This window comes from Zootoca vivipara, chromosome 14, assembly GCF_965207765.1.
Source record: "Zootoca vivipara chromosome 14, rZooViv2.hap1.1, whole genome shotgun sequence".
Classification (NCBI taxonomy): domain Eukaryota; kingdom Metazoa; phylum Chordata; class Lepidosauria; order Squamata; family Lacertidae; genus Zootoca; species Zootoca vivipara.
This window is the reverse complement of record NC_142597.1, coordinates 19,260,447-19,332,116: the sequence shown is the minus strand read 5'-3', so window position 1 is coordinate 19,332,116 and position 71,670 is coordinate 19,260,447. Positions and strand designations below refer to the sequence as shown.

At 45.4% G+C, this 71,670-nt stretch overlaps 2 protein-coding genes across 2 annotated transcripts; one reads left to right on the top strand and one right to left on the bottom strand.

Annotated features, from left to right (window-relative positions):
* Positions 1–38,553: 38,553 nt before the first annotated feature.
* TMPRSS5 (transmembrane serine protease 5) lies at positions 38,554–53,512 on the top strand. The gene is made up of 12 exons (XM_088658173.1): positions 38,554–38,628; positions 43,024–43,096; positions 43,934–44,041; positions 44,196–44,339; positions 45,457–45,592; positions 47,249–47,362; positions 48,117–48,160; positions 48,604–48,760; positions 50,430–50,599; positions 51,354–51,452; positions 51,550–51,738; positions 53,196–53,512. The coding sequence occupies exons 1-12, from the start codon at positions 38,554–38,556 to the stop codon at positions 53,510–53,512; spliced, it is 1,626 nt and encodes a 541-aa protein (XP_088514299.1).
* A 2,240-nt stretch (positions 53,513–55,752) lies between these two features.
* ZW10 (zw10 kinetochore protein) lies at positions 55,753–71,220 on the bottom strand. The gene is made up of 16 exons (XM_035139704.3): positions 70,989–71,220; positions 69,209–69,343; positions 68,729–68,830; positions 68,543–68,620; positions 68,249–68,408; positions 65,742–65,891; positions 64,922–65,113; positions 64,373–64,536; positions 63,777–63,959; positions 62,366–62,604; positions 62,096–62,167; positions 61,293–61,450; positions 60,562–60,692; positions 59,608–59,739; positions 58,458–58,660; positions 55,753–57,311 (listed from the first exon to the last, which is right to left on the bottom strand). The coding sequence occupies exons 1-16, from the start codon at positions 71,121–71,123 to the stop codon at positions 57,191–57,193; spliced, it is 2,355 nt and encodes a 784-aa protein (XP_034995595.1). The 5' UTR covers positions 71,124–71,220; the 3' UTR covers positions 55,753–57,190.
* Positions 71,221–71,670: the final 450 nt, after the last annotated feature.

Sequence of the window (71,670 nt, the reverse complement as noted above, 5' to 3'; positions counted from 1 at the left end):
ATCTTCTTATGCTCTTAATGAAGGGGACTCATCTCATGCCGCATGATCTGACTCAGCAGAAACAATTCCCGGAGGGCGCTGAGTGCCAGTTTGTTCCCCTGGTTGCCTTTGATGTTCTGACTTAAGAAGTTTGCGAAAGCCAATAAAACTGGTCCTAAGCTATGGCAACAACACTTACCAAAGTGGGCTTGATTCCAAGCTATTGTCCTCCAGCTAAGCAGTTTATCTTAACTTTAGTGCCACAATTAATCATTTGCATTGCTCTTGTTGAAGTCCCTATTTAGTTTGTTCTTACAAGGACCCTGGTTAGCTCATTACCGTCCTTCTGTTGTTGTTGTTGTTGTTTTTTGCAATGTAGAGCTCAAGTTCAGACTCAGCATTTGCTGCCAAAAAACCACTTGAAAAACATCGGGCACTTGCTACTTTTGCTATCATGCCTAGTTCAGGGAACAAGTACATAAGAACATATGTATGTACATATGAACTACTACCCTTCCCCTAACACCCCATACAACATGACCATATCATTGGCTCTGGGTTGTATCCAACTAAAAAAAAAAGGTATAGGACCCCTGGATGGTTAAGTTCAGTCAAAGGCCACTATGGGGTTGCAGCACTCATCTCGCTTTTAGGCCGAGGGAGCTGGCATTTGTCCACAGACAGCTTTCTGGGTCATGTGGCCAGCATGACTACACACAATGGAACACCATGGCGGGAACCAGAGTGCACAGAAACGCCATCTACCTTCCCACCACAGCGGTACCTATTGCACTGGCATGCTTTTGAACTGCTAGGTGGGCAGAAGCTGGGACAGAGCAATGGGAGCTCACCACTGTCAAATGGATTCAAACTGTCAACCTTCTGATTGGCAAGCCTAAGAGGCTCAGTGGTTTAGACCGCAGTGCCACCCAGATCCCTTTATCTGTATCCAACTAAGCTGTACTCAAGCAGACATACTGAAATGAATGCATCCAAGTGACACATGTTCATTCACTTCAATAGATTTACTCTGAGTAAGCAACATTGGCTACAACCCTCTTCTTTTCTAAGGCAAGGATGGGGGACCTGTGGCTTTCTAGATATTGTTGGACTCCAGCTTCCATCCTCCATTAGCAATACTGGCTGGGCCAATGGGAGATAGAATCCAAGAACGGTTCTCTCTCCCTGTTCTAGTGAATTTAAATCCATCCACTAGAGATAATAATATTGATATTGTTTACAAGTCAAGAACATAAGAACGGCTCAGGACCCTCGTTGTGGAACACCCTCCCTTCAGATGTCAAGGAGATAAAGAATTACACAACTTTTAGAAGACATCTGAAGGCAGCCCTGTATTGGGAGCTTTTTAAAGTTTGATGTTTTTATTATGTTTTTTCATATGCTGTAAGCCACCCAGAGTGCCTGGGGAAACACAGCCAGATGGGTGGGGTATAATAATAAAATTGTTGTTGTTGTTGTTGTTGTTGTTTGCCTCAAGGAATGCCTCTCCCCATATGAACCAACACAGACCCTGCAATCATCATCTGATGCCCTTCTGTGAGAGGTCCAGAGGGCGGCAGCATGAGAAAGGGCCTTTTCTGTGGTGGCTCCCTGCTTGTGGAATGCTCTCCCTCGGGAGCTTCACCTGGCATCTTCATTATACATCTTTAGGCACCAGACAAAAACATTCCTCTTCTCCCAGGCCTTTGGCTAATTATAAAATCTATGGCCTTTTAAACTCTGGGGGAGCATTGCTTTTGTTACTATGGTATGCATTTTTGTGTTTTTATATTGTAAGCCTCCGGTAGGAATATGTTCCATAGTTTTGACTGCACCATCAGAGGTGAGTTAGTGGCTCCTGAGCTTGCAAAGGATTTGCTAATTCTCCTTTGCCTGCTTTAACCTCTAATTTGTCCCTGGAATAGGTCAACAAATAAGAAGATGGAGTGGCTTCAGTTGGAGAGGGGATTATCCTAGGACCACTGGGATTGCAGCAATAGCTCCACACAGACAATGCTAAATATCCTGAAGATTCCTATTTATCATTACTAAGCATCCAGCTCTCCGACAGGGAGGAGAGGGGAACCTATGAAAAAGCTTTGGCAAGCCGCACAAAGGAGCTACAATTCAATTTTGTTTCCCTTTATTTCTTTTGATTCTCATCTAACGAGATATTAGATTAGCTGCTTTTGCAATTAGGAGAAGAAAAACAAAAAAGAAAGAAATCTTATTACTAGGGGGGAAATTGTCCTTCTGTGGAGAGACAGCTCTGGTTTCTGGCAACTGACCAACACATGTTGCTGGGTCCTCCCCCCCCCCTTTAGAAAGCTATCCTTTTAACATTTCATTGCAGCTGTTCTCCAAGTAGGCGTATGAAATTGCCCTAATATGGACACCTGTTCACAGGGCAGCTGTGCTGCCAAGCCTTAGGGTCAACAATGTTAAATTTCCAAGTGGTAGCTAATAGCAGTGGGGATAGAAGAACTTGGTAAGCCGATGTTGACACATCATTCCACATTTGTAAGAAATCAATCTTTCAGTGAGGCAGCACCAACCCTTGGGAACTCCCTGCCTATTGACATTAGGTAAGCGATTTCACTGTACCCATTTTGACATCTGCTAAAAACATTTTTTCTTTTGGCAGGCCTGTCCGGACAAGTAGGATATCGACATGTGTTTTAATCCAGTTCATATATATATATATATATATATATATATGATATAGATAGATATAGAGACTCTGAGATTAAGAGTGTCATGCTCTAGTGATGTTCAAAAATAATTAAAATCAATGATCACACACACACATCATTGATTTTAATTATTTTTGAACATCACTAGAGCATGAGACTCTTAATCTCAGAGTCATAGGTTTGAGCCCCACCTTTGACAAAAAACAAAAACAAAACCCAACATCCCTGCTTTGCAGGAGGTTGGACACAACAACAACAACAACAACAACAACAACAACAACAACAACAACAACAACATGACACACGTGGTCCCTTCCAATTCTATGATTCTATGAAATAGTTGTTTTGGTTGTTGTTTTTTGGCAATAATTTTTATTAGTTTTCAATTACAATACAGTGGTACCTCGGGTTACAAACACTTCGGGTTACAGACTCCACTAACCTGGAAGTAGTACCTCGGGTTAAGAACTTTCCCTCAGGATGAGAACAGAAATCGTGCGGTGGCAGCACGGCGGCATCGGGAGGCCCCATTGGCTAAAGTAGTACCTCAGGTTAAGAACGGTTTCAGGTTAAGAACAGACCTCCAGAATGAATTAAGTTCGTAACCAGAGGTACCACTGTAATCCAATGGTAGCCTCATTATAACAGTGCCAAATTATATTACAGTTACTAATCCCAATCATTCCAATGCCAAATTATATAATTTAGGTGGCCTCAGGCATGCTAGAATTGATGATTTACTTGGTTTCTGCATTCCAAAATCTTATTCATTCTCAATTACATTCCAGTCATAATAATAAACCCTTATACAACAACTGCAATATTAACAACATCCATTCATTAAAGCTGGACTGTCCACAAATGTCATGATTGCAGGAATCCAAGCTTGGAGCATGACTTAAATAAACAAAAACACCCACCGAGGATTTGTTTTCAGTGCATCCGTTCCCAGAGCTTGTTCCCCAACAAGTTCCCTGGATGTCGGAAGTGAATTGGCCTTCAGCCTCCCCTAAGGTGATATTTTATAAAAGCTTGGGGGGTTCAAAGCGACCGCTTCGTTTCCTGTTAAAAAGGCATGCCTTTTGCAGCCTGCCATCCAAAAGTTGCAATTTCATAGCGGAACATTAAATATTGATTTGAGGTAGCAGAGCTGTGCCATAAGCGCAGAAAAGGGTTTCTCGGGAACAGATGCCAAGAAAGGCAATGGAGCCACAATGTATATCCGTTGTCAAGGGAGGCTTTTAACCACCTGGTGTTGTGGGTTTATGACAGACCCCTCCAGGCATTTCTGAACCCTCCACCTTTCTGTGGTTTCCTTGTGGTTTTATGAGCCTTTCTTACCAGACTGAAACGTGTACAATGGTTGACTTTGGGGTACTGTGATCTGTCAGGTGTCAAGCGAATCTGCAAATGGGTGCCAAGGGATTTCTACCGCTCTGAAGGAAAGGCTCCTTCTTGGGTTTCAAAGGCAAAGCCATCCCTTCTCCTAACCTGGAGGGTGGGTGACATCTGCATATGCTATTAGCATCTCTTCCCTTGTTTAAGCCAGGCATAGGTAACCTCGGCCCTCCAGATGTTTTGAGACTACAATTCCCATCATCCCTGACCACTGGTCCTGTTAGCTAGGGATCATGGGAGTTGTAGTCCCAAAACATCTGGAGGGCCGAGGTTGCCTATGTCTGCTTTAAGCCATCAGAATAGCTCATATCCCCCCTCCACATAGTATTTTGCATTCATTTTTAGCCTAAATGTTAAAGCCCATTAACGAATAAAGGTTCCAATAAACATTACAGCAGGGAAAATAATTAATAATAATAATAATTTTTATTTATACCCCGCCCTTCCCAGTCAAGACCGGGCTCAGGGCGGCTAACAACAAATAATATCAACACAAATATAAAAGAAACAATTCAGTTAAAACAACAGAATAATACAATGTTAAAATTCAATTGCTCTTCCATTGTTTCAGCAGTATTTATGCTAGCTCTTTTCTTCCCAAATGACAGGTTTTCTGACACTTTCTCATCAAGCTTTATTAGCATCTCATTATGCCAGCCCCTGAGTGATGGAGACCACCTTCGCAAGGAGAATGGCCTAATCCAGCAAAGATTGGCTTGAGAAGACTGGGAAGCCAAGGAAAGGGGAGGGTCAGGTGTCTGTGGCATGGTGCGCATGCCGAACTTCCCCTGGATAATGACAGCCATAGCTGTCAAATCATCCTGCTGATCTACCCTTCACACCAGCTCATTTCATTCTACTCGGAAAATCTGAGTGACGACTGGCAGGTGCTTAAAGGGAATCGATCAGAGGCTTGGCACTTGAGGTTCTCTTCTTGAATTGAGCAGAATCCACCCGCCCCTCAAAGATCCAGAGGGTGGAGGGACGGCAGAGAAGGTGCTGTTTCATTCATCAAGGGGAGGGAGATTCGCTTCGTGCAGGTTCAGAGTGAGTGCTCTCAACCTGTGCATTAGTTGACAGACAGCAGCCTTTCACTGTAAAATGTAAAAAAGGCCAATGGTAAACGACCCCTGGACAGTTAAGTCCAGTCAAAGGCAACTATAGAGTTGCAGCACTCATCTCACTTTCAGGCCAAGGGAGTTGGCGTTTGTCCACAGACAGCTTTCCGGGTCATGTGGCCAGCATGACTAAACTGCTTCTGGTGCAACAGAACACCGTGTCGGAAAGCAGAGTAAGCTGATTGGGCACCTGGGGCGGTGTGCGTGCCCTGTGCCCAGGGGCGGGGCCAGCAGGGGCAGGACACTCTGCGAGGCTTCCGAGGAGTCTGCCTGCCTCCTCCCACTCAGCCACCCTATGGCTGAAGGGGAGGCGGTGGGTGGACCGCTTGGGGCAGCAAGGAGCCTGCAGGTGCCCAAGCCACTGTGTCACTCCCAGGAGAGATGTGTGGCTCGGGCATGCTGCAGGCCCCGCGGTAAGTGCCACCCAGCATTTTGTTACACTCCTCAGTGGTGACACCTGGGGCAGCCTGCCCCCACTGCACCCCCTTCCTCTGCACCTGCAGAGCACAGAGAAACACCATTTACCTTCCTGCCATAGCCGCACCTATTTATCTACTTGCACTGGTGTGCTTTCGAACTTCTAGGTTGGCAGAAGCTGCAACAGAGCAACGGGAGCTCACCCTGTCGCGGGGATTTGAACCGCCAACCTTCTGATCGGCAAGGCCGAGAGGCTCAGTGGTTTAGACCACAGTGCCACCTGCATCCCAAGTGAAATGTAATTGTCTCCATTTATTTGTTTCCATGCAACACCCCCAATGTACCTTCACAAAGTACAAGAGAACATAAGAGTCTGCTGGATCAGCCAAGGGGAAGTCATCTTGTCCAATATCGTTTTTCTTATAGTGACCAACCCACATGACTCTGGGAAGCCTGCAGCCAGGAACAGAGCACAACAGTATTCTCACCTCCTGCAATTTCCAGCAATTAGTATTCAGAAGCATGCTGCCTTCAATGGGGTGTATGGGGTGTTAGGGGAGAGGTGATACCTCTGATGTGGGACACATCATGCTTCTTCTGAGATAGTTGGCCCACCTTTGATCCCCACCCTGCACTCACCTGTGGCTCCTAGAAGCTGTCACCATGTGACAGTGGCCACACCTCGGAAGCGGCTTCAATGGCTGGCTAAAACAGGTGAGGTTTGCAAGAAGTACAATAAATCACTGGGGGGGGATATATGGGGAGGAAGAACTCTAAAAATGCCTAAAGGGGCTGGAACATGGTCACATCCAACCCACATATTTAAAGCATTTTTATACCACTCTAGCAGTCACGACTTCCCTAAAATAAATCCTGGGAAATGTAGTTTGTTAAGGGTGCTGGGAATTGCAGTTCTGTGGAGGGGGTCTCCTAACAACAAATGATTTCTTGGGGAAAGCCATGAGTGTTGAAGTGGTAAAAGAATGCTTTAAATGTAGGGGGGGATGACTTTAGTGACTACAAAATGCTGGCTCTGGGCAAGGGGGAATGGAAATCTGCAGCAAAATGCAATGGAATATCCTGCATGAAGGCATAGCTGGCTGGAGCATGGAACAGAACAGAAGTGTTGTAAAGTGAAGCATTTTACTGCCACTGCCATTTGTCTTGACCATAACGTGAATTGGGCTTCCAATCTCAGTCCATTTTCTCTCTCAATCCAATCCAATTCCAATCTCGATCCAAAACAGTGTCTCTGTTTGGAAATACCATGTTCCATTTTTGCAGGAACCTCACCTAAAGCTACCTGGTATTTTAGTGCAGGAAAGTACAACTCCTGTTTCTGAATGCAGAGGTGTTTTGCCGTGGAAACCATATCCCTCTCTGTGTGCCCTTGTGGTATGTCCAGCCATCAGACTTTTGATCCTGCTCTGCCATCAAATGGCAGTGGTACAGCAATTCACCCTGGGGGCCAGGACATCTTTCAGGACAGGAAGATATGGGAGTGTACTATTCCATCCTGAGGCTGAAAGCTTTTATTGCACCCTAAATGGTTTGCATTGCCCATAGCTGCCAAGTTTTTCCTTTTCTCGCGAGGAAGCCTATTCAGCATAAGGGAAAATCCCTTAAAAAAAGGGATAACTTGGCAGCTATGGCATTGCCTAATAAACCCAGGAGGATTCTTTGCATTTCAAGTGCCACTTTTCTGCATTGGCAAGGACTCCATGGCTGCATGAACAACAAAATGCATTGAAAAAACACCTCTGCAAATGAGGTGCAATTAATAACAAAGCCATACCATCCAAAATAGGGATGTCCTATTCCATTGTTGTTGTTGTTTGTTGTTGTTGTTTAGACCCTGTCCATCTGACTGGGTTTTCCCAGCCACTCTGGTCAGCTTCCAACATAATAAAACATTTAACAACTTCCCTAGACAGGGCTGCCTTCAGATGTCTTCTAAAGGTTGTATAGTTACTTATTTCATTGGCTTGGGGGTTGCACAACTCCATGCCTTCTAACCTTTCTCCAATGAAAATAGGGACATTCTAAGCAAAAGCAGGACATTCCGGGATCAAATTGGAAACTGGGACAGCGACCATAAATCTGGGACTGTCCCTGGAAAATAGGGACACAGAGTCATAGGGACACAGAGTCATGATGGCTTTCCTGTTATAGCTCCTGGGCTTGATGAGGCACCTGAGCCTCACCTGAGCCTTCTCCAGCTGAGGAATCACACACCTCCTCCCCCAACTAGTGAGCCCCACCTGGGCTGTGGGTCCTTGCCTGCCTTCCCTTAGAACTGACAGCTGTAAGTTCTGGAATCCTGAGATCAGGGGTGGTACGTCCTATTTCACCGCTTAAGGGAAAACAGGAAGTGCCACCCTGCTCTGCCACACTACCACCACCAGTGGGGCACTCACCACCACTGAACCACCTGCCAGTGGCACTGCAGCTGTACCGCCAGCTGTGCCACCTCTGCCGCTTGTTGAAAAGCTTGCAAGTTCTCTCCCAAATCTCAAGAGACATTTTGCTCTCCTAGACATCTTGCAAGACTTTGGTGAATATTCGCAAGATCTTGCAGGAAATCAGCAGGAAATCACCTGTTTCCCTGCAAGCACACAGCTTTATTTATTCTTAATACAAGTTTCTTGATCTACCAGATTTGCACAAAACATGAGAGAGAGAGAGAGAGAGAGAGAGAGAGAGAGAGAGAGAGAGAGAGAGAGAGAGAGAGAGAGAGAGAGAGTTGCTCCAAGCCAGGAAAGCTGACAGCAGTCCAAGAATAAAAATAAGTGATGCCTCACTCCAGACAAGGTAAGGATTTAGAATTGTTCACATGAACAACCTGTTGCTTCATATCCTGATGCAGGCCTGGCCAGGACGCAGGCCATCTTGCAAGACTTTGATGAGATCTCGCAAGAACTTCCGGGAAATCTGCAGGAAATCAGCACCTATCCTGGCACCACTTCTTGGCCAGGACAGAGGCCTGGTGTCAGGGTGCTGTCAGCGGCTCCCAACTGGTTGCCTAGGAAAGTATAAAGACAAGGAAAAGTTTCTTAGTCCTTTCTTATTTCAAACTTTACAGAGAGAGGCTATGGAACCCAGCCTCTTGGATAATGGCGTTGTCCCGAGTGAATCTTCACACACACCCATCTCTTCCACTTCCTTGTTTGTCATCATCATCACCTCCTCTATGAGTGTCACTAAGTGCCCTCTGTCTTTGAGCTCTCTGCTCTCCTACTTTTAAGGCATGCCATGTTCTGGGAGATGGAGGGTCTGGAATGCTTTCTAGTGACTATGTGTCAGCCAGCTGCTGCTCCGGTTCTGCCTGTTCCTTCTTTTCCATTATTTCCCCACTTTCCCCCTCATCTGCCTCTGAGCTGTGACCTCCTGCAAACCACTGTTGTAAATCTATACTGTCTTCTCCCTCCTTCTCCCTGGAAGGGCCAGGATGAGGAGATGGTCTCCACAATTCCTCCTCCTCTGCCCAGCCCCTGACACATGTTTTCACCGAAAACCCGCCGTCGTCCGGTGCAAACGCTGCATTTCACTGCCATTCCACAAAAAGAGCTGAGCTCTCAGTCACCCGAAACCCAACATTGTCTGATTCTCTCCCAAGCAGTGCCAAACGCTGGCAAAATGCCCTCTGCAACATTTGGTGGAGGCCTCGGCACCCTAAACCATGGGGTCATCATTTTGCCGAAAACCCGATATTGTATGATTCACTCCCAAGTGGCACCAAACACCGGCAAAAGGATTCCTACAATGTTTGCTGGTGAAAATGCTGTGTTTCTCAGTGCCCAACAAAATCAGCCTTTGGCACCCTAACTCAAAGGTGTCCCATACAAGGGTTGTTCGTGTCCATGTGGAGACAAAGTAGCTGAACTGTTGGGCCATGCTTTGAATGTGACTTTCAGAGAGAGGAACACAGTAAATTGCTTTGTCCCCTTATGAGGACACTGGAATGTTCCCTGGAATATTTATTGTCTGATACAAACAAGCTAATAGCAAACCTAGTGCCCATGTTCTCTGTTCAAAGGTGTTGCAAGATGATGATCTGATTTTTACCTTTTGCAGCATGTGATGTTCTAAATACGTGTGTTATATCCTTTGTATTATGTTGGATTTTAACCAACCATATATTTAAATGCTCATGCTTTTATTCTTTGTATGCTGTGTTTTCGTGGGTCTGTGACCTTATAATAAGAGGTTTGATTGATGCTTCTCAAATTTAAATTATCAGGCATTGGGGACAAATAACAGCAGGGACCCATTGTGTTCTTAGCTTGCGTCTGTTAAGCTGCTCAGCACTGCCTGGTTAATCACAAGGGTCCTTGGTGCAATCCAGCAGGACACATCTTATGTTCTACCTGCTCTGTAGTTAGCTCACCCCAGGACTAGGACAAAGGGCTGTAGTTCAGTGGCAGAGTGCCTGCCTTGGATGCAGAAGGACCCATGTTCAATCCTGGAATGCCTCCTGTTTAAAAAGCCTGGAGAGACATTGCTGGTCTGTGCAGACAACGCTGAGTTAAATGGTCTGGTGGTCTGACTTGACGTGAGCAGCTATGTGTAATTGTTGCCTTGCATACTTAATGCACAAGCTGCTCACCCAAAACTTATGAGTGGAACCTGAACACATCTAACCCATCTACAATTTCTACAGCTGTTGTAAGGGGGGGGGGCTTTGCAATTGCAACCCACAATTGTTCTTAATTTTCCAACTAACTGAACCTGATTGAATGGAACTCTCGCCCTCTGCGAGTTCCTCTGCCTTGCAAAGGTCTGAAGGATTGTAAAGAGTCTAACCGGTTCCCCCAATTTCATAGCACAACAGTTCACTTGCAGTTCTGGAGCTATAGAGGGCTTTCCACAATCCACAGCCACTTCTCTGTCTGTAAAACAGTTTGCTGGGAATGTGCCATAAACCTATTCCCAGAGGAATTACAGTGGGGTTCCTGAACAGTTCAGGTAAGACTACAGGTGATTTGAGAAAGGTGGTTCTTGGTGCTTTTCAGCACCATCTTTTAAAATTTGTGGCTTATGACACTTTCTTTTTAAAAAAACAAAGTAAAAATATCCTGCCACCTTCCCTTCATGCTCCCCAAATCAGCTAAGTTCTACCCCTTTACTATTTTTTTACAAAGCAATAATCAAAATGTGCACCCCACCACCAAGACCATTCCATTGCAACTATCCAACCTCCCAAAATTTCAACACCTCTTGCGATGGTTTGACCCCTTTCCGTTTTAACAGTACAAATTCTACAAACATTCTCCATATCTTCTCAAAATCATTTCTCCTGCACATTCCCTGTCTCACCTTAATGACACATGTTAATTTATCATTAATAGCTATATCCCACAACTCTTTATACCATTCTTCCATTTTATAATCTGCTTGCCCCTTTCACTTCCTAGCTATCATAATTCATGTGGCTGTCAATAAATTTGTGAGCAAGTCCTTCATAGCCTGTGGACCTTCCACCCCATTGTAAATTGATCATAATGCTACCTGTGGACTTTCGGTCAGCTTTAATCCCATGATTTCTGCTATCTCCTTGAACACCCTTTGCCAAAATAACTGTACATATTTAAACCCCACCACATGTGAACATATACTAAATTTAAGATTATGGGGAATCTTCCCCCTCCACAGTCTGTGTATACATCAGTATATACACTTTCACAGAATCAGTTGTGCATGCATAGAGACAACTTTAATGTGTGAACAAGCCTGTAGCTAACCATCCTCGGTTCTGCCTTAAGTAAATGTTCTTGTGAAGGTGCATAAATCAAAAACATGAAAAATCCTTTGCCCCTCGATGCCGTGAGTTTAGTTCCCCATCCTGCTCACTCAGTACTCCCTCTTCCTCTTTAACTCCCTTCTCTTTACCTATAATTAATCATGATAAAGATAAATTCAGTAGAGAAAACGTTCCTTGGAGAAATGGCACTTCATAATCAGTATCATCGTAAATACTTAAAGGTACCTGTGGCGAAGCAAAGAAAGGATGGAGCAAAATTTGCTGGCTCAATATTAGTTCCCAAAATGAAGAAACACCTGCCCGTTTGCATTCGAAACTATTATTTCTTAGCCTCCCAATTTAAAATTGGTTAGTTTTGTTAAATCTGGCCCTAGCCAAAGTTTCCATTAGATTTCTATTTTTGTTGGACCGTCTGGTGTTTTCCCATCATCCTTCAATCTTCCCTGTTAGTGTTATTATATTTAAAATCCATTTGACATCTTCTTTAGCTCTCCCACATCCCAGCAATAAATGCAAAGGCTCTAGAGGGATATTGTATACCATCATTATTAATGTCTGAGCCCCACCACCAGCAATATATAAAACCAGATTTCAAATGCACCATATTACCAATAAGACCAAATTAGAATGATAAATCTTATTCAAGTATCATCTGTAATAGACTTTCAAAGAAGCTTATTTTACATTAGTTGCTATTAGAAATATTTTATATTAGCAGTTATTTTCCTATATAATCCTAAACCTCATTCTGATTGCAATAAGAATAAAAACTGGGAGGCAGGAATTAGCAGCATGTCATATATTTCTCTTAGAAGTTCTTTAGGTTTCCAGTTAGAACTACAACACAGTGCCTCTCCAGCTATGTGAGTAGCCCTTTAATAGTTTATCTTTCTCACTGAACAATTATCTATGGTAATGGTGGGGAACCTCAGTGCCAAGCCTGGATGACCCTACTTCTCCAGAAGCTTCACCACCTCCATAGCTTGTACTGCCATCTGGGGACTCCAGTCCAGAAACCACTAAGGAACCGCAGTATCCCAAACAGCACAGGAACCAACCTTTGCTAAATCAGCAAAGGTTCGTTTAACTACAAGAGACACTTCCCAGCCTGAGTGGCTGCTTTATTTAAGTGTGGCTGCCTTATTTAAGTCTAGTGCTGTCTGCTGCTGAAACAACACCCAAGCCTACTTGTGTCAGTCGCCAGCCTGAGTGCCATTTGTAGCTGTCCAAGGTGCTGCCTTGAACTGGAACTCTTGCCTTGCCTCTATCCTTCAAAGCTGTGTTGTATTTATTCAGGGCTTCCAGCTTTGGTGGGCTGTAATCCATTGGAGCAGTCAAATACAACATTCCTTGTTTCCCTAGAGTGGGCAGAGGCAGGGGGATGTTACTCCAGTCAGTGTAACTTCCTGTCCACCGGTCTGGAGCGTCCTCCCCTTGCATGTGACCAGGCAGATGGGCGTCATTCAATCAATCAATCAATCAATACGGAGTGTCAATTCCTGTTCTTTTAAATATATAACATTGCAAACTCTACAAATTTAATGCAGAAATTAGTAATCAGGCATAAGAGTACATCTTGGAAAGGGCCAGAAATTAAACACTGGTCCACCGTCCCTCACACCATGTGGTGGGCCAGACTATATTTTTTGGGGGGGGAAATGAACAAATTCCTATGCCTATTAACCCAGGGATGCATTTTAATAAAAGCACACATTCTACTCATGTAAAAACACCAGGCAGGCCCCACAAATAACACAGAGATGCATTTTAAATAAAAGGACACATTCTACTCATGTAAAAACACGCTGATTCCCGGAGAAGGCGATTGGGCCTCACCCGGCCCACGGGCCTTAGGTTGCCTACCCCTGTTGAAGAGCATTCATCTATTTAAACTTTTCCAGCACTGTGCAGGAGTACACAAGGCTTAATGCCAATTTCAATTCTCCTTTTGCCCATTTTCAGAGAGGGCCACAGATGCAGCTTCTGCAGCTTCCTTTCTCCCCCAGAAGGGAACAACTGAGCACAGCTAAAGTTTTCTGCTCAGAAGTTTCCTAAGGGAGGCTTTAAATCCCCAAATGAGTCAGCAGCAGCATCTTGGCAGAAGCCCCAGGCGAGAGAGAGAAAGAGGGATAAGCAGGAAGTTGATCAAATTGTTCTCATTTCCCAAGATGGATGGCACACCATCAGCTTGTCAGGGTAACTGACGGGTTTTGACTTGCAGCAATTGAAACACATGCCGTTGAGCCGATAAGAAGCGTTTAATGGAAACACATGTCTCAAAGAGTGAAATTCCCAGAAGATGCTATAAAAATGAAGCCCCTTTTTCCTTACACAGCACACACACACTTGGCAGGGGGAGTTCACAGGAAGGGGGGGAGCTACTCAGAAGGTAAAGCACTCCTCTACCTTCTGATGGTGGCTTCTGGGCATGTTACCATCTTTAGGGACCCCCCAGGGGTAACAAGGAAGCACCAATCTGTGACAAGGGATCCAAACTCCTGGAGTCAGCAGGACTCAAGCCTGAAATGGAACAAATAGGCAAATCTTAGTAGCTGCCCCAGAAACCCTATTAGGAAGAGTAAACAACTTCTGATCCCAGCATATATTAGAGTCTGGAGGAGTGCTCTCTTCCTCTTCCAGTGATGGCTCAGGAGTTGAGAATTGGCATGTCCTGTTACCTATGCAGAGAACCCTCCACCACTTCCCCACACAGTGCATTCTCTCTCTCTCTCTCTCTCTCTCTCTCTCTCTCTCTCTCTCTCTCTCTCTCTCTCTCGGATGCAGAAAGTTGCAGAAGCCCTTCAAGCAATGAAGTTGCATCAGCTGCTTTAAAAGCTAGTTAATGTTCCTCCACTAAAATGGTGATAACTGATGTCCCAAAGAGTGGCACAAATGGTTTTTAATTAGGAGACTGTTGCAGCACATTAGGCTCAATGAGGCTTTAAAAGTCGATCTCTTGGCCAGCTTCACTTCATCACAAAAACCTATTCCTTGCCATGAGCATTGAGGGAAGGATGATTCGGGTGTCATTTGATGGGTCCCATTTTCCTTGAGCAATCCTCCCCCCCCCAACCATAGACCCCATTAAGTATGCAAATCCTTCATCCTCTGAATTGTCTGGAGCTCTAGTGCATGACAACACCTTTGTAGCAGATCCCAGGAAAGCACAAAAAGGAATAGGGCTCTGCTCCAGCACTCTATTTCGGGTAGAGGAACGTCCAGATCAGGGGTAGGCAACCTAAGGCCCGCCTTCTCAATCCGGCCTGCGGACGGTCCAGGAATCAGCATGTTTTTACATGAGTAGAATGTGTCCTTTTTTATTTAAAAAAATGTATCTCTGGGTTATTTGTGGGGCCTGCCTGGTGTTTTTACTTGAGTAGAATGTGTGCTTTTATTTAAAATGCATCTCTGGGTTATTTGTGGGGCATAGGAATTCATTCACTTTCCCCCAAAAAATATAGTCCGGCCCACCACATGGTCTGAGGGACAGTGGGCTGGCCCATGGCTGAAAAAAGGTTGCTGCCCCTGGTCCAGATCTTGCACTGTGCTCCCTGTCTCCACAATGGCACCCTCGTGCATTTCAATGATGAAATTGCCAGCTGTCAATCTATCTCCCTTTGAGAAGAATTGGGTTGCCTGTTGAGAGCCCCTCTTGTGTCTTTACCACAGAAGCCCGATGGTCTGCAAAGCATTGTGTGGACAGGCAGAGTCCCCCCAACCCCAGGCAACCCCTGAGCGGAATAATGACTCAAGACAACATGCTATGGAATTGAAATTGGCCACAACTATATTAAGTTTCAGATGTAGGGACCTTGGCTCAGGCACTGGGCATTTATCCTACCCAGTCCCCAGTCGAGGATCTGGGAGACATCAGGGTTATGCAGAATGTGTGGGATTGGGCTGGCTCTGGAGTACATATGTTCAAGCAGAGAGCCCGCCCCCCGTTTGGCCACCGCTGCAGGGGAAAGCAATGACAACCTCTCGGCATATGGCCAATGCCTCCCCTCAAAACCCCTTTAACAGGGAACCCTGGTATCACCGCCGCAAGGGGGGGCATGGGTCACCGCTGCATGACTGTTTCTGCTATTTATTTTGTGTTTTTTGTTTTTGCAGCTCTTTTTTGTTTTGTTTTTTGTGGAACCCAGTTCAGCTATTGACTGATTGATAGTGTGACTGCCGTACATTGTTTATTGCTTTCATTTTGTGGATCAATGGTCTCGTTAGATAGTAAAATTCATGTTAAATTGCTGTTTTAGGTGTTGTTTTTAAAAGTCTGGAACAGATTAATCCATTTTGCATTATTTTCTTTGGGAAAGTGCACCTTGGTTTTGGAATGCTTTGGTTTTGGAATGAACCTCCGGAACGGAATAAATTTGAGAACCAAAAAAAAGTTAGGAGGCATTATATAAATACTTCAAATAAATAAATACCTCTTCCACAGATGATTGATCTTCTCCTTGAGGGAGGGAGAAGATCATTTCCTATGTCAGAGGGAGGGAACCTTCTTAGGCTCAGTGGACCAGGGATAGATAGATTCTTTATTGCAGCTAAAAGCCCACACAAACAAAATATATCAAATACAAGAGCAAATTTCAGAAACAAAACAAGGCAAACAAAGGCAGTATCTCTATAAAAGTTACACCACAGCCATTTGGGGTGAATGCAATCGAATATATATACTGTATAAGGGGCAGTTGAACATTATATGCTGGCGAGATTCTATCATTCTGTTGTCGCAACCACATAGAGCAGAGACATGACCTTTGGAAAATCTGTGGCTCAAGACATTTGAGGGGAAAACATTAAATCTTGCTTTGATGAACGCAAACGTATGCGATGCAACAGAGAGAGGGGAAAGATATGCTGGAACCTGATAAATTGGGGTGATACCAATATTCAGCAGTGAACAACCAGAGCTTTATCTGCCTCTTCCCCACAGGCCAACACTGACAAGTAGGTGGGGCCACCAATTTGTCAGTCACCTGACATCATAATGCCATAGGACCCGTGCTCTATCATAATGCCATGGGCGAGCAGCTTCTGAAACTCTTTCCCCTCTCATCTTAGTATATAAATCCATGAATAAAGTTACATTCCATACTGTCAGGGTTTTTGCGACTACTCTTGAGTAACGACCCTCCACATGCTTGTCTTTCAGGAACTTTTATTGGTGCACATTATTTACAGTGAATTGAGCTGCTGGTTTCATGTCTCATCAGTCCGATTCAGAATCCGGCACTGCCCCTTTTCGCGACCTTGACCAACATAAGGGTCGTGGGACAGCTAACCTCCTCCCCTTTCTCCTCCTCCTTAATTCCGGTGTGTGGGGGAAAGGTCTCCGGCCCTTCTGAGTCCCCTCCTCTCTTTCCCCCTCCCTCTCTTCCTGCCTGAGGAGCAGTGGCTCTTGGATGTTGCCAGAGCTCTGGCACTCCCTCTCCCTCTTTCATTACTGCTGGGAGATGGGCCGCTCCTGATGAGGGGGGGCTGTTCCCTATAAGCCCCCCCCCTTACACATACACACAAAGCTCTGGGTCATGGTATATCTATGGTGTTAAAGTGATTTTGCTCTGTTGCTAGGCCAGGTTCCAAAATGACAAAATTGTCTGCCTGTTGGCATCACTGCCTTTTTCAATCTGATTCTTTTGGAACGGCTTACTAGGCAGAGGGAAAGGCGTAAACTTGGAACTCTTTTATATGTGTTTGGGATTTTCCCTTTCTGCCTTTTGCAATAATATGCCTCTTTGTAGAATGCCTGTTAAGGAGGGGGCAGGGAGATTTCTTGTAGGGGTGGGGAAATGTTGAAACAATATAAAGATCTACCCCCACCTATGTGTCCTCAAGTTTGGTGACCTTTTGCTAGTAAATCTACATATATAAAAATGTAAACTGGCCATGTCCGTTAGTATCACCAAAACCGCTTGACCGATTGCGCTCAAATTTTGACACAATGCCGCATGTGAATATGAGAGCAAGCCCATACCATTTTCAAAGACAGATGTCACACCTGTGCCACGTAAAAACCCCAAACCCCTGTGTTTCAAAACACACCACTCAGACGAAAATGCATTCTGGGGAAAAAACCAGGTTGCAAACCAGCGCCCTCTAGTGGCAGCTACACTGGTACTACACCTATAGAACCTATAGAACAGAGGTCCCCAAACTAAGGCCCGGGGGCCGGATGTGGCCCAATCGCCTTCTAAATCCGGCCCGCGGATGGTCCAGGAATCAGCATGTTTTTACATGAGTAGAATGTGTCATTTTATTTAAAATGCATCTCTGGGTTATTTGTGGGGCCTGCCTGGTGTTTTTACATGAGTAGAATGTGTCCTTTTATTTAAAATACATCTCTGGGTTATTTGTGGGGCATAGGAATTTGTTTGACACAGGGTGGTGGATTGACACAGCGTCATGGATTGACACAGGGTGGTGGCAGTCACAGGGATTAGCCACAGCAATGCGTGGCAGGGCCAGCTAGTCAATAATTGCATTATATATATATATACATATACATATACATATACACACACACACACACACACACATTATATATATATATATATATATATATATATATATATAAATATATATATATATATATGAACATGGCAAGCTTAACTTTTCCCATTAGAAGAATGCTATCAAAAGGGCAGCTTAGTTAGCTGGTGGTTATATGCAAACTTAATATACACCCACTATTAATTTCCCTGCTACAAACCCATTATTGCTTAACATTCCCCACAAAAGGCAATTCTAAATTCCCCCCACAATTTATGAAAATGACACTGCAGTTAATACATGCTTAAGTACTGCAAATGCAATTATGTGCACATCCTCAAACCTCCTAAATCCATATTGTGAAAATGTTGAAGTGTGAGAATTAAGATAAGTTTAAGTTTCCTGGAAATGAATTCAAGTCAAGAGAAGTTGCTTAGGAATGGTTGGTTGCTCCTAATCTGTTTAGCAAGCCTGGTACAATTTGCATTTTTTCCCCCAGGATACTCTCTCCAAAGGACTGGGCCCAAATTCTATTCTTGGCCTGCTCTCACTCTCATTCACGTCCATTCTTCTGCCATTGTCACCCAGTTGACACTTCACAGGATGCCATTTTATGTCACCATTTCCACATCCATTTTCACAAGGGAGCTGTCACGGACGTGTGAAAAATGTACATACCAAGGCACTCCCCAGGGTGAAATAGTAGGAACTCAGGAATGGTGAGTGCTTCGCCTTCCACAAAGGTCACCAAGATTCTGTGCCTGATATACTCCAGAGACCACCAACATTATTCCATCCATGTGATCGACTCAGATACTCTTAACACCGTATTAGTGCTTGCTCAATAAACAATGGCGACGTGACCTAAGATGGGTTAGAAGAGTTCACCATTCAGAATGTCTTCAAAAAAATAAATTCAGCAATGTTGGGGAAATGTACTTGAAGGAACTCTCAGTGATGATTTGACAAGCAACCTTGAGAGCTGTTTTCTGAGAGTGTTGAAGATCATCTCACTGCCAAGGGGATACAGATCCGTCTCTGTCCTAAGGAGATATGAAAATCCATTCTGGATCCCTGGCAGAGCATCATCAAAGCTAGTGACCATTCTGTGGGAAAAATTGTGGAAAAAGAATATCAAGTTTACTGCGTGTAGTCTTTTAAGAGAAAATATAATGAAAATGATGTATAGGTGGTACCTTACACCAGTAAAATTAGCAAAGATTTACCATAACCATGAGAATAAATGTTGGAGATGTAAGAAAGAAGAAGGTTCATTCTACCACATGTGGTGGACATGTCCACTAGTAAGTGACTTCTGGAACAAGATTTATAATGAACTTAAGAAAGTATTGAAAAACACATTTGTTAAGAAACCAGAAGCATTTCTAGTGGGCATTGTCGGGAAGGAGATCCCAAAGAAAAAGGTTTCTTTTTTTCTGTATGCTACAACGGCGGCTAGACTTTTGATTGCTAAGAACTGGAAACTACAAACATTACCAACGATTGATGACTGGCAGATGAAGATGATGGAATTCATGGAGCTGGCGGAGATGACCGGAAGAATCCGCAACCAGGGAGAGGAAGCGATGGAGGAAGAGTGGAAAGATTTTAAATTGTATTTAAAAAAATATGCTAAAGTAAATTATTAGATCAGAAATCAAGTTGTAAATAAACTGTGGAATTTGTGAACATGATATTTTAGAGGAAGAAAATGAGTTTTTATAAGGTGAATAATCTGATATAGAATTTGCTAAATAGAAATGTATTTAAGAACCGATGGGAGGGGAACCCGAGGAGGTCCCAATATATACTGCAATGAGATATAAGATTTTGTGTTATACATGTATCTGTTTTTTCTTTTGTTTCTGTTTTTTCTTTTCTGTTTTTGTTTTTATTGTTTTGTATTGTTGTATTTTTTGGAAAATTTAATAAAATATTATATATATATATATATTTTAAAAAGCTAGTGACCATTCTGGTCCAGGTGATGGAGGGGTGAGGGAAGGCATTTGGGATGGACAGTTCCATGTGGTGCTCAACTTGGAACGAGTTTGGGATGTTGCTTCAGCAACAAATAACCCTAGCTCAGGGCTTATCTACATTTACCTTTTTTTCACTCCAGGCACAGCCTTTTCTTTAAAGTGCCATGCCCAAGCACCCTTTCTATGCTCCAGAGCTCTCCCCACAAAAAAACAACAACTACTCATTAAAGTTCACTTGGAACAATCAGCAATCTGCAAGAAGCCTGATGCTTGCTGTGATTGAGCGTTAAAGAGCAGGCAACCCCCCCCCAAAAAAAACCACCACTTTGACATGGAGCTTTCCTGTGCCTGGAAAGGGCAGAGAAAAGTTGAGTGTGGACAAGTCCTCAGTCTCAGTGGTTAGTTCTGCTTTGCTATGGAAGAAACACCGCTGGTACAAGGGGCCCTGGCTATTTCAGCGCCCATAGATCCCCACAGTGCATGAGAGACAGTAGTGCTGTTAGAGCTTCTGGGCTGGAATCTTCAGAGTCTGAATCAATGCAAGCTTGGACCAGAGAGGTGTTGGCAGAATGACTTCCTATTGTGCTGGAACTTCTGGGTGCAGTGGAGTCCATCATGGCCGATTGTCAGGGTCTGGGCAGAGGAGGAATGGTGGAGACTGCACCCCCAGCCTGACATTTCCAGAAAAGAAGACAACAGTTCAGAATTACAACAGGGGTTTGAGGGAGGTCACAGCTCAGAGGCAGATGAAGGGAAAAGCTGGAAAATAATGGGAGAGGAGGAGGAAGAGGAAGCACCAGGAGAGCAACAGCTGACGGACACAGTGTCTTTAGAAAGCATACCAGACCACCCCTCTCCCAGAACCTGCCGAGCCTTGAAAGTAGTAGATCAAAGGATTCAAAGGCAGAGGGCCGCCTTCAGTGCCACCCGTAGAAGAAATGAAGGGCAACACCATTATTCTGTGAGCCTCCATTCCCAAGCCTCCCTCTGTGAATATTGAATAAAAGCAGATGGTTAGGAATTTTCCTCATCTCGTCCTTTCCTGGCAACCAGCCATGGGGGTTGGTTCCTCTGCCGCCTGACACTGATGGTGTCAGACCCTGAGGTCTTTAGAGTGGCATGGGAAACTGAACATTGACTCTGGAGAAGACTTTGACTGAGAGGCCGGCAGCTGGGACAGCATGCACAAGCCCATGGCTCCTTCTTCCCATACATCTTTCACTCCATCTGACCTGGGCTGAGTTCTTTGCCACAGAGCTCCATCTTTGCAGCCTTGTTTCACTCTAATAAGGAAGAGTTAAGTGGAAACTTCTTTGGAAAGCATTTGGAGGGCATGCAACTACTCTTCTACTCCCCCATACGCCCTTCCTTTGTGTACAGTAATTATATAAGTCTACCCAGAGATGGGATGAGCACTCTCCATTAGCCGAGAAGGACCTGATTGGGAATGACATTTTGCCAATAAGTTCGTTTTCTTAAGAAAGCCAAAACTCATGAGCACCCAGCCTTGCTCATCTGCTTTTGTTTGCCTGTTTAGTCAACTGTCTAATCTCTTTTATGAGAAATGGGATGAGCAGGGAAGATCAGGGGGAACTACTTTGGGAGTTGAAAACCAGATTTCTTTGACAACTCCTCTGTTATTGGCTTTATTCTATAGAAAGCTGATAAAGGGTGCCCCTAGACTGTCACTGTTTTGCAGGAGGGACTCAAACACTGCAATTAAAGTGGGTTAAGGAGCTCTGATGCCTTTTTGCAAAAAATAATAATCTACTTTTTAATATAAAAGCTGAATTTTTGCAGTTTGGAAAGCAATGATGAAAAGCATTGGAAAGTGTGGAATGAACAAATGGGAAAATGTAGAAAAACATCCTGCAAACAGATCGGGAGGAATTTCAGATCGGGAGGAATTTAAGATGAGAACTCATTATTGTATCAGACCGAAAAGATTGTCTGGAGGGTGTGATCAGTATACTCTTACGTTCCTTTACCCAAAATGCTATTCTTGTTTCAGATCATTCCAGTGATCAGTGAGATAGGACAATTCAAAGAATGGCAGAAAGTATTGTCAAGATTTATCTGGCAAGGGAAGAAACCTAGAATAAAGTATAAACTTCTTACAGATAAGATAAGAAAGAAAGAGGATACTCGTTGCCAGATTTATATCATGAGGCGTCCTGTCTGACCTGGCTAAGGGATTGGATGAAACGAGAAAACACAGATATATTGGATTTGGAAGGTTATAGAAACAGGTTTGGGTGGCATGCATATTTGTGATATGATAAAGTCAGAAGCAAGATCACTAAAAAGGTTAAATATGAAAACTGATTGGCCTTTGTATAGAGAGTTGCTAACAGAAGGTGACAAGGGGTTAAAATTGAAACCATATGATCAAATCTGTGAAAGGTTAACAGGGTGGCTTCAGTACAACCAGATAAATGATATATTTAATAAAGATAAAATCAAGAATGGCTTTGAGACTTCTAGAATGAAGCTGGAAACCGAATTGTTAGAAAGCAAAACAAAAACCTTATAAAAATGTATGATGTACTTTTAGAATGGCATACAAAAGATGAGGAAATCAAAGAAGTAATGATAAAATGGGCAATAGACATCGGGCATAATATTCAATTTGATACATGGTCTAGGCTATGGCCTATCCATTCTGAAGGAAATCAGCCCTGAGTGCTCACTGGAAGGACAGATCCTGAAGCTGAGGCTCCAAAACTTTGGCCACCTAATGAGAAGAGAAGACTCCCTGGAAAAGACCCTGATGTTGGGAAAGATGGAGGCATGGGCGTAGGCAGGGGGCAGGAGGGGGCAGCTGCACCCCCAGAAGCAAAAAATTAATGTATTTTACGGACCATAACCAGCACTTTTCCCCTCCAAAAACTGAAGTGGAAAGGGCTTTGCTTTAGCAAGAACAGCTCAGTCTCCACTTGCTGGGGGGTGGGTGGGACACAGCTGTAACAAACACACATCAAATAAATACAGCAAAGTGGCTACCGGTAGTTAAGCAGTTAAGACAATGGAGCAGATATCCCCAGGCAAGATGTTCACCACTTCACCCTATTGTTCTTCAGTGGGAGTTGTTAATGAGCATTCAGGGATCACATTAAGAGTTCTATTGGCAATTTAATGAGGGTGCAGAGGATTCAATTTGACTAAGGTGGCTCTGCAAGGCTAAAAGGAAGTGAATAAGAAAGGGGGGGCTGTAGCTTTGATAGACACAGTGATGTTTAAAAAAAGCAGTGCTGTTCCAGTCTGCCCCTCCGCCTGCATCTGCATACTGTAAATCAGGGGTGGCCACCTCCCAAGAGACTCTGATCTACTCACAGAGTTAAAAACTGGGAGTGATCTACCCCCTTTTGGGGGGTTCAGGTCAAAGCTGTTGAGGTTTTTTTAAGGAAGGGAAGCCCTGTTTTGGGGGGTTTAAGTCAAACTTGTTGAGCTTCTTTTAGGAGAGAGGGAGGCCCATTTTTGTTTAGGGCTTCAGGTCATGGTTCACCTTTTTTTAGGGAGGAGGAAAATTTTGGGTGAGCTTTTTTTAGGGGTGCCAGTGACCTACCAGTGATCTACCACAGACATCCAGTGATCTACTGGTAGATCACAATCTGCCTGTTGGACGTTCCTGCTGTAAATCAAGCAGAGAGAAAGCTGCTTACAAGGCTCCTGCACAGGCGTACCGGTATCTTCCTCTTGCTGCAGAGTTCCAGCATCACAGCGTCAACCAGAGGCACCCACAAATATGAGTTATCCCTCTCTCTATTTCTTCCTTCCTTCCCTCCCTCTTCCATCCTTAATAAAATACGGGGGGGGCAGATAAGCCCCACATAGAAAGCCCATCAACATGGGGGAATGACTCTTTCAAATACGGTATTTACCAGTAATTGGGGGGGGGGAGGCACCTAGGCCTCTAGGAGTTGGCTGCTATGCCTAGGAGTAGGACAATTCAAGAAAGCAGCTTAGGAATTTTTTCCTAAGCTGGGGCTTGAACCCACGACATGGTTGAAATATTATGCTGATATGCAGCAACGCCTCGGAGCCGTCGTGGCTGCGGCCATGCCTTGCCTCGCCCTCGCCCGCCCTGCCACCCCCTCTCGCCTGCCCGACCCTCCCGTCCTCTCCAGCCAAGCAGGGTAGCCGCCGACGCTGCCAGCCCCAGAAGCACAAGGTGGCCGCTGCCGCTGCTGCCGCCACGATGTCATCGGGCCCACTGGCTCTGTAGCCCCACCCACATTCCCACTTCATGGCCCCTCCCGTGCCTTGGCCCCGCCCCTGAACGACCATGGCTCCCCCCCCCTTAGTTTTGATCCTGGCTACGCCCCTGGATGGAGGGCACAAGGAGAAGGGGATGACAGAGGACGAGATGGTTGGACAGTGTTCTCGAAGCCACCAACATGAGTCTGACCAAACTGCGGGAGGCAGTGGAAGACAGGAGTGCCTGGCCTGTTCTGGTCCATGGGGTCATGAAGAGTCGGGCACGACTAAACGACTAAACAACAACAACTAGGCTATGGAATGGTGGTATGAAATTCACTGCATAGATGACACTAAAAAAAATTCTTGACAATGATGTATAGATGGTATTTGACTCCAACTAAATTAGCAAAAATGTACAGAATGAGAAATAAGAGTTATTGGAAATGTAATGTGAAAGAAGGGGATTTCTACCACATGTGGTGGACATGCAATAAAGTGAAAGGTTTTTGTGACAGTATTTATAATAGATATACTTTCCCAAAGAAACCAGAAGCATTTCTGTTGGAAATGGTAGGAGTGGAAATACCAAGAATAGACCATAAACTGTTTATGCATGTGACGGCTGCAGCCAGAATTTTATTAGCCCAAAAATGGAAACAACAGGAGTTACCAACTATTGAAGAATGGCAGACAAAGATGATGGTGTATGCAGAAATGGCAAAGCTGACAGGGACAATCCGGAACCAGGCTGAGCAAGTGTTCCAAAGAGAATGGAGAAAATTTATAACATATTTGGAAAATCACTGTCTACATATAAAGACACTAGCATGACTGAGATAAAACTCACAACGTTTAAAATTAAGGAACATTCTATTTGTGATTAAAGTGTACAATAAGTAAAGCTAGATATAGGGTGAGGACGGTATAAATGTGTGGAAATGAAATTGAGATTTAAGGAAACCAGAGGAGGGAGGGAGGGAGGGAAGTTGAAAGCTCAGCAGAGCAGAAAGATATTATGATGTTACTAGTGTATTTCAGCCCGTTTAATAACGGGCGCTAGAACATCCTGGGGTTCGGAGAAGCGCTTGTGCAGCGCTTCTCCGAACCCTGGGACCTGTCCTTGCTGTCGGCGGCAGGGGGACAGGAACGGAGGAGAAAGCGCTGCGTTCTCCTCCTCCGTTCCTCTCCCGCAGCCGCCGACAGGAAGCAGACCTCCCAGGGTTCGGAGAAGCGCTTGCGCAGCGCTTCTCCGAACCCTGGGACCTGTCCTTGCTGTCGGCGGCAGGGGGACAGGAACGGAGGAGGAGAAAGCGCTGCGTTCTCCTCCTCTGTTCCTCTCCCGCAGCCGCCGACAGGAAGAAGACATCCCTGGGACCTGTCCTTGCTGTCGGCGGCAGGGGGACAGGAACGGAGGAGGAGAAAGCGCTGCGTTCTCCTCCTCCGTTCCTCTCCCCCAGCCGCCGACAGGAAGGACGCGCGCACTCTCCCCCCCCCGCCTCCTCCAACCGCTGCTCCTCACAGCCAGGCAGGGTTGTGAGGAGGCCTTCGCTGGCCTCCACCCTCGCTGACGTGCCCTGCAGTGAGGCGGTGTCCGGCGGGAGCGGCGGTTGGAGGAGGCAGAGGGGGGGGAGTGCGCGCGCGCAGTCTCTGCTGTCCAATCCCTGTATCCCTGGGGCACATGCGCAGTACCCCAGGGACACACGGGACAGCTTGGACGCAGGGACAACTTGCACATTATTATATAGGATATTATGTTATATTATGATGTAATATAATTGTTAAAATTTGGAAAATCATATACATACACACACACACACACACACACACACACACACACAGTGGTACCTCGACTTACGAAGATGATCCGTTCCGCGGTCATCTTCATATGTCGAAGTGCCGCTATGGCGCATGTGCAAAGCGCGATTTTGCGCTTCTGCGCACACGCCGGGAGGACCTCCAGACTGAGACTTCGGAAGTCGAAGCCTTCGTAAGTCGAGGTATTATATATACATACATACATATATATATATATATGGTTCCCTTGGAGGGATATGCATCAATCATGTTTACTACCTTAGCAGATGACTTCTTCACTTACTGAGAGGTCAATCCATCATCTGCCTATTCCCCTAATTCCTTTCCAGTTCCTCACAACATCTAACCTGCATCTTCCCTTCTCCAGAGTACAACTCTTACCATATTTGTCTTATGATTTCCCAATGCTAAAGGAGAGCTGTCTTCTAAGTTAGGAAGGAAATGGAACCAAAGTGGTTAGAACACACTTTTCTTAATTTTTTTAAAGAAAACTCACACAGAATTCAAAATCATGTTAACAACTCTACAGAATGGGAAGGAAGTGTCTGTGCTTCTTAGGCAGCTGAGTCTAGCAGTTTGCATTCATAGGTGGAGACTTTCTAATTCTGACTCACAGCCTGCAATGAATCAGTAATAGGTGTCAGCTTATAGTTGATGGAAGGACCTATAATTCCTCTCATAGCCATTCACTGAAAGGGTGGTCTAAAACAGGGATGGGCAAAGCTGGATCTACTAGTACAATGTTTTTCTGCCTTGGGTCCCCAGGTGTTGTTGGACTATAATTCCCATCATTCATGGCAACTGGCTAAGCTGGCAGAAAATGATGGGAGTTGTAGTCCAACAGCATTTGGAGACCCAAGGTTGAAGAAATGTGGGGATGTTAAGGATAGTAGGAGAGGATATATTGATTAAAGCTGTCTCCTTTAATCCTTCTTAAAAGAATCCTTCTTAAAAGAATAAAGTCTTTCCTTAAAAGTAGCAAGAAGTTTATTCACATTCAGTTCACAGTATGATCCCTGAAAGCAGACTTTAGCTTGTAGTTACAGAACATAGTGTGAGTTCATCCCTTCTGGGGATTGAGCCCATGTGCTGCTGGCTGAGAGCCAGCAGACAGCAAAATATATTCAAAGAACAGCATCAAGAGAAGAAAATGGCTGTAGGAGAGCAGCATGGCATCAAGAGAGAGAGAGGTGGCTGCATGACTCGGTTCTTTTATGGAGTCAGCCAGGGTCACACCCATCTGCCTGGTCACACACAGGGGGAGGACGATCCAGACCAGTGGAACAGGAAGTTACACTGAGTAGAGTAACATCCCCCTGCTTGTGCCCACTCTAGGGGAAAAAGGAATATTGTATTTGACTGCTCCAATGGATTACATCCCACACGAACATGGTACAGTACTAGTAGATCTCTGGGTGGCTTGCAGTAGATCAACACAAGCTCTCAATTGTTTAACATCATCATCGTGGTAACCATTTGTGTGTTTTTCGTATATGGAAGGACTGTGAGATGTGTCTAATTCTGCTGCTCAAAAATTATTTATTGGATGAGAATTATTTAATTCTAAGCACGTCTTTTTCACCAGGCTGAGTTTGGTGGGTCTTGGGGTTTTAGAAAAAAAAAAACCAAAGTAGACCGCACAAGACTAAAGTCTGATTATCCCTGATCTTAAAAAAAATCATTCTTTTGGCAACTTTTAACTGTGGGCACAACAGGAGCTTTAAAAAGAGGGTAAGGATGGAGACAATCTGCTAAAAATATTCTTTTTGGTTTCTCATTTTTTTTCTATTCTCAAGTTCAGTTCTCCATGTTTCCAGATCAGTCTGAGATTTTTTAAGTCCTCATGAAAAGCCATCAGCATTCCAATATGAACTAATATACATATGTTTGTAAGTAAATTTACTTAATATCCTCTTTTTTTGCAAAGCCATTTCCCTTAAAATAATTCATTTTTCTATGTTATTTACACCAATATATGCATTTATAGGTATTCCTCCCCCCCCCCCCAGCATAGCTGCCAAGTACCCGGCGGAGAAATCCGGGATCGGCAAGCCGTGCGAGACCGGAAGTTGCGTAGACGCAACGTCTGGTGTCGCTTTGCCCATCTATGGGCACCGAGAATGGCCGGCGCTGGCACCGGACGTCGCATCTACGCATGTCCGGAAGTGCATAGACGCAACTTCCGGTGTCGGCGCTGGCCATTTACGGTGCCCATAGATGGGCAAAGTGACACAGGAAGTTGCGTCTACGCACTTCCGGACATGCGTAGACGCGACTTCCGGCACCAGCGCCAGCCATTTTCTGGTGCCCATAGATGGGCAAAGCGGCACCAGAAAAATGGCCACCGACAGGAACAAAAATAAGGGAAATTAACTGGAGAGGAGCTGGAACGGGAGACCTCCGGGAAACGGTAAGTAAAAATGGGGGTACTTGGCAGCTATGCCCTAGTATGGCACCATCCTCAAGATGGCAGCAAGAATGCAATGAAAGTCTCTGCTGGGCTGACAGAAGAGCCTCTCTGCATTTTTTGTTCTCCAGAAATGAGCTGAATTTTGAAATAAATGGCTGTGAAGGGTTAGTATGACAGCTCCAGCTTGCTCTCCAGAAGAAACTAGCTCCCTTGAAATTGCTTCCATAACAACTGCTACATAAATTCCCTCAATAATGACCCCCCAAAATAACAACAAAAAGAGTCTTGGGAGTTGGTAGGAGAGAATTTGCTTGCCACAATCCATTTTGCTTTAATTAGAAGAGAAAGAAAAACAAGTGAGATGAGGAATGGACAGATCTGTTTCTCTCCTGTTCCTGTCAATTTGACATGTGATCGTTCTTAGGCCCCTTCTATCCTATTTCACTTTAATCTATCATCATTCATGCCATTTATGGCATTTCTAGAGGCATCTGATTGGCCACTGTGAGGAACAGAATGTTGGACTTGGTGAGTCTTCTGCCATTTCTTACAGGTGATGCTCAGCAAGACCCCAGAAGCCAGAAGTGGGTGGTGAATTATTCTCAGTGGTCAGAGGGTGGGACTTGGTTGCCCTGTAGAGGTCCTTCCTTCCTTTCTCCAGTCACTGTCAGGCTTCACAGAATCCAATCCCTACCATGGTGGCAGCTAAGAAGTTGATAAACAAGAAGAGTTCTTACCAAGTCTTTTATTCAATATTCACAGAGAAATGCCGTCTCTAATAGATAACGGCCTTGCCCTGAGTAAAGTGCCACACCCTGCGACTCTCCTATTCTATGTCATCCCTACGCTGACTGATCTGTGATTTCTGCCTCTGAGCTTTCTGTTCTCCTACACTCAATGCCCGCCGGGTCCTGGGAGAGGGTGGTGTCAGGAATGCTTTCTGAAGACACCGAGTCTGTCAGCTGTCTCTCCCCCAGGTGCGTCATCTTCCTGCTGCTCCTCCCCAAATATTTCCCAGTTTCTCCCCTCTACAGCCTCTGAACTATGACCTTCTGCAAGCCACTGTTGCAAATCTATACAGTCCTCCTCTTCTCGGGAAGGTTCAGGAGAAGGGGTGGCGGTCCCCAGCATTCTTCCTCAGTCCAATCCCTGACAGTGACTAGCAAAGGTGAGAGGAAATGTGCAAAATAAGACAGACCATTGAAATTAATTTGTGCAGGTTGCAGATTCTAGCTTTTCTAGTTGCAGAAGGGGGGGGCAAAGATTTCTAATGGGTGTGTGTTTAAAGCAGGCACCCCCAAACTGCGGCCCTCCAGATGTTTTGGCCTACAACTCCCATGATCCCTAGCTAAGAGGACCAGTGGTCAGGGATGATGGGAATTGTAGTCCAAAACATCTGGAGGGCCGAAGTTTGGGGATGCCTGGTTTAAAGCATATATTCTGATATGTGAGGTCTTTTATTCTGGCATTGATTCAAAACTATTTTGGAACTCTTCTGTCTAACAGCCAAATAATATCTGAACTGCCTGGCGGCACTTTTTCACTAACTGACATTAATTACATTTAAAAAACACTCCTTCCAAAGCCTCAACCATTGTAATGTGTTAATTGCCCCCCAGGAACGGAACTCCTCAGCAAATGAGGCAAAAGGGGTTTCTATTCCCAAGACCACTTTCATTTCATTCTCTCACCCCAGCATGTTCTCAGAGCCCTCTCAATGGTGGAGATACGGTACATCAGAAAACACACAAGCCAAGCTTTCATTCCTCCCCAGCTTCATATTTATTCCTTTCCTCATTTTGGATGCAGGAAAACTTCACGTTAGCAGCATAGCGAGACTCTTCCCCCCCCACCCCCACCCCGGTCGCTTCTTCTTCTAGGCAAATGTTGTAAAGAAAATGTATATAAATAGAGCGGATTTGCACTTACGCAGTTGCCTATGAATAGCAGTTTTCTGCCACATTAGACAGTGATATGAATAATGGGGATGAGAATCACATTGTTCTGAGGGAGGAGCACACACAGAAAGGAGCGACAACCCAATGCAGCCAAATTCTCACTGCCTGCAGTAAGAGAACATCCCTGGGGTTATATGGCAGCAGGCTTTCTCCTTTTCTGAGATCCCTGTAGGTGGAATGTCTTAAAACCCGGAGGCCGATTTGGAAAAAACCAGTCTTTGTCAAGTTGGAGTTCCAGGAAAGAATATAAAATTATAAATAAAAAGCAATTCCATAGCAACAATAATAAATACAAAAAGCAGTAGATATAAAATCAAGTAAAAACCTGGGCAATCTTTTTTTGAAAATGTCTAAAGCAGGCACCCCCAAACTGCGGCCCTCCAGATGTTTTGGCCTACAACTCCCATGATCCCTAGCTAAGAGGACCAGTGGTCAGGGATGATGGGAATTGTAGTCCAAAACATCTGGAGGGCCGAAGTTTGGAGGTGCCTGGTCTAAAACGTGGCTCACTGGGCAACCCAGTCAGGTAGGTGGTGGCATATAAATAATAATTATTATTATTAGGAAAGCCTTGACATTGACAAGTCTTGACACTGGTTTAATTTCCAAAGCAGAGTGTCTAATAATAATAATAATAATAATAATAATAATAATAATAATAATATATTTATACCCCGCCCATCTGGCTGGATTTCCCCAGCCACTCTGGGCAGCTCCCAACCGAATATTAAAAACACAATACAGCATCAAACATTAAAAACTTCCCTAAACAGGGCTGCCTTCAGGTGTCTTTTAAAAGTAAGACAGTTGCTTATTTCCTTGACATCTGGTGGGAGGGCATTCCACAGGGCAGGCGCCACTCCCCAAAAGGCCCTCTGCCTGGTCTGAGCTTAGCTGTTTTTTTTTTTTTTGTTTTTTTTTTTGGCTACTCTTACTTTAACAAATGTGTCTGCGATCTGGGCACTGAAACATTCTCAAAAGTGTCTTTTTCAACATCTCTGGGACTTAAATCCAGCCTGAGAATGGGACCCAGTAAAGCCCGGTGTTTTCTTCAATTACAGAATGGAACGGATCTGGGTGGCATCAGATCCTGTGACTGGTAAGGAGGGTGAAGCCTTTGGGTTAACAAAGACTGGCACAAAATGTGACTTTCTGTTTCTCTCTGGTGGACAGAGCAGAACTGGCTGCTTTCTGCGTTTCAGCCCCAGCAACTCACCTGAGAATATACTACAGGACCCTGCCATGCTTATGGGTTGCTGGTGACCAATGAGAGTATTTGTTAACCTTCACTTCAAATTGGATCTCAGGTCAAGGTCCCACCCGGCATTATTTCAGGGCAAGCAAGTCAACATTAGCTCTCTCCGTAATGGGAAGGGGATTCCTCGGTGGACCATTGAGCTGCAATGCATGTCAAGGTAATTGCCAATTAAGGAGACCCTGAAATGCTGGCACTATAGTCTGCCAAGACGACTAACAGGGATCAACTAAGCAGCGTGATCTCATCCCATTTCAGCTTCACTGGTGCTCTGTCATAGGTCTATGCCCCCCTGTTTTGTGTGGATTTTTTTCTAAAGAAAGCACACAAGTGCACATTTAAGTTGTACACGCACTTTTTACATAAAATACGCTTTTTTTCTTCAATGCAATTTTCCACATAATGCACATTTTAAAATGTAAGTTCTCTGTACATTTTACACACCAAAACTGCATCAAAAAAATCTGGAGGAACATGCAATATGAGTGGGTGTTTTTGCATCTGAATCTGCAAGCAAGTGTTGGGTCAGGTCAGTCCACTGCAACAAAAAAACAAAAACAAAAAAAAACACAGAGAGATCAATTTCCTCTTCCACCTCTGCTGACAAGTAAGAATGTCAGAGAATTCTGATGAAAATGGGAACAGGAGTGAAAATGGCGAGTGTTCACTTATTCATACCATGTCTGGAATAGAAATCAATCCAGTGAAAATTATTGGTATTTACTGGTTGTTACGGTTATGATGATCACAATTACAATTGTGCCCTTCACCCCAAAGTCCCAGGGTTGGCCACAGTGATTAAACACAATATTAAAAACATTTGAAAACGAGTGAGCAAACACACACACACACACACACACACACACACATTTGAAAACAAAATTCCAGAAATAAGGTGAGTCCTGAAAATATACTTCTCAGATGTCAAAAGTTAGGGTAAAGTAGTGTGTCTTCAGCTTTCACGGGAAACAGTACCATGAAGGTGCCAGACACACCTTTACAGGGAGGGAGTCCCACAACTTAGGGGCTGCCACAGTGAATGCTCTCTTCTGGGCTGCCACCCCCCAAGCTTACGAGGACAGAGGAACTACTAAGAGGGCCTCTGTTGCTGATCATAGCATCTGAGAGGGTACATAGGGAAGGAAGTGGTCTATTAGCTATTTGGGGCCTGAATCAAGGGTCTGGAAACTAAGTCTTACGAGGAGCGCTTGAAGAAACTGGGTGTGTCTAGCCTGGAAAAGAGGGGACAGGGAGGAGATATGATAGCCATCTTCAAATATCTTAAGGGCTGTCACATGGAAGAGGGAACATGCTTGTTTTCTCCTGCTCTGGAGGGTAGGACTCGAACCAATGGCTTCAAGTTACAAGAAAGGAGATTCCGACTAAACATTAAAAAAAAACCTTTCTGACTGTAAGAGCTGTTTGAAAGTGGAACAGACTGCCACGAGAGGTGGTGGAGTCTCCTTCCTTGGAGGTTTTTAAGCAGAGGTTGGATGGCCATCGGTCATGGATGCTTTAGCTGAAATTCCTGCATTGCAGTGGGTTGGACTAGATGACCCTTGGGACCTTTCCAACTCTAAGATTTTACGATTCTGTGAGTCATTTGGTGCACCAGCAATATGCATTTGATTACATTTTCGCCCATTTGCACTGTGCTTCCTTTGCACTGAGATGCACGGGGTAGAATAATGTAATGACCAGGTAAGTTATGTAATTAGATAAGTTATGGAATTTTGCAAACAAGAAGACATATACTGTATTGGCCTGAATATAAGCCTCACTTTTCCCCCCAAATTCTGACAGTGAAACACTAAAGTGTGGCTTAAATTCGCGACCTTACAAAAATTGGCTTTTATGATATTGCTGCTGAAACAGACATCCGGTAAAACAAAATGGGTCTGAGTGCCTGCGGAATTTTATGGGAGCGGTTAATATTCAGGTATTGTCTTTTTTCTTTTTTTTTCCTTGAATTTTGAAGGTGTGGCTTATATTCGGGCCAACACGGTAATATAGGTTTTGGTGGAAGGTGAACTGCAGCTGAATGGAAGCGGTGCTGCATGCAATGAATATGGAGCAAATTATCCGATTCAGAGTCCAGATTGTAGTGATGGAGGACACAGAGAGTGGCCAGATGTTCTCTCCTGCTGTGAACATGGTTTTTGGAGCTGCTGAGCTGTGTCTTTAGCTTCCCCTTTGACAGGAAAAGCTAGACCATCTCATAAGTGAGTATTTAGGAAGGCAAGCGAGGGTCCAGGAACAAGAAGCAAGGCGAAGGTCCACGGGGCAAGAGCAAGGTGAAGGCGAAGCAAAGGTCCAAGGAGCAAGGCGAAGGATCCAGGAACAAGAAGCAAGGCGAAGGTCCACGGGGCAGGAGCAAGGCGAAGGCGAGGCAGGGGTCCAAGAAGCACGGCAGCAACAAGGCAAGGGCCCAAGGAACAGGAGGCCAGATGCAACCAGGCAGGGATAGCGTTCCTGTGGCAAAGAGCTGAAGGGAAATGCTGGGCTTTTATCCCTCCCAGCTCCTGCCACCAGGTGCAGTGAGATCTCAAGTGGCCTCACCTGGGTGATTACTCCTTGCCTCTCCAGCACAAGCTGAGGACTTCACCTGTGTGGCCACACCTTGCTTCTCCAGCACAAGTTGAGGCATGCCCCAGTCCTGCAAAGCACTACAGGCCCCAGAGCCTGACTCCTGCCCATACTCCTGACACAGCTTTTCAGTTGTCATCTGTCAGCTTTCCAATTGTAGCTGCAGAGACAGGGCAATTTATTCCTGTGGGCTCACATGCATCAGGTCTCTAAAGTAGAAGTTAATTTCAGTTGTTCACACAAAAAATGGAGATTCTGGGAGTTTGTGGAGAGATGGTGGTGCAGCCAGTTGATAGTCTCTGACATTAACCTGAATATTTGATAGAGTAGCATTTGACCACATCAAGGGAGAGCGGAAGACTCTCTTCTCAAACTCAATAAATAAGAAACACGGAAGGAAGCAGCTTGATCCCCCTGTGTCCACAGAGTAACAACACAGTGCTCACGGTTGAAAGTTGAGTTTTCTCCTGAGAAGATCAATCAAAAAATCATAAGAGCCGTGCAGGTGGTCAGACCAAAGACCTCTAGTTCTGTATTCCCATGGTGACCAACCAGATGACTTTGGGTAATGGCTCTGCTAGGGAAATACTTCAAGGCAGAAGTCCAGAGCCCAGGCTCAGCAGAGAGAGAAGGAGGGGGAGACTAGCTTTCCATATTTTTGAATTAAGGCCATCAAGTCCAGAGTCTCTAAAATTCCCTGACTGCCCTCACTGCCTCTAGGAAACCCACAAGGGGAACAAGGGAGCAGATCAGTGGCAAAGCATATTCTGTGCATGCAGAAAGCCCCAGGTTTGACACACACACACACCTTGCAACTCCAGGTAAATAAAATAAAAAAGGTAAAGGACCCCTGGACTGTTAAGTCCAGCCAAAGGTGACTATGGGGTTGCGGCACTCATCTCACTTTCAAGCCAAGGGAGCCAACGTTTGTCCACAGACAGCTCTCCAGGTCATGTAGCCAGCATGACGAAACTGCTTCTGGTGCAACGGAACACCGCGACGGAAATCAGAGCACACAGAAACGCTGTTTACCTTCCCGCTGCAGCGGTACCTATTTATGTACTTGCACTGGCGTGCTTTCGAACTGCTAGGTTGGCAAGAGCTGGGACAGAGCAATGGGAGCTCACTCGGTCATGGGGAGTCAAACCACCAACCTTCTGATCGGCAAGCACAAGAGGTTCAGTGGTTTAGACCACAGCGCCATCCACATCTCCAGGTAGGCCCGCTTAGCTCAGACCAATTCCAGTGACAGCAGGTAAAAAGATGAAAAACCAACGGCACAGCTTCCCCCCCCCATTAACTCACTTCTACAAAAAGAAACACACTGCATGTATACCATACATTTAAAGCACCCGGTTTCCCCCAGAGAATCCTGAGAAGTGTAAGGGGAGACCCCCACCCCCACCCCGAGCTACAATTCTCTGAGTCCTTTAGCAAGGTATTCCCATTCTCAAGGAACTCTGCAAATTGTATCTCTGAGAGGGGAGTAAAGGTAAAAGGACCCCTGACCGTTAGGTCCAGTCACAGACGACTCTGGGGTTGTGGCGCTCATCTCGCTTTATTGGCCGAGGGAGTCAGCGTACAGCCTCTAGGTCATGTGGCTAGCATGACTAAGCCACTTATACCGAACCAGAGCAGCACATGGAAACACAGTTTACCTTCCCGCCGGAGCGGTACCTATTTATCTACTTGCACTTTGACATGCTTTCGAACTGCTAGGTTGGCAGGAGCAGGGACCAAGCAACAGGAGCTCACCCTGTTGCGGGGATTCGAACCGCCAACCTTCTGATCAGCAAGCCCTAGGCTCAGTGGTTTAACTCACGGCACCACCCGTAGTAGTGTAGAGGGGAGTTGTGGATCTTTTTAACAACTCTCAGGACCCAGAACAAACTCAACGTCGAAGGATTCTTTGGGGGAATCCATGTCTGTTTAAAGTGGCATGATTTTGCTTTAAACGCAGCATTATGTAGCTGTGTTTTTAGGTAGTTTTTACAAACCGTTACTGAATGTTGCTGGGTTTCATGTTTTTATTGTTTTCATGTAACTCAAGAGATTATTATTGTGTGAAGCGATTAGATAGATAGATAGATAGATAGATAGATAGATAGATAGATATAGACAGATAGATATTTAAAATAAAGAAACGGCAACAGCTCTCTGGATGACTGGGAGCTACAGCTCCCTACTGCCATCTGCTGACTACTTTACATGAGACCAAGGAAAAATATCTCCCAAAGGGGTTGGGAGGCTGCGGAGAGAAATATTAGTGCTACTTAGGGACGGGAAGGAGAAGCAGAGCTACCCCAAAACTGGCAAAACAAAGCTGCTTGTAGTTTGCTAAGAAAATAGCTTCTTCTTTTTCAAAGAATATAAATCCTCTCCCTCAGGCCATATCTTCACAATCCCCATGAAACCAAAGAACTCCACCAAAGTCCTGAGGCTTTATAGGGAGCAAATCAGCCATCTCCTTGTTTCTAGGCCAATCTCCTTGTTGTCATGGGGAGGCAGAGTGATGGGGGCTCCTGGGATGGGCAGCCAGAGACGCTGATTCTAGATCTCCAAACCCACCCAGGGACAGTAAAGTTTGTGTGAAATTTGAGTTTTGAGTAATGGCTGTGTTTCTGTTCCTATCTTGTTTAAGAAACTGCAAATTAAGTAAGTTTGCCTTCAAATGAAGCCTGAACTGAATTTCTGCCCCCATTCATCTGCACACCCTTGTGTCTTATGAAGGGGTCAAGCCCAGCACTTACTGCCTCCCTCTGTTCAAAACGTCTCCAAGGCCAAACTGTACTTGACTGGCATAGAACCTGAGTCTGGGATCACATATCCACATGCTCTTGTATTTTTGTCTTTAAAGCAACTATGGTAGGAGGTGGAGGGGGGAATTGGGGGTCACAGTGCTGGTCAAGGGGGTTAACCCTTTCCACTCATACCATTAACCTACTTTAAATACCTCCCCCAAGCTACTATTATCTGCAGGCAAAAGCCTACAGCTGCTTGTCCTTTACTTTCCACAACTAATCACGGCTTTGGAGGAGGAGTGTATTGTCTCCAGAGATATGGAGCCGAAGGAAATTCATAATCAGCCCTTGCAGAACTGCAGTCCTGATCCAATTCACCCCTCCCTAAGAAACAAACCACCACATACACTTGATTTTCAGGCTAAAACAGGGGTCAGCAAACTTTTTCAGCAGGGGACCGGTCCACTGTTCCTCAGACCTTGTGGGGAGCCAGACTATATTTTGAAAAATATAAATACCCTGCAAGCCAGTCCCGCAGCTGCCACCGGACCTGGAGGAGGAATGCACTCTACACGCGCTCAGGAGCACTTCTTGGCGCCACCTGCTCACCAACGTTGTTGCCGAGCAACAGCCGCTCCATCGGCCCGTCCCTGCAGAGCTCCCAGGTGGTGTGCACCACGCGATGTGCCCCGTTGTCCGAGGCCAGGGCGGCGGGCAGGGCAGCGTGCAGCTCGCCCTCCAGCTGCTCCAGCACAGCCGCCAAGCACACCAGCAGCAGCAGCGCCAAGTGAGGGACCAGCAGGTGCGGCAAGCTCTGGCTGAAGCCCCGCAACGTGCCCGTCACGATGCCCATGGCGCAGCCCAGACCCGTCGCCCACCCACTGGCCTCTCCATCGATGGCCGTGCCGGGTTTACCTCAGTGTGCAGGTGGCGAGGCTTCGGATTGGCTGCAGAAGCGTCAGCGTCGCTGCCCACCCAGAGGCATCTGTGGCTTCGGATAGGCTGCAGGAGCTTCCTGCAGCCAATCCCAAGCCATGCCGGTGTCACGGAAGTCAGTCCCCGTGCGGCGAGGCGTCCGCGGTGGTGCCGGTTTAGCTCAGCACGGGGGGACTGACCGAGCGGGCAGCAGGTTCCACAGGCTGGATCTACGAGCTTGGTGGGCCATATCCAGCCCCCGGGCCTTAGTTTGCTGACACCTGGGCTAAAAGTTATCTCAGGCGATCTGACCATGGATGGTTCACATCACATTTAGTTTGGCCTTAAAATATTAGAATAATTGGCACCCACCCACCCACCGACCCCAGTGGCGGTCTCGGCTGAAGGGGTTGACATTTGGTTCCCCCCCCCGCAACTCCCAAGCCTACAGCGAGCCGGGGGAAGGGGAGAGCAACAGCATCTGCTTTGCCAATTTGCCGGTCACTGGGCTTGTGGGAGTCGCTGGCGGGGGGGTGCCCAATGTCACCCCCCTTCAGGATGACACCCGGGGCAGACTGCACCCCCAACCCCTTCCTATGCCCCTGACCCACCAGAAGATACGTCCCTGTCTCTCTCTGTGTTTGAAGTTCTCTTTTTTAATCAATCCGAGGCCAGGGTACAAAAAGAAAGGCTTTGTTATTGGCGGCCGTTTGGGAGAATGAGAGCATTGAGTGGCAACCACAAAGGAGGGCTGTCTTTGTCCTGGTGAGAAAGTAATGAAGGTTTAGGAAAGTTGACTTTGAAATGTCACAGCCAGCAGTCAGAGAACAATGAGGCTGGCTGAGATGGCAGCTGTTGAACAGGTATTCTGCATTGCCTCGCTCCGCAGCCAGGACAAATCTGGGGTAAGGCATTGTTAAAAAAGTTCTCTGAATGCCAATGAGATTGCTTTAATATACACTAGCAGCCAAAATTGTGGAAACCTTTTGGGAAAAGTGTATTTCCGAGGTTTGATGGCTTATAACACCCCTTTTTGGAGTAATACCATAGAATTATATATCAATGGAAAGATAATTTAATGAAGAATGTAATGCAACAACTTTTATGAAGGATTATTTATCACAACAGCAGTCATAAAGAAGAAATGTGAAACATAGAAAAAATGAGATATATAGAAATTCTCACCATGTCAGTTAATACTTAGTTGGAATAAATAAATTAAAAATTAAAAATGCCCAGTAGCACCTTAGAGACCAACTAAGTTTGTTTATACTTAGTTGGGTAACCTTTAACTTTAAATATGGCCTTACAACGTCTTCCCATGGAATGAACCAAGTTTTTTAGTTCTGCAGCTGTAATAATGTGAAACCAAGATTGAATTATTGCCTCTATTAATTGGGTTTTATTGTTGGGTTGCTTCTGACTAGCAAGTATATTTAGTCAGCTCCATAGATTTTCGATTGCGTTAAGGTCTAGGTTATTCCCAGGCCATTCCAGCAGTGGAATATGATTATCATGAAACCACCTTTTGCACACAGCAGCAACATGACATGGAGCTGAATCCTGTTGAAATTTAAGTGCTTCATTATCTGGGAAAATATATATTATATATATTAATATAACATTTTATTTTGACTTGTTCTCGATATTGCCCGTTTTGAGCACTCTTGCAATTAGGGAGTTTTTTAAAAAAGAAATCTGACCAAGAAGAATGCCCACTCTGAAATTAAGCATACTCAAGAAAACCCATTGATTTCAATCAAGGCTACCTCTTTGAAAGGCAGAAATTGTATTGCATTGGTACAGGGTGAAACAACTTTGCTAGCAGGCACAGAGTTTTGAAATATGGAATTTTTAACATAAATTTTACAGGCGGAGGGCATGTTTTCTAGGTGGTACAAGGTATATCTTTGGCAACAGAAATCAGGATGCTTGCCAGATGTTGTTGGACTCCAACTCCCAGCAGCCAGCATGGGCAATGGTCAGGGATTATGGGAGTCGTAGTCCATCTCTAGAGGGCCACAGATGTTCCACAGCTCTCCTGTCTTTGACAGCTCTGGGAGATTTAAATTATTTTCCCCTTTAAAAGCTGACACCTCTGGTTCCCACCAATCCCAGCCAGCAGGATGAATGGTCAGAGATGATGGAAGACCAACAATATCTGGAGGGCCACACACTTCCCACCCATGTGCTAAATATATGAAACCCCTTTCAAATACAGTGGTACCTTGGTTCTCAAACTTAATCCGTTCCGGAAGTGCGTTCCAAAACCAAAACGTTCCAAAACCAAGGCGCACTTTCCCATCCCATAGAAAGTAATGCAAAATGGATTAATCCATTCCAGATTTTTAAAATAACCCCTAAAACAGCAATTTAACATGAATTTTACTATCTAATGAGGCCATTGATCCATAAAATGAAAGCAATAATCAAGGTACTGCAGTCACACAATCAATCAATCAGTAGCTGAACTAGGTTCCACACAGTCACAAAAACAAAACAAAAGGCCGCAAAAACAAAAATGCAAAATAAATAGCAAAAACAGACAGACCTCAGCGTAACACTCAAAACGGAAGTGTGGCACTCAAATCGGAAGTGAAACACTCAAAATGGAGCACGTTTGCAAAATGTTCGCAAACCGGAACACTTACTTCCGGGTTTGCAGTGTTTGGGTTCCAAGTTGTTTGAGTCCCAAGGCGTTTCACAACCAAGGTACCACTGTAGAATCATCAACCTTCGGTGGGGTTCACCACCAGACACCATGAAAAGCAAGTTATTCTGGATCACTGTCGTAGTCTTTCACTTAAAAACTGGTACCTCTTTTTTCTCTCCATCAAATGTTGGTGGCTATATACGTCACACAAAGGAGGGAAAGCTGTGGAACTTTTGTGATGACAACATGGCCTGTGACCTTTAGAGAGATGGGAATAGGAGTCCATTTCCTTCAATAATCACAGTGATTTCTCACTTCCCCCATAACATTTGGACTCCAGCCAGAGAGAGCCCTTGTCCTGTGCTCCTGCTTTCGACACCGTTTCATCAACTGCAAACGTCGTTCAGCCTTCTTGCTCTGAGCAAGCACCCCGGAAGGTTGTCCTGCACCATGCAGGTTGGGGCATCTTTCCCGGTTTGGGAGAGAGAGGAGGGGTTGCTAAGCAACCACATGCTTGTCTCTCTTTCCAGGTGTCCCATCAGCTGGTTGGAGATAAAGGGGAAATCAACCAACCAGCCACCTGACCTCCTAGCTAAAACAATGGCTCTATTCACTGTTGGGTAGGAGGTGCGTGGATTGTGCATACACAAGGAGGAATCTGAGCCAGTGGCCTATTTAATGATGGGTCACCAGCTTGGCCCTATTCAGCCCTGATCTCCTGCACCTTGAAGCGATGAACTGAATCTCCAGACATCATTTTTACCTACTGGCATTCCCTGCAATGGTAAGATACCCCTGTTAAATTCGTCTCCCGTGGCTACATGAGCTGCAGAATATCTCAAGCATCTCAAGCGTGTCTCTGGCATCCTACAGTTGTGGAGATGGGAGAGCAAGGGGCAATCTGGAAATACAATGACTGATTATGTATCACTCATCCTCCGACATTCCCTGCCAATTCAAAGTCAGAAACATTGGGAAATCACTCTGCCTATTTTTTGTCTTTTGCAGGGGTGGTTTCTTCAAACATTCTTGATGTGTGTCACTAGATTTGTCATGAAATATAATTATATTTTTTTGACCAAATTTGATTCAGATTCCATTGTGGTCCAAGCCACACACCCGCTTTAGGTAATGCTCCTTCTGCAGTGTAATTACAGGCTAGTCTCTATGCAAAAGAACAAATGGAAAGAAAATTTCTGACGTCAGAAATAGCAGCGTTCAGAAACCAGAAGTGGGGTCATTTCAATCTCTCCAGACACTTCTGACTTAAGAGTTTTCCTTTCTCAAACAGAGGGATTTCAGAGGGAGACTCAAAGATGAAACTGTCTGGTTAGAACCAATCAAGAAGTCTGAATCTATAAGTTTAGCCTTGAATTGAGACTATGGTTTCCTGTTCCCACTGCTGGGGATAATTTACACAGCAAAACCTGAATGATGGGGTAATCACCAGTTTTTGTTGCTGTCGATTGGTTGCTTTGCTTATCTACAATTGCTGTACTTTTTGAAGTTTCATTCCCATACAGCCCCATTCTCTCTCTCTCTCTCTCTCTCTCTCTCTCTCTCTCTCTCTCTCTCTCTCTCTCTCTCTTTCTAGCTAGGGGTGTGGGTTGTGTACGTATTAACAGTGACTACTAAAGCAAAAATATTACCATATTGCATTTGCTGAAGCTAAGTGATGTCAGGTATTATTATGCCCCAAAGTGGGGCCATATGGTCTCAAGGTTAAAAGTCTGTAAATCCAGAGATTTTATCTTGTTTCCAGTGTTCCTGGAACAAGGTAGATTCTCTTTTGCAGTACCCGATAAATCAGAGGGGCTGTGATTTTCCAGACCAAAGTGCTTTGCAAGTGGTTGTTCTGATAGATATATTTTTGTCAAGTTCGCAGTGGATTTATGATTCCTAAAACATGTGCGTAGGTCAGTTGATGTTCTTACACGCAAACTGACTGTGGCATCCTGGGCTCTCACACTCAGTATGATAAATCACATTGGAGGCCTGCAGGGGGGCGTGTTTTGTTTCATTTAGTAAATCCTGACAGTCCTTGTGCTCTTGAAGGGAACTGTCTCCATAAGATAAATACTGATAAACGTCCAGTGGTTGGTTTTGTCAGGATGTGATCCAAGATGACTGGTGGGTAGTTTACATACAACTCTCACTTGCATAAATTTGGAGGCTGGGAGAAAGATATTTAACAGTACAGTGGTGCCTCGCTAGACGAATTTAATTCGTTCCACAGGTCTTTTCTTATAAAGAAAAATTCGTCTAGCGAATCCCATAAGAATGCATTGAATTTTTTTGAATTTTTTTTTGCCCATAGTAACACATTAATTGAATTTCAATGCATTCCTATGGGAAACCGCGATTCACTAGACGAATTTTTCATAAAACACATTTGTCTAGCGAGGCAACCTCCGCTAGAAAAAACTTTTCGTTAAGCGGAATTTTCGTTAAGTAGGGCATTCGTTAAGCGAGGCACCACTGTATATAACGCTTTTGAAATTGACTTTAGACTATGAAAACTTATGCTGTAAGACCATTATAGTCTTTAAGTTGCCACAAAACTGCTGTCTCCACCCACCCACCCAAATGGGGTTGCTTTCAGCTGTCTCCCTCTGCGAATAAATGTCATGTGTGGTTTGACCCTCAGGTTCAAAGCCACAATCCTGGTCCCTCCTCAGAGGCAAAGGGGGAAGAGAGATCACGGGCGTCGAAAGGGAATGGTGAGCTATTTGATGGGATTGGACCTGGGAGTTCAAAAAGCTGGGTGGCCAGTAGACAGGGCCAGCCTAAGACATTTTGGCACCCCGATATTGCATCCCCCTCCCCACCAGGGAAGAAGAGGTGAGGGACGATTTACATCAGAAACAAGTGGGGAAGGCTGACATTGGGATCTGTTGCCTTGATGAATCCTGGTCACCTCACCTTGCCTCATGAATGGGCTGACCCTGAATACAGGTTTATACAGTGGTACCCCGGTTTAAGAACAGTCCAGTTTAAGACCGATTTGGTTTACAAATTCCTCAAAACTGGAAATAGTGTCCTGGTTTCAGAACTTTACCTCGGTCTGAGAACGGAATCCGAACAGTGGAAGGGCACCAGCGGCGGGAGGCCTCACTATGGAAAGCGCACCTCAGTTTAAGAACGGTTTTGGTTTAAGAATGGACTTCCGCAACGGATTAAGTTCGTAAACCAAGGTACCACTGTATTGGGATCTGCTGCCCATGTGGATCCTGTCACCTGAGGTGGTCATCTTCCTCCTCCTCCTGCTTTACACCTCCTGCCATCAGGATTTTCTCAAGGTGAATCCCAAAGCACTAACAGGATTATAGGAACACGGAGGAGGCTTCCTTATACCAAGTCAGACTCTTGGTCTGTCTAGCTCAGTACAGGCATCAACTCTCTGGGGTTTCAGGGAGTCGACATCCTCAGGCCTACCTAGTAATGCTATTGGGGACCTTCTGCATGCAAAGCAGGTGCTCTGCCACTGAGCTACAGCCCTTCTCTGATATTTCAATTTCCCACCCCATAATCTAATTTCTCTCTCCTTTTCTATCAAGTGCCTTCAAAAACATTTCTTGCAAACTCTTGCACAGCCCAGAGGTGCCTTTTGATCCTGGGATCCTTTGGCTTGCTGATTGGAACAACTGTTGGGGGTTGGTTTCTGGGTAAGTACAGGCCAGCTAGGAGGATGTGCATAGCCTGGCTTAGGTGAGCACTTGGAGAGATATTGCTTCTTCAATAGCCCAGTTCTTGTGGTTACTATGTGGGGCGCAGTATCTAGGCTGCTGTTCCAACCTCCTTCTGCCATTGTCCTCTTAGTGAAACAACTGCAGAAGCCCCTTCCCCTTCAGGGGTCGTTCCCCCTCCAGGACCCAGAGGCTGCTCTAACAAGGTGCAGGGAAACAATGGAAGAAGAGGAGAAGGACCAAGACACCCTCACTGGAGACGCTGGGAGCAAAAAAGGTTTGGAATCTCCGATGTAGCACTAAGTTAAAGGCACTAAAGTAATATACTCATTTTGCCCGTGAAATGCTTTGCGCCAGCGGGGTGTTGTTGCGCAAAAGAACGCATAACCACGTTGTTGGTAAATTTGTTGTGTAATGGATTGCGCAATGTGTTGCACAAGTTTCCGTTACTGCAACTAGGGTTGCCGGATCTCCAGGGCGGCAGGGGGAGGGCTTGAATCTCCAGGCGGGCAAGAGTGCTTTTGATTGATTGATTGATTGATTGATTGATTGATACTACAATTATGCATGCTGTTTCCAAGCTTCAATTACCAGGAACCGGCTGCAAAATTGCATAGACTCTCCACCGTGAGCTGCCCTCCCCTCCTGCCTCCTCCCCTGTCTCAATGAACCTCTATCTCCAGGGCTCAGTGGATGGAGGGTATGCAGAGGAAGAATCATCAGGGTCTGCCTCTGTGACCCCACCAGGGTCTCAGGTTTGGGCCCTGAAATCTCAGGGTCTGGGATGTTTCTGATCTGGCAACCCTAACTGCAACTGTTGCATTGGATTCCTCTGTTGCACAACATTAAAACTCACCTGTCTGCTCCTGCAAAAGCCCTAGCGCTAGCAAACAGAGAATGCGGGATACAGTTGATATCTACCTGTATTACAGTGACTAACACAACATTTTTTAAATGAACTCTTTTATAAAAAATGGCAAACTCTAACGAACCAAAGACTGGAAAAATGAGAAAGTGAGAGAACTCAAAACTAACAGGTTCATCCATATGTGCTTAGAAGAAAGGTGGGGTGTGCTTTTGGGGTGCTGGCAGTATGGACAATGGATCTTTTGAGGAGCACAACTCATCTGTGCAAAGGTGTCTACACGAGTGAAAGATCCCTAGTTAGTCTCACAGAAGGAATCTAGCTGTTGGAAACAACCAAATAAAGCTGAAAGTAGACACAGCTGAATACTCCTTACTCTGCTTGCTGCCACTATCTCCCCCTCCCCTTAAAAAAAAAAAACAGCCTTATGAAGGCCTGATTGACCCAAAATGATGGATAATACAGAATTCCTTCTCAGCAGGAGCAGATCAAGCCCAGCAGGATGAGGTTTTTAATCCACTCGTTTTAGTATTTTTCAGAATAAACAGAAGCAACTTCTTATTAGAAGTGCAGGTTGAGGGTCAATCCAACTGGTTTCTGGTATGCCATGAGAACTGGGATGTCTCCCTGGGGATGCAAATCTGCAGGTGGTTGGGTCACGCCCGGTAAGTGCAGTAAGATGGGGTGTCAAATCTTCCCAATTCCACACACTTTGTTGTCTTGTCTATGAAAGGCAGTTGGATAAATCAGTCCGTCAGCTCACAAGATATGGAACCTGTCCTGGATATCTACAGAACCCCTCCAGAGGTTTCATTACTCCGCATCACTGAAATTGTAGTCTTCCAGGTCTGGTTGTAGCACTTTCTTGCATGCACACAAACACACACACACTTTGCTAATTTTCTGGGTAACATTTTTATTTTCAGTACCATAGCTGCCAAGTTATCCCTTTTTTAAAGGGATTTTCAATTATGCTCAATAGGCTTCCTCGCGAGAAAAGGGAAAACTTGGCAGCTATGTTCAGTACCACGTCTGCCTCTTGAACTTTCCGCTCAGAGACACTCTCCCATACCACTTATCATTTTTTATTTATTTAAATGTATTTAAATACATTAAATATGTGGGTGGCACTGTGGTCTAAACCACTGAGCCTCTTGGGCTTGCCAATCAGAAGGTCGACGGTTCGAATCCCCGCGATGGGGTGAGCTCCCATTGTTCGGTCCCAGCTCCTGCCAACCTAGCAGTTCGAAAGCACACCAAAAAGTGCAAGTAGTTAAATAGGTACCGCTCTGGCGGGAAGGTAAATGGCATTTCCATGCACTACTCTGGTTTTGGTGTTCTGTTGCACCAGAAGCGGCTTAGTCATGCTGGCCACATGACCCAGAAATACTGTCTGCGGACAAACTCGGGCTCCCTCAGCCTGTAAAGCGAGATGAGTGCCGCAACCCCAGAGTTGTCTGTGACTGGATTTAACTGTCAGGGGTCCTCTACCTTTTTTAAATAAAAGAAAAATCATTCCCATACCATTTCACATTTCCAAATGGAATCTGTAAGTGGTTTTTTTTTGTCTTTAAATGACAAAATGTTGAACTGAATAACACATTGGAAACTAGAATCTGATACAAATGCAGTAAACAATGCAGCAGCAAAAACAACACACACACACACACACACACACACAAAAATTCCAGTTACCACCCAATAATGCATCAATCACTTTCTCTTGTCAGATTTTGCTGCTATCCAGGCTTCAGCCAGTCACAAATCAACAACTGCCAGACTTTTTAAAAAGGCATATATATATATATATATATATATATATATATATATATATATATATATAGGCTATATATATATATATATATATATATATATATATATATATATATATGGCAACTTTCTGATTATTAATATGTATTTTTAAAAATACTAGCTTTGATTTTTTTTGAACTTTTTAAAATTGATGTAGTCTTTATCATTTTATTTGCAAACTGACGTGGAAATTCATGTTGAAGCATGGTGTAGGCATCCCAGCTAACTCCAGTTAAAATGATCATGGGCAGCCAATGTGCGGCCTTCCAGATGTGCTCTGGACTACAAGTCCCATCATCCCTTGCCATTGGCCATGCTGTCTGGGGCTGATGGGAGCTGCAGTCCAACCACATCTGGAGGGCATCCCTGGAGTAGTCCAAACCAATGAAGGAAGAGCCAGGGGCTCCACAGATTCGTGAGCACACACACACACACACACACACACACACACACACACACTGGTGTGATTCCCCCCCCCAAGTGATGACTCCTGTCTGTCACTCCTGCAGGCTCACCCACCACAAAGGGGTAAACCTAACGGATGTGAAGCTGAGCACCACCCAAGAGTTTGCTCAGATTTTGCCCAACTGGAAACGAAGCATCAAGGATAAGTGGCAAGTGAGGTGGGTTCCCTGCTTAAGCTGAACTCCCATTCCAGACTACTGGGTGGAAGAAAAGGTCTCTCTCTTTGGGCACGCATGTCTACTTTTCTTTTCTTTTCTTTTCTTATGTCAAAACACGATTTCAAACTTTTTGAGTGGCATCCAATTTCTTTCTTTCTTTCTCTTTTCTTAAAAAAATTTCATTAGATTCTCCAACCATACAAAAGTAAAAATCACCGTAACAGAAACAATAGTAACAAACACACACAACTGTATGCCAAAACAATTTCAAATCCAAATCCCGTGACTCCCCCCCCCCCCGGTACTGTACATTTTAATTCACACACCCCTGCAACCACTTGTTAAAGATTTTTGCTGCAGTAATATCTCCTAAGCAGGATGAATAAAATATTTGGGGGTGGGGCAGATAGGCCCCTCCCCACATAATCATGAAACATGGTGAACACACACCATTTGAATGGCACTGTTCATCAACTTGAGGGAGGGAGCCCCCACAAATATTTTATTGGGGGGGCAAAGGGACATTGGCCCCTATGCTCCTGAGGCAGGCAGATGCCATCCTATTATTGGCTCTTTGTAATCTGCCTTAGGATATATTTGTCTGGAAAATGCCACAGAAATTTGTTTGATCAGTCAAGAGGATTCTATAAGGTGACCAATTTCCTCAGGCTGCTGTATCCAGAAATGGTTGTGGCTGTGCATAACGGGTCTGTTTGGGCTTTACAGCATTTAACCACCGATTTATTTTATTCAGGAGTAGATGCCCTTCGGGTCGCATTGTGGCCCTCAAATGTTCTGGTAAGTAACCCAAAACTCACCTTATGGTACTTCAGAAACCATCATACATTGTGGCACCCTGATTTGCCCGGAAAAAGCACCTTCCCACCGATGGCCAAATCCAATGTTCTTAACATCCACCCATCTTTCATAAACAAACAAACATCTAAGGCAATGCGCACACTGGGTGCAAAATGAAATGTGTGCAGCCACTTGCATGTTGGGAGCCTTTATCTGCATTAAATACGCATGCTTTATTCACATCCTTTGCTGTGACTGAGGTCCAATCTGCACAAAATTGAGGTGTGCCTCCAGAACCTTCGCATTCTTTAAGGATCCTGGGATGTGGTGCTTCACCCAACGAACACCTCAACCCTATTCCAAGCAAAGGTTGTTTTTCTCTCAGATTCCTTGAGAGCTAATCTGAGGAGTGAGCCCCCCCCCACCTTTCATCTTCCCCACAGAGTGTGGCTCCAAGGCTCCACAGGCAACGGAGAGAAAGGACTCACCTCCAGGGCACTGGCCATGGCAGGTCACCCTTTATCACGAGGCCAAGCATTTCTGCGCAGGCTCTATGGTGTCGCAGGAATGGATCGTCACAGCTGCTCACTGCATGCACAAGTAAGCGTGGGAGAATCTGACTTCAACAGCAGGAAATAAGGGGCCGATTTGGCCAAATCTTTGTAGGTTTTTCATAGAATCATAGAATTGTAGGGACCACACGGGTCATCTTGTCCAAACCCCTTTTCACCCAATGTGGTGCTCAAATCCACAACCCTAAGATTAAGAGTTTCATGCACTATCGACTGAGCTATCCCAGCTTCTCTGGACAGTTCAGTGTAGAGATGCAAATTTGTAGTTGCATGGACAAGTCCTCCCGGTGCATAGCTCGTAGTAAGTCATTGGCTACCTACCATCTTACTTACTGGATAATCGGCTCAGCCTTGAGACACCGTTTTTTACCTGGATGGAGGGCCCATGCATGGAGTAAAAAAGGGAAGGCTGCCCTCCTCTGCTAATGACCCCCATCAATTGGTAGCCACAGAAGCAACTCAGCAAAACCTAAGAGGGGCCCTAGGTTTCTTGCAGAGGGATGTCAATGTGGGTCATTGGGTGTCATTTGTTTTGAGGAGGCAACAGAATGGGTGGTATTGTCCCCAGAAGATGTCACTGTTGGGTGAACATGCAACAACCTCATACTGAGCCAGAACATCAAGGTCCATCCAGCTCAGTATAACCCACCATGGCTGGGAGAACCTCTCCAGGGACTTAAATGGGATATGATGGGGATAGAACCCGATACCTCTTGCATGAAGAACAGGTGCTGTAGCAGCGAGATACGGTCCTTACCTGTGGATGGCACTTGATGCAGTCCCATTTCCAGGTTTTTTGGGGTGTTGAGTAATGAACTCTTCAGGCAAGGTCTTAGTATAGGAGACAGGGTATGCAAACAAGTTTTTTGTCCCGTCCGCCCAACTGTTTCTAAACATGTTGAGATTTTCCATGCAAAATGAGACAGGGAAGCTTTTAATGTTTAATAAATTATTGTATTTTAATACTTCAGTTGGAAGCCACCCAGAGTGGCTGGGGAAACCCAGCCAGATGGGCAGGGTATTATTATTATCGAGATTTTCCATGCAAAATGAGACAGGTGGACCGCTTGGACTAGTGCAATGCACTCTATGAGGGGCTACCTTTGAAGGTGACCCAGAAACTACATCTAATCCAGAATGCAGCAGCTAGACTGGTGACTGGGAGTGGCAGCAGAGACCACATAACAGCGGTCCTGAAAGACCTACATTGGCTCCCAGTATGTTTCTGGGCACAAATCAAAGTGTTGGTGCTGACCTCTAAAGCCCTAAACAGCCTCAGCCCAGCATACCTGAAGGAGCATCTCCACCCCCATCATTCAGCCTGGACACTGGGGGTTCCCTCACTGTGAGAAGAGAGGTTACAGGGAACCAGACAGAGGGCCTTCTTGGTACAGTAGTGGCGCCCACCGTGTGGAACAACCTCCTAACCGATGTCAAGGAAATAAACCACTATTTGACTTTTAGAAGACACCTGAAGGCCTGTTTAGGGAAGTTTTTAATGTTTGATGTTTTATCACATTTTAAACCCAGCCAGATAGGTGGGGTATAAATCATCATCATCATCATCATCATCATCATTGTTATTCTGTCTTAAAACCCTTTCTGAATGTCTGGCACATTCATCCTCTGGAGTTGGAAGTGAAAAAGCCCAGTGAGGCAGAACTGGAAAGCCAAGCATGCTCAGGATTTTTGTTTAGTTCCAGGCTTTCTGGCTGGGTGGCCTTTGCTGGGCTTGAAGACCACACCAGTGTCAAAGAGCAGGTGGAAGTTGCAGTGGAGAAGGCGATTCTCCACCCCAACTACAGCAGCAGGAGCCCCGACTATGACATTGCATTGCTGAAGCTGAAGGAGCCTCTGCATTTCTCAGGTGAGCTGGGCCAGCAGCTGAGCCATTTACCCATAACAAAGGATCCAGATTTGCAAAGGGAACTTTACACACATAAGTGCACATTTCTAAACAATTGCTATAATTCAAATGGAAATGCAATTAATTGCACCAGTGTGCTTCCTCAGTCTTGTTGTCCAGGTTTTGCTAACTGTTGATGGGCAACAGCATCTCCACCTCCATCGTTCTACCCGGACACTGAGGTCCAGTGCCAAGGGCCTTCTGGCGGTTCCCTCACTGCAAGAAGCCAAGTTACAGGGAACCTGGCAGAGGGCCTTGTTGGTAGTGGCACCCACCCTGTGGAACGCCCTCCCACCAGATGTCAAAGAGAAAAACAACTACCAGACTTTTAGAGGACATCTGAAGGCAGCCCTGTTTAGGGAAGCTTTTAATGTTTAATAAATTATTGTATTTTAATACTTCTGTTGGAAGCCACCCAGAGTGGCTGGGGAAACCCAGCCAGATGGGCAGGGTATTATTATTATTATTATTATTATTATTATTATTATTATTATTATTATTATTATCGTGCTTGATGTTTAAACCAGGCTTGGGTTGGGCATCCTTTTAAAGAAAGGAGTGGCCACTGCAAACCAGGACACACGGCCACCTTCTGTCCCACTTTGAGGAGGACTCTCACGCCATATGCTTTGGTCTTGGCACAACGGCTAAAGGTGGGAACTGGAACTCCTACACCATCAGTTCAATGGCTATAAGATATATTCTTCCTTCCAAGATACTGTTGGAGCTGTGTGTTTGCCCCAGTACCATCAAGACATCCCTAGCGGAAGCACGTGCTGGATTTTGGCTCAGGACACCACAAGATTAGAAAATGGTACGTAACAAACCTAGGGAGATTTTATTTAAAAAATGTGTATGTATATAGAGACATCATTGTTGCAAGGAACAGGATGTTGCTGCTTGTTTTGCAGCTACAGGTGACCCTGCTGAGACACTGACAGAAGTGCCAGTGACCCTGCTCAGCACCCAGAAGTGCAACAGCCCATGTAGGATGGCAGGGGAGCTCAGCCCTAAAATGCTCTGTGCCCACTACTTGGATGGAAACACTGAGGCCTGCAAGGTAACAGCTGGGAAGTGTGTGGTTTTGCAGTTGCAGTGGGGTAGGGGGCACGTGGGGTCAGAAATACCGGGGTGAGAGCAAGTGCAGACTTCGGCCTTGCAAATTTCAGCGGCGCACTGTGCGAGACCAAAATTTGGCACTCCCACCACCTCTTGCCTTCCGTTCTGCTGCTCAGTTCACGATGTCAAAGTTGCAGCACCCCTAGGCTCAGTGGACAGTGCAGCAGAATTGTCTGCGCTGCCCAAATCCGCCTCTGGCAAGAGGCGTCCCTAAGGGGTGAGGGAATCCCTACAGAATGGCCAGGATCTAAGAAAAAGTAGTTTAAAATACATGATTGTTTTCAAATTGTATTACATATTAGTGAAATAATAATTTCACCAAAGATTATTTTATTCAAAAATAATAATCAGAGCCTAGTGTTCTGATAGCTTTCCAAATTGCCTTTGCGTTCAGGAGGGAGCAGGTTTTAATTTGAGCAACAGAATACAGTATTTCCTGCATTACTTTTCCTTACATCAGCTCAAGTCAAAGGGCTCAGAGACTTCATTTTTAAAATTGCATACATATTCGCAGAGAGAAAATGGGAACGGAGCTGGCAGAGCTCTTCCCCACCACCACCACTCTGTGCCTCAGTTCTAACCAATGAGGTTCAAGTTGCTTTCCTGTACAAAATGGTTATTTCCCAAGGAAAAGCAAATGTTTGTCAATCACTCTCTGCTCCATGGATGGTAAATTCTTTCCCTGTTTAAACATGATAAAGCAGCTCTCCCTTCTGGTGGTTTCATTTATGTCTTCTCTTCTTCTGCCTTTTTACTGCTGGAATTTGTTTACTGTTCTTCTACCCCTGGCTATTACTGGATTTTAATGTTTTAATGTTCATAAGCCACCCAGAGAACACTGTCATGGGAAAGGACGCTATAGATGTTCTAAGCCAGGCATCCCCAAACTGCGGCCCTCCAGATGTTTTGGCCTACAACTCCCATGATCCCTAGCTAACAGGACCAGTCAGGGATAATGGGAATTGTAGTCCAAAACATCTGGAGGGCCGAAGTTTGGAGATGCCTGTTCTAAGCAAGCAAACTTGGCAGAAATAAAAATCCTCCCTGAATTAAGAATAGCTTGGTAAAAAGCAGAATGACTAAAGTACAGGAGTAAAGGTAAAGGGACCCTTGACCATTAGGTCCAGTCGTGACCGACTCTGGGGTTGCAGCGCTCATCTCGCGTTATCGGCCGAGGGAGCCGACGTACAGCTTCCAGGTCATGTGGCCAGCATGACAAAGCCGCTTCTGGCGAACCAGAGCAGTGCCTGGAAACGCCGTTTACCTTCCCGCTGTAGCGGTAACTATTTATCTACTTGCACTTTGACATGCTTTCAAACTGCTAGGTTGGCAGGAGCTGGGACCGAGCAACGGGAGCTCACCCGGTCGCGGGGATTTGAACCGCCGATCTTCTGATCAGCAAGCCCTAGGCTCTGTGGTTTACCCCACAGCGCCCAAGTAAAAAAAACCCAATCCTATTTCCCCTCTGGATTGAGAGACCAAGACATCTACACATATCAGAGAGCATCTCCTTGCTTTTTGCAGGCCAAGTGGGGAGGACCTCTGGTTTGTCTGCTTGAGCACATCTGGCGCCTGGTGGGGATTGGGAGCCAGGGCGCCGGGTGCAAGGAGCCTGAACAACCTGATGTTTATACAGAGGTTGCAGAGTTCCTGGACTGGATCCATCATGTCATGGAGGTGAGCGGGGGGCGAGGCTGGGAGAGCTGGAGTCAGTTCAGGCAACCGTCATTGCAGTGGGACACTTGGCTGCAGTGATGTTCCTGACACCTACCCAAATATTCACGACGTGAGAACACATACTTGGAGCATCCTGAGGACCGCATAATCCACAGGGATGCTGCAGTAAAAAGGATGCTGGTCTGCTCCAGCTGCATGGCTCTTATGATATTTACAGAGCCCTTTAACAGTGCAAGAGAGACTCAGACATGTTCTTGCACTTCTGGGACAAAAGGGGAGTGAGGCCAGGAAACGGAATTTTGTTCACGTGTGGTGGGGGTGTAAATATGTACAATTTTCCCCTGGCAAAGGGTGTTTAAGGAGATAGCAGAAATCACGGGGTTAAAGCTGACCAAAATTCCACAGGTCGCATTATTATCAATTTACAATGGGAAGGTTCACAGGCTACGAAGGACTTACAGTCGTACCTCTACTTACGAATAACTCTACTTATGAATGTTTCTACTTACGAATGGAGCTCCGTCCGCCATCTTGGATGCGGTTTAGATAGGATTTTTTTCTACTTACGAATTTTTAGATAGGATTTTTTCTACATTCCTATGGGATTCGACTTACAATTTTTTTCGACTTACAAATGTGCGTTTGGAACGCATTAAATTCGTAAGTAGAGGTACCACTGTACTCACAAATTTATTGACAGCCGCATGAATTATTATAGCTAGGAAGTGGAAGGGGCAAGCAGAATATAAAATGGAAGAATGGTACAAAGAGGTTTGGGATATAGCCATTAATGATAAATTAAAGTGTGCCACTAAGGTAAGGCTGGGAATATGTAGGAGAATTGGTTTTGAAGAGATATGGAGGGTGTTTGTAGAATTTGTATTGTTAAAACGGAAAGAGGGGTCAAAATTTTGGGAGGTTGGAGTTATAATGGAATGGTCTCGGTAGTGGGGTGCACATTTTTACGATTATTTATGTATGATTAATTTAATAAAATGCAAAAAGGGGAGTGAAGCAAAAAGGGAAGGCCCCTTACCCCTCCCCTCCCCTCGAAAATAAGATGCTACTATTTCTACTTCATTTTAATAAGATGCCCTCCAAGAGAGCCGTGCTGGTGCCAGGCTTTCCCAAGGCAGAACCAGCACAGAACTCTTAACAATCAAGAGCCTTCCTGCTTTGCCCCAGCCAACCCTACACCCAGCTTCAGGAGCAGCCCTACCATTAGGCAGAAGGAAGCAGCTGCCTTGGGTGTGCTGCAGGGCAGAAGTCAGCCTGCCCTGTACTCCCTAAGCTAGACTGCTGAGTAGGTGGAGGACTTTCTCCTATCATTGAAGAGGCCAACTGCCGGTCCAGTTGGCTTCAGTACATTGAAAAGGAGGGGTGCCACCTTGCCCTTTCCCCAAAATGTGTTGCGTCACTCTCGCTGGGAACAATGACTTGAAAGGCATAGGACTAGCCTACTAGACAGACACAAACCCAGCAGCTTTCGTTTTAGAAATTCAAGGTTCAGTTAAGCAATGGCTCAAAAACTGTCCCGTTGCCTTCCAGAGCTACTAGTCGCCAGTGGGTGAGCACAGAAGAGCCTCTGCATGCCCCACATCCAGTCCATTGTCCCACCTTGCAACAGCACAGAATCCAGAACTCAAACTAGGAAGTTTCTCCTGCCCCTTCATCATTCCCACTTCTGAGCACATGGGGCTGAGAACCTGTCGTTGTAGAACTTTCTGTTCCAAGGATGAAATCTTATGCAATTGCTCAACAGCGCAATCTGCTGGACAAACAAGCACATACCGTATCTGCCTTGCCAAAAAAACCCTTCCTATCATTAGCAGCTTTTAGCTGAAAGAGGGCGCAACGAGAACACCATCAGACAGCCACTGGATGAATGGGCAAATGTGGTTCCAAGTGAGTGTAAAGCGATGCACATTGAGGCAATACAATAAAATCACAACTTCACATATACACTGGTGGCTTCAGAGATGGCAATGAATGACTTGGAAAGGAATCTTAGGGGCTGTGACGGATTGCTCAAGGAAAATGTAAACCCAGGGTGCAGCATCTGCAAAACAAGTTAATTCTGTTCTAAAGATTAGGGAATGGATTGAAAAAAATCTAATACAGTCATAACTTGGGTTGCAAACACTGCAGGTTGCGCGTTTTCGGGTTGCGGACTGCGGACTGCGCCGAACCTGGAAGTACCGGAACGGGTGCACAGTTCAGATCACCCCATCTCAAAAAACTGGAATGGGGCAACCAAAATGACCAAGGCCAGAGGTACTGACCATATTTCACAGTAGAGGAGACAATGACACTGAGGCTAGTTTTATATATGCCTATTTAATGGCTCCCAAAAAGAAAGTATGAGAATACAAAATAATTTATAAGTAATGATTAATCCAATAACATTTCCCCCCAGTCTTGGATTTTATCTTCTTAATGAATGCTAGAAAAGACAGTGGCTGAATTTTAGCCTCTGTGAATGGAGGTTTAAATGCTTGGGGTGCAGGGCGGGGGACACAAAAAGGAAGTGTTCAACCAAAAGCACCACCTCTTCCCCAAATAACCAGAAGACCGAGGGCTTCCATATTAACAAATGCTCAACCTCAAATTCTGTAGATGGAGACAGGGTATGTGGGAGAGAACATCTGCCTGATAAGCGAAAAGGGAGAAAGCTTATGAGCAGCCAGTTTTGATTAACTATGTAGTTATTAAGTCAAGGAAAGAATACTGCAGTTGACAAGAGCTTTCAAAGAGACAAGTAGGCCTCTTCTGTTCTCCATGAACATCAGCAAGGAACAGCGGGACTAAGCCTCTGGCCCCCACCCTCAATATCAAACATTTGCCACTGGCTTGCCGCCTGAACATCTGTAGCAGCAGCACTAATCCATAATCAGCCGTTTGTGCATAGTTTCTTAAACAAACATAAGCTTCCATGCTGTAGATGCCACAGGATACATGTGACATACCTCCAAGGCAGGAGGGTGCGACTGGCAGCATGGCCAGCCTTCCCTACCCGTAGACCCTATATGGGAAGAACAAAAGAAGAGGACTCGTGGTAAAAAGACAACTTCTGAGGCGTGCTGCATGGGGTACACTAAAGGCAGCAGCTGGTAAAACTACGACATTTTGGCACTTTAAGACCCTTCTAAGGGCAGAGAGAGATTTTTCAAGTCTTGTGTGCTTTGGAAGCCATTTGCAAAACAGACGAGGTAAGATGCACAAAGGGGAGGTACCACCCCCTCCAAAAAAACAAAAAAATGCTGCATAGATGCTGTTTCACAAGGAATCAGATTACCCCGGGCCATTGAGTGCCCCACACCTCCCAGTCAGATGTACTGCAGGGGCGCGTTTGCCATGAGTTCCACCGGACCCAGACTGGTTTTACCAAACACCCAAAGCAGGGGGAAAGAGTTGGCAAGACCCGCAGGCGTGCATGTCAGGAGTTAACATCCCACAAGCCAGGATTCTCTCTGGACCACAGGTGCCAGGTCATGTCAGGCGATCATCTTTGGAGGCCTGGGAAGGCAACACAATCGCTGTGCTGGCTTGAATGCCTCAGGTGATGCTCCTCTGAGAAGCTCAACCTGGTCTGCAGGAAGCTCCTGCTCACAAAAGCCAGGAAGTCATTTTCAAGAGATACGGTCAAAGTGGATGAGCGTGTGTGTGCGCGCAGGTGGGGGGGTGAGAGGACACCGGCTGTATCAATTGCAGTGTGTCCAGGAAGACAACATTTTAGGAACAGCAGAGGCACTGAAGCTACTTGATCCTTGCCAGGGCAGCTGCCCTGCGCTCTGTGTTCTGAAACAAGGCTCTGATTAGGTTCTTCACCTCGCTAGGGGAGAATGCGGCTGCAAGAGGCCCTTTGCCATCTGCCCACCTGGGAGAGACAAAAGAAATGGAAAAAGCAAGAGTGGTTATTTAAACAGCTGAGGGAGGGAGGAGAGAAGGGCAGGGAGAGGGAGGGGGGCCTTTTTGTAAACCTCTCTGCCCATGGCTTTCTGTGGTCAGTGGGATGGGGTTTGGGGTCCAATGTTCTTTGCACATTGCTACAGGACCCTGATCCACCCCACCTCAATTCCTGCCCTTTCCTTCCTTCTCTAGCATCTTTTTAAGCAAAGATGTCACATTCTTTAAAGAAGCACACCTAGATCTTGGAAGATTAAATTTATTTATTTGTTTATTTATTTATTATTATTATTATTATTATTATTATTATTATTATTATTAATTCAATTTATACACACCCTATACCTTGAGGTCTCAGGGCATTCCACAACAAGACCACAGCATATAAAATCAAACCAAAAGCAGTAACCCAATAACCACCATCCCAAAAAGCCACATTCTAAAGGGTGTTGGATGTCAATAAAATCAACCAAAGGCCTGGTTAAAAAGGAACATTTTTGCCTGGCACCTAAATGTGTATTATGAATGTGCCAGGCAAACTTCCCTGGGGAGAACATTCCATAGACAGGGAGCCACTACAGAGAAGGCCCGTTCTCATATTGCGACCTTCCAGACCTCTTGAGGAGAGGGCACACAAAGAAGGGCCTCAGAAGATTATCTCAGGGACCGGGTAGGTTCATATGGAAAGAGGTGGTCCTTGAGGCATTGTGGTCCTGATTCGTTATAGGTCAAAACCAGCACTTTGAACTGAGCCCAGAAACTAATTGGTAGCCAGTGCAATTGGACCAGGATCGGTGTTAATATGCTCAAACCGTCTTGCTCCAGTGAGCAACTTGACCGCTGAATTCTGCACTAGCTGAAGTTTCCAAACCGTCTTCAGAGGCAGAACAACCAAAAATGTGTACTGCTACAATAGTCAAAATTTGGGTTTCTCTGGTGAAAACCACCTCGAGTTGGGTGGCTGAGTGGGGCAGGGGGCAGGCACAGAACAAGCATCTAAGCCAGGATATATCATGCCACTGTCTGATGTTTTCAGCTTCTCCCAGACAATCCTTACTGGTCTGGGAGGGCTAACAGGAATAGGGAGGATGCAGAGCAGACTGTATGGAATACCCACCGGTCCACAATTACTTGCAGGCTGGCTTGTAGCACCAACATGAGCTCCTTGAATGTCATCCATTTCGGCACATAGACGGGGACCTCCTCCTGGAAGGGTCTGTTCTGTTTTTCTTCTGGCAGGGGCATGAACACCAGGGGTCCCTCGTCCACCATCGTCTGACAAAGCATGTGCAACCTGTCTGCGTTCTCAGCAGAGATATCCTGCAATATGGCAGAGAGCAAGAGCAAATGGGACAGGGAGGCCGGGTGGTGTCAAAAAACAGGCTCTCTGTGGTGTAATTCATTTTCCTCTAGATGAAATCAGAAAGAACATACTTTTTTTGTTACATGATTTATATACCACTTAATTGCCAAAAAAGTCTAGAGTTTGCATAAAATATAAAATATTAATAAAAAAAAATCAAATGTAAAAAAGAAATTGGCACGATATTTATCTGAACATTTGCACATCCCAGCCCACTTTCCAGGAATTCACAAGGCTTTCTTCATCAGTCTGTCATCAGATTAGCAAGAAAAGTGTTTCAAGTAGCACACTTAGATCGCTTTTACAAGAGATGCAGAAACTGGAGGTTTAAATTTTGCATGTCTCAGAAGACATCAAAGCTTGATGCAGAGAAGTAGACTTATTCTTATAGTTTTAACTTCTGCTGCCACCTTACGCTGGGAATAGTCCCAAATATTTCCCTTGAAGTAACAGTCCAAGATGAGGTCTTTTCAACCAAGACGGAAAATATGTGCCCATCAGGACGTTCAAAATAATCTCCTGCATAAGAAGTGTGTAACACTTGACCCCTCTCTCTCTCTTTTAAAAGAAGCCAATTCCCATCCGAGCAGCATATCCACAAGTTCAAAAGCAGCTGTATTAAACTTAAAGATATAGATACCGACAGATGAAATTGCCATTGTGCTTTTTGTTTTTTTAAATGGAGTGATTCATGCTATGGAAATTGGAAAAGTAAGGCTTGCAGAGCGTGAGATGCTGCTAGGGGCGGCTTTTCCATCATCGTAAGAATTGGCTCTAACTTTCTAAAACGTGAACCAGATCCACAGAAGAAAGGCTGCTCACACTAAGAGAAGCAACTGTGTTTGCGGGGAGGAGTGGAACTCAATTACATTGAGAAACCACCTGTGGCCCACACGGTTCTCACCTCCAAGGCAGCAATTCTGCTGATGATCTCAGTGAGAGCGGAGTTAAGCAGAGTCCCCATGGCTTTGCAGTAGATATTCACTGGAAGAACGTCCTGCCAGACCTTGCCAAGCCTCTTCAGCTGGTGCAAGACCTTGAAAGAAACTGCACCTTCTTAATACATACAAACCTAAGACGACTCACAATGTTACTGGTAGGAGTGGGGAGGAACAGGCAGTGGCAGGATGCAGCTTAGAAAAGAGATGGAGGGATTCTTGTAATACAGTGGCACAATGATTCTTGAAATTAATCCATTCCAGGAGTCTGTTCAACTCCCAAAACCGTACAAAAATGGTTTTGAAACTTGGTTCAAAAACCAAGGCATGGCTTCTGATCGCCTGCAGGAGCTTCCTGCACTCAATCAGAAGCCGTGGAAGCCACATTGGAACGTTCAGCTTCCCAAAAATGTTTGCAAACCGGAACACTCACTTCCAGGTTTGCGATGTTCGAGAGCCAAGCCATTCGACTACCAAGGTACTAGAATTTGGAGTCATTCCAGGAAAACTGACAGGCAGAAAATTCAGAAAGTTTCAGAAATTGTTTCTTCACACAACTCACAGCCAATTTATGGGTGTCTCTGTGGCAGAGATGGCTGTGAAAGGGGGAGCTTTGATGATTAAGTAGAACCTCCAGGTTCAGATATAGTATACCACTCAATACCAGTTAGTGTGGGGAGTGATGACAACAGGAGAAGGCTGTGGCTCTCATGCCTTGCTTGGACGTTTCCTGGCGGAATCTGCATGGCCAGGGTTGGAAACAGGGGAATAGACTAAACAGGCCCAGTAGGGCTCTCCTGATCTTCCTTCATTGCACAGAACAGCACCTGCCTTTCAGTCTCAGTGTAATGTGCAGATTGCCAATGACGGGCGCTGTAAAAGCTTGCAGCCGATCCCTCGAAAGCTTCACCTCCACTCACCTGCCGCACAGCTTTGTTTGCCGCTGAATAGTTGTCGTCATCATCCACGCTGGAGAGATCCCTGGCGCTTGAGAGTCTCTCCAGGAGTTCCTCCTTTTGCACTCGCATCTGGGCCAGGAAACACTCTGTCCCTGTGGGGAAGAGGGAGAAGTCTCAACTCTGGCCTTGAATTCCAAGAACCATAACACCACCAGTTTCTGACCTACCCAAAGATCTACCTCTTCATAAGCAGCAGGTCCCTGCAAAGTACACCAGGAGAATTTTCAAGGGACCTCAGGGGAATGTTCCTCTGCACTTGTGGTGAGTCCCACAGAAATACAATTCAAAAAAAAAATCGGGCAGAGGGATTGCTTCTGTGGGTTGACAAATTTACTAGTTTTCAGGGTCACCTGTGGTTCCTTCCCACACCCCTTTCTCGCTAGAACAATCTTCCCCCACCTTGCGTCCTCCAGATGCTGTTGGACTACAACTCTCATCTTCCTTAAGCATTGTCCATGCTGGCTGCAGTTGATGGGAGCTGGAGTCCAAATGTCTGGAGAGCATCAGGTTGGTATAACCAGAAGTAGAACCTGGACTGTACCACAATGCCACACACCCCGCACCACATATCCCTGTTATAATTGAATCTCTGTTTGCATTTGAAAGGTACGCTGCTTTGAGAATCCAGCTAGGTTGGAAAGCAGGGTGGAAATACCCATAAACATGAACAAGTAAGTTTCCTCCAGGCTCACCAAGTTTCCTGAAACCAGGCACCAGGTCAACAAATGTGGCTATTCCATCAATTAGGTGGCCCCGGAATTGGTGGCCCAGGGTCAGAAGGTGGTGTGCAATGTACATGCAGTTGTTGTGATGTATAGCAGCCAGCTGGGGAAGTTTCTGAAGGTTTTCTCTAGGGAGGAGAAAAGAAGGGGGAGAGCAGATATTCCCAGATGAGACAGTTTTTGATCATTTTCCTCTGCAACCATCTAAAGAAAATAAAGCCACCAGGTTTCCCAGAGCAGGAATGTTGTTCTGTCTATATGCTTAGAACAGAAATGTGGTCTCTCGGATGCTTTTGGGGACCAACTCCCAACATTTCTGATCATTGGTCCTGCTAGCTGAGGCTGATGTGTGTCAGAGCCCAACACTTTATCAAGGGCTACATGTCTCCCATCCTTGGGGTAGAAAACCCCTAAAAGAGGAAGGGAGAGAGGTGAAGGCAGAGGGAGGGCAGTCCTTTGGGATCATGCAGTGCCCATTTGGAGTTGGCATAGCACAGCAATGAGATATGTTAGCTGCCAGTGGAGGAGCCTGCTGTTGCATCTTACTTCAGACTGCATGGGTTTAGGCAAGCTGTTCTCCAGCCCCTGCATGGAATGTAAAGCTGCTGTTGCTCAAATATTTCTGAAATTTCCAAAGGATCACTGTCCAAAGACATTAAGCCATATCTTCATAAAGGTGCTTTGGTTTTTTTAAGAGAGAACAAAAGGAGGAAAGGGGGACTGAAGAAACAAAGATTTTTCACCTCCCTGGCGAGGTTTTTCATGCCACTCACTTGTGATACATCGGCACCACATCACAGAACAGATGAAAGATGTTCCGCACTGAGTAGAAGAGCTGGATGCAGCTGGGGGGGGGGGCAGGGAGAAGAAAGGAAAAGCAGAAACATTATCTGAGTTGTGTGGCTGAAAGCATCATAGCTACAGCACAAAATGCTTGCAGGACTTAAGCATTTGTTGGCTGCATGGCAGGCCTACTTTCATACCCACTCAACCCCCCCCCCCCGAGATCAGCTGAGCCCAAACAATTCACTCAGAATCCTCACCACTGATCCGTGCTGGTTGAGGCCTCTTGGAGTGTCTGATAAGCCAACACCATCAACTTCTGTACAGATTCACTGATGCGGCAGGCAGGAAATGAAAAGGTGTGGCGGCTCAACCTTTTCTCATTCTCCAAATCTGTTGCCTGCTTGTCAAGACCCTCAGATACTTTTTGCACCTTTAACTGGTCACCTGCTCCGGGGTCAGGCATTTTGGGCAGAATTACAGAGGAGTCTGGGGTAATCTAGGAAGGGAAAATAAAGATGTACACTGGAGGGGAGGGATGGAAGCGAAACTGCAGCACAAGCAAAATACCAACTTAGGGCACAACTGAACTAACTTAAGAAATTCCAGAGGTGTGACAAGTGTTAGTATCTTGTAGCAAAAGCAAAGAGCGGTGTGGCAGCTTTAGCACTACAAAGGGTTATGCCACAATAAAATTGTTAGCTGTTAAGGCGCAACAAGACCGTTTTAGACTAGTTTGACTTTCATGGCTACTTCTGAGGAATTCTAATGATATTAGGAGGATTGAATAGCTCCTAACACTGTATTCAATTAATACCCCAGGCCACCCTTCAAAGAACTCAGATTGATCTACATATAGTTTTCTCCCCTGCTTCTGTTTGATCCCTCAACAACCCTATGAGGTAGGCCTGAGAGAAAATGACTGGCCCAAGGTCAAGTGTTTAATGACTGCGTTGGGATTGGAATGCAGGACTTTTAACATGCCTGGAAGGAAGACCACTAAAAGTTGTGATCTTCCGTTTTTCCAGAAAGAACAGAATACAAGTCCAATTAGGAAGAGGGGAAAAACTTACTACAAGAGTGCCTAGGAAGACCATAGAAACAACCCAGGTTAGATTTACTGCACAGCCCAGCAGGCCCCAAACATACCGCACCGGCCTGAATACAAGCCTCACTTTTCCCCCAAATTCTGACCATGAAAAGTTAAAACGCAGCTAAAATTTGTGACCTTACAAAAATGGGCTTTTACGATATCACTGCTGAAACAGACATAAGGTAACACTGAACAGGTGTGAATGGCTGTGGAATTTTAAGGGAGCAACTTATATTCAAGTATTGTCTTTTTTTTTTTCTTGAATTTTAAAGATGTGGCTTATATTCGGGTGCGGCTTATATTCGGGCCAATATGGTTCTAAACAGATCTTTGCAGAGCAGCACAACTCTGTATGGGGATCTTGCATTTCCTGTTTCAAAAACTGTACTTTGTTCAAAATAAAGAGCTATCCCACAGCACTGCCTGATTCACATACTTTGGAATAACTTAAAAGACAAAAAAAAAAAAACATATCACGAACATGTAAGCATGGTTAACAACACAAAGGATTACATGATCCACCTGGAAAAATACTCAAACACTGGGGAAATAAGCAGAGGTTCTATTGGCTCAGCTACCTTTATGGTGTTGTGTATTTCTGATGTCATCAGATTTCTGGCTGCCACTATCACATCCTGGCATTTCTTATTAGCAAAGTGGCAGTTGACGTTACGGGCATAGGTCAGCAAGTCGGTGGCATCCTCCTTTAGGAACCGCATGTCCTTTAAGGCTTTTTCGAACTCCTCAGTAGCTTTAATAACCTAAACCAGGGGGTGGGGGAGAGAGGAGGAACAGTGAGCCCCGTAAATGCTACCCATGGGTGGAACAGAAGGCCCAGCACTGGGAATGAATGTGCCTGTCTCCAGCTTTCAGGCTTTGAATCCCCATAAAATAAGGAAATTATGGATCATTTGGTTTAGTAGCAGGCCATGGGAAGCTGACACATTACAATTTATCAGACGCTATAGCGGCCTACTAACAACAGTGAAAAAAGGAAGACACTCAGGAAAAGATCCGTTATTTTAGTATGTGCAACTTTTACCTTCGTCCGCTAAGCAAACCTTTACAACAACAATTCAAGGGCTAACTCTGAAAGCAAAGGGAAGAGGGTTTAGGGAACTGCTCCACAGGCCTTTCCCATCCTTCACAGTCCCTCAGCTGCTGCAACACTCACCTCAATATACTGCCCCAGTTTGCTGCTGTTGTTTGGGATCGAATGCACCAAACAGTCACGAATGAGACAGTCCGAAATGTCCTTCCAGATTGTATCACCCAACACCTCTGCCAGGACAAGATTGGAGCTGTTCTCCTCCTCTGCACAGTGTTCAAGTGGAACACCTGGGAAAACAGTTACAGAGTTAAGAATGTATGAATAATCATGGCCCCCTCGATGCCCTGGCACAAAACACCAGCATGCACAATAGGGGCAGCTCCCCTCGTCAGATTTCCTCTGCATTTGGAAAACAGTGGCATAATTTTTAGAAGCTTCAACGGCTAGGCTGGTGAACCTTTGTCCCTCCAGATGTTGCTGAACTTCAACTTTTATCATTCCTGACCACTGGCCATGATGGATGAGGCTGATGCGAGTTGGAGTACAACATTTGGTAGGCCACAGGTTCCCTAGCCAAGTTCTGTGGCATCCTCCTCAGCAACACACAAAAAGTTCTCCTGACCCACTCTGACTGCCACTTCCCATGGTTCCGGCTAGCAAGGAGCTCCGTACCTAAATGATACTTGTGAAGAATCTCGAGTACCAGTTTGATCCTGGCAAACACTTCTACGGGGGACGGATGGCCAAGATTGGAGCCCACAGACCTAAACCTCAGTGTGACGGCATCAGGGTGCTCCTCAGGTAGGGGCTGCAATGACGGGTGGGAGATGAGCGGCTTGAGGATGTACTTCAGCAGCAACTGTCCTGGCACAAGGAACAGGGAAGGAAGGAGCCATTAACAGCCAGGGTTGAAAGACAAAGTAGAAGAAGCATGCTGGGCAGCATTTCCACTTGGGCTGCTGCAACATTCCTTGAATTGGTCTAGCAGCTTAACTTAAGTGTGAAGATAGTACAAGGGGTGGGCAAGGAAGAAGAGGGTAGTAGCTCCTCCTGGAGCAAGCAAGAGGAATTCTAAAATACTGCTCTCAACGAAGAAAAGATACAACTATTGCAATTTGACTTTGTATATTTAATTAAACTCTTTCCCACATCTCCATGAATGTTTTAACTACTGAGCTACAACCCTTTCATGCTTACAAGAGCATCACCCCTGTCCAATGCTATTCCTGACTGACTAGGCAAAAGAGAGAAGAGATAGAAAAGAAAATATTAACTGAGCTATACTGAAGATGGAAGAAGGATGCCTCCCCACTGTTTTAGGAGCTGATTAAGAACAGACTGCTGTGAGGGAAGAGGGAAGCAAGTCTCTGATTTTAATCCAGAAAAACAGCTTTGCTTCAGGCATCTAAAGTTTGGAAACCTGATCCAATTCTAATGGCATATGGTTTTAACTACAGCCAAATTTTGGTTGTTGCCAGTGAAAATCACTTACCGAAGTGCCTGAACTTCAAACGCAGCTCGTCCAGGACAGCAAATGCCTGCAGCACAGACGCAACTGTTGGGCCAGGGACCACATCCTCCTTGGACAACACCTTGCACAAATGCAGCTCTGTCTCCATGGCTGACTCCAGGCTGCCCGCTTCTAAGCAAGAAGTGGCAGAGGACAAGCCCCCGTTACAGCAAAACATTGGCTTCAAAGCCAAAGCAAAAGAGCAAACACAGAGAACGGGTTTTGCATGGCCTGCCTTTCCAGACTTCAATATCAATTCACAGGCAATTCCACAAATAGTGTTGCTTGCATGTGTTCAGTAACAGCCAATGAGATGCATATCCCATGTTGGTATGGATATTTACAAATAGCAAGAGACCATCACTCCATGGTACAGCACATGCTTTGCATATAGAAGGTCTCATGTTCAATGCATGACAGCTGGAGGGGGGGGGGAGTCAGGTAGCATGCAATGGAAAAGACCTGCCCTTGCAAATCATTAATACTAAACTAAATGAGCAAATAATCTGAGTCAGTATATTATATTATATTATTATTATTATATATTATATATTATATATACCCCGCCCATCTGGCTGGGTTTCCCCCGCCACTCTGGGCGGCTTCCAACAAATACCAAAATACATTAAAATATCACAGATTAAAAACTTCCCTAAACAGGGCTGCTTTTAGGTGTTTTCTAAATGTCAGGTAGTTGTTTATCTCCTTGACCTCCGATGGAAGACAGCATGCCATATATCAACCATATAAATGTGATCAGGGTTGTGTATTTATTAACAAACTGTAAATCTTAAAAAGCAGCAGCAGCAATAAGAAGTCAGCTTCCCATGTTACTAGCTTTAACATCTTGGGATAGACTCCTCTATAAAAGAGGATGCATATAAAACACAAAACAATAGATAGGACAGAGAAAGCTCATCCTTCCTGAATCCAGAATTGCTTTCCTTCCCCTGTTACACTCTGCCGCAATCCTGCCAGAGAGCTCAGAAACATGTAAAGTGCAGAGTGCCAGGAGACATAAAATCTTCAAGATGTAACCTGCAGAACATGCTTGACCTGTTTTAAATCTGCAAACCCAAACAGTTCCTTGTCAACATTCAGAAAAAGGCAGGCAGGATGGCAGGCTTTGAGAGAGGATTCAGCACCGGGGGGGGGGGGGGGGGGGCACAGAATGTCCATAATTTTTGAGTTGGTTCTGCACTTTGTGAACACCAAACTGAACACAGCCCACAAAAAATGCACTATGGCCTGTCAGGTCCTTGACAAGCCACACACACACAAGTCTCTTTCTGCAGTCACAGACAAGCAGAAATAAAAGGATGCTTATCCACCAACCACCAAAAAAATTTCTAGGCACTCTGAAATTTGATGCCGGTTCCTACAAGTTTCAGCCAACCAACACTTCCAAGTGCTCTTCAAAATTTCCCAACTCTTCCAAGTTTGTCAACACAGACAATAATATTACAATAGACATTGCTAACCATAAAATTATATGCATTTCAATTACTTTGGTTGCACTACCCAAGGACAAAAGGAATCATTACTTTTTTGTATAGAACTTCCAGCACTTGTGAATTTCTTTGTATCCATTTGCTTGCTTGTTGTTTTTAACAGTGCCATAAGGTACATTACTAATATTCCCATTGCCCCCACCAGACAGGGAACAGTGGTTGAGAAGGAGTAGCCTATGTATAGTCAAGAATAAGTCCACAGGAAAGCAATTCTTGAACCAAGCCCAATAATTGAACCACAATAACTCTGGAGGGGAAATTTGCCTATAAGCCCTCTTAGATTCTATTATGTGATCAAACAGGACAATAAAGCCTGACGGAACCACATACAGTGGTACCTCTACTTACGAATTTAATGCATTCCGAACGCACATTTGTAAGTCGAAAAAAATTGTAAGTCAAATCCGATAGGAATGCATTGGGAGAAAAAATTCGTAAGTAGAAGCAACCCTATCTAAAAATTCATAAGTAGAAAAAATCCTATCTAAACCACATCCAAGATGGCGGTCGGAGCTCCATTCGTAAGTAGAAACATTCGTAAGTAGAGTTATTTGTAAGTAGAGGTACCACTGTATACTCTCTGTACTAACACTTTAGTTGTGCAAAGACTACTAACATATTAATCTTATAAAGGCCTACACATATATGAATATGTATTTGCAGGACCATTTTTCCAATTTGCAACAAGGCTGGGTCACAAGAACTTAAGATACAATTTTTTACTAAGTGATACTATTTGTCCAACCAAGTACCATTCACTCTGGCTGGCAATGGCTCCAGCACCTGCTACCTGACTTTCTTAAAAATCTGGAATGCCAGAGCTTAAATCTGGAACTTTCTGAATGCAGAACACATGATGTACCACTGAGATATCCTCCCCTCCACCAGAGATCAGCCAAAGTCAAATTGTCTGCTGTTTCACCTCTGCCCTCCAAAAGGTACACATTCACAACCCCCAAACAACGCCCTCCGCCAAACCTTTTGATTGAGGAACCTTCCACACAGCCATTTGCTGCCACTCCAGACCCAAGAGGTAGATAATGTTTTGGGTCTGCATCGTGAGCTCCCTGCGGAGCGCCTTCAGAATCTTCAGCTCAAAGCCTCGACGTGACTCCAGCATTTTCAGAATCCCCCGGGCCTGACAGAATGGTGGAGAAAGAGACAAAGAGTAAGTAACTGCACAAACAGAAGCTAAGCAAGTCCGTTCTTAGAGGGACACAAAGGTCCAAGCAGTCACAGAAGACCACCAGTCCCCAAAGCAACTGGAATTACCTTGTTCAGGTGGCATGCTGCTGACACATACTTCTTTTGTGGCAGCAAGGCATTGAACTGTTTGAGAGCAGTTTCGAACTTTAAAATAAAAAGGGAAAATCACTGTTGACTATATTCAGAATGAGGTCTGAAAAAACAAAGAAATAGATTGGCATGGCAACTGGGGAAGAAAGGCCCCTCTCTCACCTCCTGCAGCTGTTTCAGCCCACTCAGAACTAGTGTGTCTCTCTCCAGTTGCTGTTTCAGCTCAGAAAATTCTGCAATGGCCACGTTCAGGTCATGCTGAACCTGGGAAGGAGCCACAAAACCAAAGCATTTGTAGAATTCTGGGTTGCAAACATTATTTAGCTGTTTTTTATTACATGTTGTACCTCCTTTTTGTAGGGCTAAGCATGGAAGGCATACTCCTTGGGCCTATGGAAGCTTCTTAGCATCTAGGGAGGTCTAGATACAGTATTATTTGAGAATGAAAAGCCCTGTGCTGTGATGTTCAGGCATCAAGGTCACAAAAAAAAGTTACTTTCCAATTCGCAGTTATTTTATGATCATATAATTTTATGGGGCTTTTTTGTCAGACATTTGGACTGGCAATATCAAACTTCTTAGTCCTTCTAACTAGCTGAAGACTCAGTTCTGGCAAAGGCCCGTTATTTTTCTTTGCATCACCTCAATCTCAATCCTGGACTTCAGCTGGTCAATGTTGCCAGAAAGTTCCTCCACTTGGGATTCCAAATCTTTGGCACTCTGCATACTGGGCAGAAACTCTATATACCTCTTGTTGACCATGCTGCAGACTTCATCCTAGAAGAGCGGAAGGAGACGTCACTTCAAACTTACATAAAATCACAGAAGTGCAATAACTCATGGAACCCAATCAGTTGACCAAAAGCATGATTCTCTATTTGCCAGTTCCTCAGAGATTGCAAGCAACCCAATTTAACACAAGTAGATAAAAGGCGTAGCAAACAAAGTCCCTGCACAGCCAATTATCTTTAGAGGCCTCAAGTAAGCAACATATGTTGTATGCTGCAGCGGAAGACAAATAACCCCCAAGTAGTCAAATTGATCCAGAGAGAACTTCTCTCTGGTCCAATTCCAATAACATCTGGTTAAAGAACATGGGAGGACTAGATGACCAACTCTATGGAAAAAGGCCAAAGTTCAGTGGCAGAGCATCAACTTTGGATGCTGAAGGTCTCAGGTTTGATTTCCAATTGCATCTCCAGGTGGGTCTGTAGCTGTCCCCTGGAGAAGCTGCTACCAGTTTGTGTGTAGACAATACTGAGCTGGAATGACCAAAGGTGTGACTCAGCGTAAGGAAACATCTTACATTCCTATTCTATGGCAAGAGGTTTCAAAATCCTTTAACAAATAAAACAAAAAGCATTGCACACACCAGTGTAGAACTCTGAAAAAACTACCTACCAGGTGAAAAAATTAACATGCCAACTCATTACAGCATGGAATAGTGGTTAGTGTTGCACTAGGGCCTAGCACAGTATTTCTCAAACTTGGGCCTCCAGATGTTTTTTGGGACAACTCCAATCACCGCTAGCTAGCAAGACCAGCGGTCAGGGATGGTGGCAATTGTGGTCCCAAAGCAGCTAGAGCAGGGGTCCCCAAACTACGGCCCCCGGGCCGGATGCGGCCCAATCGGCCTTCCAATCCGGCCCGCGACGACCCCCGCCGCCCGCTGCCGCCGCCCGCTCTCACGGCGCGCGGCGCAGCGGCGATCTGAAAAATCGGCAAAAAATCGCCGAAAATCCTTTGTGCGCATGCGTACGGGCCTCTCCCGACCCGGAAGAGGTCATTTCTGGTGCACTTCCGGGTCGGGGGAGGCCCATACGCATGCGCACAAGCGATTTTCGCCGATTTTTTTTCTGCCCGTGTGCGTGTGCGCATGCGCACGGGCGAGCACTCCCCCGCCCTCCGGCCCGCTGCGCGCGCACTCCCCTGCAGTCCGGCCCACCGCGCGGTCGGCGCGGCGGGCACCGGCCCGCCGCTCCGTAAGTCTGGGGACCCCTGAGCTAGAGCCTTAAGTTTGGGAAACTTTACTGGCCTAGCAGATCAGGATTAAAATCTCTACCCGGCCATGAAGCTCAGCAGGTGGCCCTTGAGCCAGTCACTGTCTCTCCCAGCCTAGCCTACCTCTCAAGTTGTTGTGGGAGTAAAATGGGGAGAATTGTAGAAGCAACCTTGAGCTCCTTGGAAGAAAGGTGAAATATACGCATGATGATGAATAACTAGAATAATACATAATTCCGCACGGGCTCAGAAACACTCAGGCTTAGATCGCTCTATTAAAGGGTTTCATGGGGTAAAAGGAAGGCTTCGAATGGGGCGGCGCCCATGTGAGCCCCGCCCCTCTGCGGGCAAGTCCCCGCCCACTATGTGACGGGAGCCCCCGCCCACCTCTCTTCCCCTTCCCCCCTCCCCTTCATCGCACCTTGAGCTCCTCCACCCGGCAAGAGAGGCGGGAGATGCGGCCGCTGAGCCCCTCCTTCTCCAGGGGGCCCGTGCAGGCCAGCACGGCTTCCACTAGCGAGGCGGTCCTCGCTTTCGCCTCGGCCTTTTCCGCCATGAGGGAGCCGGCACCTTCGTCAGCAGAAGCCGCTGCCGCCGCCAGCTCTTCTTCTCCTCAGCCGCGCGAAAGGCATCACGGGAAAAAGAACGCGCGTCAGCCTTTCCCGCCGGGAGAAGCCTTACATTCCCAGAGTGCCCTGCGCCCGCCCTGGGAGGACCGCCCGTAGAGTTGGGGCTCCGGGGAAGGGTAGAGCGGCACGCGCAGGATACGTGCTTCGGGTCTCACGTGGATAGGCGTTTCTTAGGCCGGAAATGCGGGTCTTGACATCTAAAAACAGAGACACCGGACGAGGAGAAATGGCACTGAGGCACTCTCGAGAGTGAACGTGTGCATTTGTTAAGTAATTAAAACGTGGCGTGCTTTTGCATTTACGTGCTTTCGCAAAGCTTACATAGGAAATGGGAGCGGGGAGCCATAGAGGTGTCGAGGGGTAGAGCGCCGCAGCTCCGTTTCCTTAAGAAAATCCGAACGAGGCCCAATGGCGGCTGCGCATCTGTTCCCATAGATATAGAAATATAGAGCAGCTTCTGCATTGGATCCCTTT

What these genes read in the sequence shown, in the direction of transcription:
- TMPRSS5 (XM_088658173.1), top strand. Translation starts at nt 38,554, where the DNA reads ATGAGGCTGGCTGAGATGGCAGCTGTTGAACAGGTATTCTGCATTGCC. An exon ending in TGTTGGGGGTTGGTTTCTGG is followed by an intron (nt 44,042 to 44,195) that starts GTAAGTACAGGC and finishes TTGTCCTCTTAG; the next exon opens with TGAAACAACTGCAGAAGCCC. An exon ending in AGGTGGTTGGGTCACGCCCG is followed by an intron (nt 45,593 to 47,248) that starts GTAAGTGCAGTA and finishes TCACTCCTGCAG; the next exon opens with GCTCACCCACCACAAAGGGG.
- ZW10 (XM_035139704.3), bottom strand. Translation starts at nt 71,123, where the DNA reads ATGGCGGAAAAGGCCGAGGCGAAAGCGAGGACCGCCTCGCTAGTGGAA. An exon ending in TTTGAAGTTCAGGCACTTCG is followed by an intron (nt 65,114 to 65,741) that starts GTAAGTGATTTT and finishes TCCTTGTGCCAG; the next exon opens with GACAGTTGCTGCTGAAGTAC. An exon ending in CTGCAAGTAATTGTGGACCG is followed by an intron (nt 57,312 to 58,457) that starts GTGGGTATTCCA and finishes TGTCTCTCCCAG; the next exon opens with GTGGGCAGATGGCAAAGGGC.